Source organism: Rattus norvegicus, chromosome 8, assembly GCF_036323735.1.
Source record: "Rattus norvegicus strain BN/NHsdMcwi chromosome 8, GRCr8, whole genome shotgun sequence".
In the NCBI taxonomy this organism is placed as follows: domain Eukaryota; kingdom Metazoa; phylum Chordata; class Mammalia; order Rodentia; family Muridae; genus Rattus; species Rattus norvegicus.
Genome location: NC_086026.1, coordinates 88,948,442 through 89,020,530, shown reverse-complemented (window position 1 = coordinate 89,020,530; position 72,089 = coordinate 88,948,442). Strand labels below are relative to the sequence as shown.

Sequence of the window (72,089 nt, the reverse complement as noted above, 5' to 3'; positions counted from 1 at the left end):
GGCAATAAACTTTCTGAAATTATTAAAGTTTAGATTTCCCATAATGTTTCAGTATATTTTGTAATTGGATAAAATCCAGTTCCTCTAAGGAAAGAGTAGCCATAAGTTATTGATTAAATCATATCAACGTTTGTTCACAGAATGCTGACACAGAACACCTCTGCCATGAAATAATTTGCCACACCAATAGTTTTCAATATACCTACAATTTCAAATATTTAAACAACTAGCTATTTTATAAGCCATTATAAATGAAATGCAACTGAGTACTGAACTATTTATTGGACTATAATTCAGAAGTTCAAAGAATAGAGGGGCAGGCTCCCCAGGTGAGGCAGATTCTAAATGACCATTCCTTCAGTCTCTGCTCCAAATTTTGTCTGTATATACTCCTATGAATATTTTTGTCCCCCCTTCTAAGAAGGACTGAAGCATCCACACTTTGAGCATCCATCTTCTCGAGATTCATTGGTCTATGAATTGATTCTTGAATAATCCTAGCTTTTGGGCTAATATCCACTTATCAGTGAGTGCCTATCATGTGTGGCTTTTTTGTGATTGGGTTACCTCACTCGGGATGATATTTTCTAGTTCCACCAATTTGCCTATGAATTTTCTGAAGTCATTGTTTTTACTAGCTGAGTGGTACTCCATTGTGTAAATGTACCACATTTTCTGTATCCATTCCTCTGTTGAAGGAGATCTGGATTGTACATGAGACCCAGCTGTAAGGCATTTTCTCAAGTAGTGGTCAAGAAGGGAGGACCTGGGCTGGTGGTCTTGGGTTCTATAAGAGAGCAAGCTGAGCAAGCCAGGGGAAGCAAGCCAGTAAGTAACATCCTTTCATGGCCTCTGCATAAGTTCCTGCTTCTTGCCCTGCGCGAGTTCCAGTCCTGACTTCCTTTGGTGATAGACAGCAGCATGGAAGTGTAAGCTGAATAAACCCTTTCCTCCCCAGCTTGCTTCTTGGTCATGATGTTTGTGCAGGAATAGAAACCCTGACACATATGTCTATCACATGACTATGTTTATGCAAGGATATATGTTTGTAATTAACCTACCTTTCTATAATCTGTGAAACCATGATCAAAATATATGTTGAGTCTTATTTTATGCTAAAATAATCATTTGTAGATCTATAAAATACTTAAACAAAAATTCATACATAGCTTAAAGTTACTCCTCAAGTCTTATTATCTACATTTAGCAATTAAAAAATACATTGGCCATTCTGATAAAAATTTATAGTAACAAGCAATATAGGGTTGTTAATCCTGAAAGTAGGTTAATAGTTAATCCTTGGTCATGAATAGTAAAATAATATTTCAATTTACATATGTACAGATCCCTGTTATAATGAAGAGTTTGGTTTTATCCAAGAGATGATTGAACATATGTCAATAAATAAAACTAATCCACCACATACTCTAACAGATAGGAACCACATAATTTTCTCCTTAGATATAGAAAAGGCTTCAGACAAAAATCAAAATCCCTTAATGATTAAACACAATAAAACTAGAAATATGAGACTTATCTGAACATAATAAAGGCAATTTACAATAATCCTACAGCCAAAAGCATTCAGTCCCATAGAAAAACTCAGATTCCCATTATAAGAAACAAGACCAGGATGTCCACATTCTCTATACCTGTTCAACATAGGGCATGAAGTCTTAGCTACACAACCAAAGGAGGTAAATGAAACACAGTCAGGAAAGGAATATGTCAAAGTATCCTTATTTTCAAACAACATGGTTCTATATGGAAAAAAACCTTAAAGAATTCACAAGGAGCTCTGGTTAGTCCAAAGACTATATATGGACTGACCCATGGCTCCAGCTGCATATGTAGCAGAAGATGGCCTTGTTGGGCACCGATGGAAAAAAAGCCCTTGGTCCTGCCAAGCCTGGATCCCCAGTATAGGGGAATGTCAGGGGTCATTAAGCGGGGGTGGTTTGGGAGGGAAACACCCTTATAGAAGAAGAGGAGAAGAATGGGATAAGGGGCTTATGTCTGGGAAACTGGGAAAGGTAATAACATTTGAAATATAAGTAAAAAAATAACCAATAAAAATGAATTCACAAGGAAAACATCCACATCTGATAAATACATTTAGCAAAGTAGCATAACATAAAATTAGCAAAAAGAAAATCAGTAGCTTTCCTATATACAAATATGTGAATAGATACACTGAGAAAGAAATAAAAGTAATATCTTTCATGATGGCTTCTTAGAATAATTTTAACTAAGAAAATAAAAGACTAATATAATAAAAACTAGGACACTGAAGAAAAATTTGGAGATGTCAGAAGATAGAAAAACTTGCTATATTCATGGAGTAATGGAATTAAGATTCTGAAATTTACCAATCCTACATCCAATAGAGGGCTAATATCCAATATATACAAAGAACTCAAGAAGTTACACTCCAGAGAATCAAATAGCCCTATTAAAAATGGGATACAGAGTTAAATAAAATTCTCAGCTGGGAAATATCAACTAGATGAGAAATACCTAAAGAAATGTTCAACATCCTTAGTCATCAGGGAAATGCAAATTAAAACAACCTTGAGATGCCACCTCACAACAGTCAGGATAGATAAGATCAAAAACTCAGGTGACAACAGATGCTGGCAAGGATGTAGAGAAAGATGAGCACTCCTTCTTTGTTGGTAGGATTGCAAGCTGATACAACCACTCTGGAAAGCAGTCTGAGGACCCAGCTATATCAGTCCTGGGCATATACCCAAAAGATGCTCCAACATATAGCAAGGACACATGCTCCACTATCTTCATAGCAGCCTTATTTATAATAGCCAGAAGCTGGATAGAACCCAGATGTCCTTCAACAGAGGAATGGATACCGAAAATGTGGTACCTTTACACAAGGAAGTACTACTCAGCTATCAAAAACAATGACTTCATAAAATTCATAGGCAAATGGGTGGAACTAGAAAATATCATCCTGAGTGAGGTAACCCAATCACCAAAAAGCCACACATGGTATGCACTCACTGATAAGTGGTTATTAGCCCAAAAGCTTGGATTATCCAAGATTCAATCAATAGACCACATGAAGCTCGAGAAGATTGATGATCAAAGTGTGGATGCTTCAGTCTTTCTTAGAAGGGGTACGAAAATATGCATAGGAGAAGATACAGGGACTAAATTTGGAGCAGAGACTAAAGGAATGGCCATTCAGCGACTGCCCTTGCTGGGGATCCAGCCCATATATGTATAGCTGCCAAACCCAGACAATAATGATGATGCATTTGCAGCCAATTGGAGGAGTTAGGGAAAGGATTGAAGAAGCTGAAGGGGCTTACAACCCCATAAGAACAACAATACCAACCAACCAGAACTCCCAGGGACTACCATCCAAAGAGTACACATGGACAGACTCATGGCTCCAGCTGCATATGTAGCAGAGGATGGGCTTGTTAAGCACCAGTAGGAGGAGAAGTTCTTGGTCCTGCCAAGGCTGGAGCCCCCAGTGTAGGAGAATATCAGGATGAGGAGGCAAGAAGGGGTGGATGGATGGGTGGGGAAACACCCTCATAGAAGTAGGGGGAATGGGGATGGGTTAGGGGGTTTATGAAATGGAAATTGGGAAAGGGGATAATATTTGAAATGTAAATTAAAAATATTCAAAAAAAGATTGTGAAAATGGCTATCCTAACTAGGATCATATTCAGATTCAATGTTCCAACACAACTCAAATTCTAGCAAAATTTTTACAGATATTAAAAAACAATCTTTAATTTCACATGTAACCAGTAAAGATTTGGGATAACCAAAACAATCCTGAGGCAGGAAAACAATGATGGAGAGTATTTCTGATTTCAAGATATATCATATAACTATAGTGATATAATCCACATGGCATTGACATAAAATATTATTTATTGTTCAATGGAATAAAATTGAAAATCTAAAAATAAGTTAACACACTTTTGACACGAATGTTGTGTTCACTTGTTTACTTTTTTTACAAAGAAGACAAAAATATACAACAAAACTTCCAATGGATTTTTTTAAAAGTTTCTTCAACAAATATTACTGAACAAATAGAATTACTGCATGTAGAAAAATGAAACTTGATCCTCATCTCTGGTTCTGCAAAACACTCAACTCCACATAGATAAAGATAAGATACTTTGAATCCAGTAGAAGAGATAGTAGGAAATACACTTGAATTCAGTATCATGAGAAAGGACTTTCTGAAGGAGACCTCAATAGCACAGACATTAACACCAACATTAAGTAGTAAATTATAAAACTAAAAAGCTAATGACCAGAAAAATCCATTAACCAAGTGAAAAGACAGTCTACATAATTGGAAATGTCTTTTTAATTATAAATCTGACAGATGGTTAGCCTATAGAATATACAAAGAACTAAAACAATAGAAAAACATCAAGAAAATAGCTCGATTAAAAATGCGAGATGAAACAATGAAAAATGTCTAAATTATAATCCACAAATGGCTGAGAAACACTTTAAAATGTTGGCCATAACTTTTTTTAACAGTTAAGTAACACTCCATTGGGTAAATTACTATGTTTTCTTTAATTGTTCTTTTGTTTTGGGACATCTAGGTTGTTTCTAGTTTCTCACTATTATGAATAAAGCCACAATGAACTTGGTTGAGAAAGTGTCTTTGTGGTAGAATGGAGCAGCTTTGGATATATGCCCAAAGTTGTATAGCTGGGTCTTAGGGAGAACAATTATCAACTTTGTAAAGAACTGCCATGTGGATTTCCATAGTGACAGTACAAGTTTGTACTCCCACCAAACATGGTGGATTCTTTTTGTTCCGTATCCTTGCAAGCATGAGTTATCACTTGTATTATATTGAAATTTGTAGGCAAATGAATGGAACTAGAAAAAGTAATCTTGTGTGAGTTAACCCAAATAAATACAGGAAGACAAATATGGTATGTACTCACTTAAAAGTGGTTATTAGCTGCTAAGTAAAATGATAACCAGGCTACAATCTATAGACTAGAGATATTAAGTAAAGATGAGTGGCAAAGGGTAGACACAGGAATCTTCCTGGGAGGGGTAAATAGAATAGATTCTATAGGCAGAATGAGGGAGAGTAAGGTTGGAGCAGGGTCAGGTGCAGGGATCTGGTGTTAAAGGAAGAATATGGGAGAGACATCTGAAATTTGGGAGGGAGCATTTGGAATGGGTTGTATGGAATCATAGTACAGTGGAAACTCCCCATGTTTCTATATGGGGAGTAACTGAGAGATGTAGAGGGTGGGAAAAATATAATCAAGAATCTATTAAGGTAGTCCTAATGAGGACTCCTAGAAATGGGAGATACAGTGTCTCAACTGGCCATTTCTTGTTCCTAGGTAAGGCTTCCAGTGGTTGGACTGGATTGCATTCAACTGAATTGTTGGCCAAAGGGGTCCCATGGAAATCCCCAAACAACCAAGGCTGTTGCTAAAACAAAGGTTTGTTTTTCATAAACTGACAGTGAGACCCTGAGGACAACACACATACAAATCATTGAACATGGAGAAATCAAGCTGGTGCCTACATGGAGCCCTCACCCCAACATTCGAGTCTGTTTGATGCAGAAATGTACTGTACAAGCTACTGGAAGAGAAACATCAACACAAACCCAGCCACAAAATTGTTCTTCAATCTGTCCTGCCTGTAAAGTATGCTAGGGCAGTGGTGGCAGAGAACTTATGGGAGTAGCCAATCAATGCCTTATTTGAATTAAGGCTGCATGAGAGGGAGCCCATGACCAATGATACTTAGGTAATCAAGAACTAGTGACTAGATAGACCAGAGACCTAGTATAAAACCAAACACTACTGGTCCAAAAGAATCAATAAAATGATTCCTAATGATATTCTTCTTTACTCATAGATCTATATCTTAACCAGTCATCATCAGAGAGGCTTAATTCATCAATAGGTGGAAACAGATGTAGAATCATAAGACAGATAATATTTGGAGTCTAAATTGGAGGTTTCTATCAAATCCTTCCCTCTCCCCCAGAGCTCAGGAAATTCCATAGAAGAGGAGGTGAAAAGATTGTAAGAGTAGAGGAGATGGAAACACCAAGAAAACAAGGCTGTCTGATTCAACTAATCAAGGAGCATTTGAGCTCACAAAGAATGGAGCAGCAAGCACAGAGCCTACAAGGGCTTCCCCAACTCCTCTACATGTATATTATAGTTATCAGCTTAGTGTTTTTTTGAAACTCTTGACTGTGAGAATGAATGGGTCTCTAATTCTTGTGCCTGCTCTTGGGACCCTTTTCCTCCTGTTGGGTTGCCATGTCCAACTCCAATATGATAGTATTTGCTTCATCTTATTCAATTTTATTTTATTTTATTTATGATGTTTAATTGTTATCCCTTAGAAGCCTGTTTTTCTTCTAAACAGAGAGAAAAGGGAGTTCATCCAAAAGGGAAGGGAGGTGGGAAGTAACTGAGAGGAGCAGAGGGAGGGGAAACTAAAATCAAGATACACTGTATGAAAAAAATCTATTTTCTTTTTCTTTCTTTTTGTATTTCATAACATTTTATTAAAATCCCATGTAAATACTTTTATGTAAATAATGATGACAAAGAATCAAAATAAACATCAGGGACCACATGTAGATAGTAAATTGCATTATCCTTTATATAATAGATATGTAACATTTAATCAAAATTTAATTCATGTTATGCAATAACTTTTTTAGCAAACACTGACTTCTCTCTATCTTTCTGAGCCTTTATCATTTGTTGGACTTTAAGCAATTAGGCCTGGATATCAATATCTTCTGGGGTTATCTCCTGTGCCGTTTTGATCAGCCAATGCTTGATCATATTCTTTTAATCCTTGCCATCCTTGCACTCTGTGGCACAGTGCTTTGGCATTTAATAAGTCCATTTCAAGAGCCCCTAAACGACTATAAGTTGCTCCATGCTAATTTGACAGCTTCAATTAATAAGGACCAATATTCACTACAGACCTTAGGATTATAAGTTGCAGTTGGGATGTATCTGCTTTCTCAATTACAGGCTTGAATTATCCACATACCTTAAAATCTTAGCGTGTTTTCTTTTTTGCCTTGCTCAGCAAACCCTCCCAAACACAGCATGATATAAACTCATAGAGGACTATGGCTGCATACCAGCCCATATATGTTTGGGTCAGATGCAGTCTCAGTCATCCATTAGCCGCCTTCAGATGAAGATGTAGAACTCTCAATTTTGCCTGCACCATGCCTGCTTGGATGCTGCCATGCTCTTGCCTTGATGATAATATACTGAGACTCTGAACCTGTAAGCCAGCCCCAATTAAATGTCATCCTTATAGGAGTTGCCTTGGTCATGATGTCTCTTCATAGCAGTGAAATCCTAACAAGACCAGGACAACATTTGAAATGTAAGTAAATAAAATAACCAATAAAAATAAAACTGAAAAAAAAAACAATAAAGAAAACGTGGAGATTTGAATGGGAGAGTTAGTGGGGGAGACATGTGGATGAGAGACATGTGAGGAAGGAAAAACTATAATCAGGACATACTGTATGAAAAATATATTTTAAATAAAAGAAAACTAAAAATATTAGTCATCAAGGAAATTCACAGTAAAAGTACTTTGAGTTTCATTCATCCCCAATCAGAATGGCCAAGATTAATTTTTTGTGCTCTACTGTGAGTTTGTCTCTTTGCATGTACAAGTGCTAGAAGAGAGTATTAGGTCCCTTGAAACAAGAATTAATTGTACTTACAAGCTTTTTCATGTGGGTGCTGAAATCTAAACTCTTGTCCTCACAATTGAGCAGCAAGCATTTTAAAATGCTAAGCCGTCAATCTAGCTCCTGAGTTTTCTATGTCTTTAAATTTCATGCTTCTTTGAGTTCATTTTTCAATTTAATATTTTTCAGAACTTCATAGGTAAGTACTGTATTTACATCAATTTCTTGACCATCTACACTCTCACATGCCTCCAGTTAGTTTCTCTAAATACACAACCTACTCTTTAATTATTGTTACACACACACACACACACACACACACACACACACACACACACACACACACACCATGTACACTTGCATGTCTGCTTGAGATTGTATAATCTATCAGGGAGCAAATCCATGGAAAATACTGATTCTCCCTCTCCTCAGCAATAGAGTCCAGAAAGATTTATTTTTAGAAAAGATCGTTATTAATGAACCAAAACCAGGGTGTAAGAAAATTCAAAGCATGTTCAAATTCCATGGTTTTAGATAATGTGAACACAATTTCAACCTTTTCTGGGATTAGTGATTTTTTTTAATTTGGAAACTTAAAGTAGAAATCTGGAGTATTATCTTTGCAGTCTCCAGACAGAAGCTGGATCACCATGTAGCTTAGAAATTCTCTTGCTGTTTTCCAATCAGAATTTCTTTTCTTTCTGAAAAGTGTGGCATTTTCATGGAACTCCTATTCTTTGGTATCACATTCTATTTTGAAATAGAATAAAAAATCTACTAAGAGTTCATTTCTTGCAGCAAGTACTATGCTTCATAGTCTAATCTAGGTGGTGGGATATATGCTTGGGATCTGTAAAGAAGCAGGTATTTATAATAAATGTGAACGAGCCTGCTCACTATACATAAAGAGACTTCTATTGGGCATCTAGCAAAAATGTTCTCCCTTGGCAATAGGGAGTATCCTCCAAAGGAAAAAGTCCCAGAACCCTTTTTTATACCACTTTTTTTTTAACTTGAGTATTTCTTATATACATTTCGAGTGTTATTCCCTTTCCCGGTTTCCGAGCAAACATCCCCCTCCCCCCTCCCCTTCTTTATGGGTGTTCCCCTCCCCATCCTCCCCCCCTTGCCACCCTCCCCACAGCAATCTAGTTCACTGGGGGTTCAGTCTTAGCAGGACCCAGGGCTTCCCCTTCCACTGGTGCTCTTACTAGGTTATTCATTGCTACCTATGAGGTCAGAGTCCAGGGTCAGTCCATGTATATAGTCTTTAGGTAGTGGCTTAGTCCCTGGAAGCTCTGGTTGCTTGGCATTGTTGTACATATGAGGTCTCGAGCCCCTTCAAGCTCTTCCAGTTCTTTCTCTGATTCCTTCAACGGGGGTCCTATTCTCAATTCATTGGTTTGCTGCTGGCATACGCCTCTGTGTTTGCTGTATTCTGGCGGTGTCTCTCGGGAGAGATCTATATCCGGCTCCTGTCTGCCTGCACTTCTTTGCTTCATCCATCTTGTCTAATTGGATGGCTGTATATGCATGGGCCACATGTGGGGCAGGCTCTGAATGGGTGTTCCTTCTGTGTCTGTTTTAATCTTTGCCTCTCTATTCCCTGCCAAGGGTATTCTTGTTCCCCTTTTAAAGAAGGAGTGAAGCATTCACATTTTGATCATCCGTCTTGAGTTTCATTTGTTCTAGGCATCTAGGGTAATTCAAGCATTTGGGCTAATAGCCACTTATCAATGAGTGCATACCATGTGTGTTTTTCTGTGATTGGGTTACCTCACTCAGGATGATATTTTCCAGTTCCAACCATTTGCCTATGAATTCATAAAGTCATTGTTTTTGATAGCTGAGTAATATTCCATTGTGTAGATGTACCACATTTTCTGTATCCATTCCTCTGTTGAAGGGCATCTGGGTTCTTTCCAGCTTCTGGCTATTATAAATAAGGCTGCGATGAACATAGTGCAGCACGTGTCTTTTTTTGTATGTTGGGGCATCTTTTGGGTATATGCCCAAGAGAGGTATAGCTGGATCCTCAGGCAGTTCAATGTCCAATTTTCTGAGGAACCTCCAGACTGATTTCCAGAATGGTTGTACCAGTCTGCAATCCCACCAACAATGGAGGAGTGTTCCTCTTTTTCCGCATCCTCGCCAGCATCTGCTGTCACCTGAGTTTTTGATCGTAGCCGTTCTCACTAGTGTGAGGTGAAATCTCAGGGTTGTTTTGATTTGCATTTCCCTTATGACTAAAGATGTTGAACATTTCTTTAGGTGTTTCTCAGCCATTCAGCATTCCTTAGCTGTGAATTGTTTGTTTAGCTCTGAACCCCATTTTTAATAGGGTTATTTGTCTCCCTGCGGTCTAACTTCTTGAGTTCTTTGTATTATTTTGGATATAAGGCCTCTATCTGTTGTAGGATTGGTAAAGATCTTTTCCCAATCTGTTGGTTGCCATTTTGTCCTAGCCACAGTGTCCTTTGCCTTACAGAAGCTTTGCAGTTTTATGAGATCCCATTTGTCGATTCTTGATCTTAGAGCATAAGCCATTGGTGTTTTGTTCAGGAAAATTTTTCCAGTGCCTATGTGTTCCAGATGCTTCCCTAGTTTTTCTTCTATTAGTTTGAGTGTGTCTGGTTTGATGTGGAGGTCCTTGATCCACTTGGACTTAAGCTTTGTACAGGGTGATAAGCATGGATCGATCTGCATTCTTCTACATGTTGCCCTCCAGTTGAACCAGCACCATTTGCTGAAAATGCTATCTTTTTTCCATTGGATGGTTTTGGCTCCTTTGTCAAAAATCAAGTGCCCATAGGTGTGTGGGTTCATTTCTGGGTCTTCAATTCTGTTCCATTGGTCTATCTGTCTGTCTCTGTACCAATACCATGCAGTTTTTATCCCTATTGCTCTGTAATACTGCTTGAGTTCAGGGATAGCTATTTGATAACAATAGTTCTCAGCTATAAAAGGAAGCTGAAGGACGAAGCTCAATGTGCTGATAATCATGATTCAAAAGAATGAAAAGTGAAACAAACTATACCTAAATAGACAGGTTATTTCTCTAAAGAGAGAATGTCAACAAATAAACACGGATTCCATTAACAGACAAACAGACATGATTATGGCATATACACTGAAAAGAAAAATTAACAAGCTAAAGGGACTGTGGAGCACAGGGAAAAGAAGGTGGTTTGAGTTTGCGCCTTTGTGAACATCCCTGAGATGCTCATATGATAACAACACTGGAAAGCTCTAGAATCTCATGGGCAAGCATTTTGTTTTCTTTTGTTTTAAATAACCGTTAATGGGGTTTTCTATTGTGTATATTCCAACAAATCTTGTCTATAGGATGATCTTTGTAAGGGCATCTATTCCTGCCTTCTAGGAAAAGTTAGATGTTTCCGCTGGATCTATGACTGAAGAGCTTCTAGAAGACTAACTAGCAGTTAAAAGCAGGCCAAGTGACAAGGAAGAGGTGTTCAAGGAACAGGGACTAGAATCCAGAGCCATTCATCAGGAAGGGAAGAATGAGGAACTTCAGAAAACTGAGATTTTAGGAAAGGGGTAATATGAAGGAAGAAGTCCAAAGGACTTATATTACCTATCAGTTCAAATCCCTCCAAGATTTCCTCCTTTCTCAGTACGAGCCAAAATCCTTAATGTGGCCCTAAGACTTTGTGGTTTACGACACATAGCCATTCTGGCATTACCTCCTGGTTTTCTCACCCTCAGTGTCTCTGCTGCAGAAAGAGGGACTTGCATTTCTGTTCTTCATGGATCCTTAGCCTGATATTGCTTTTCATGTACTGGTCCACTGGAGCAGAACAGTTCCATTCTTTCACAAATAGCATGAATTTCTGCCTCTTGTTTTCTTTGGGTTTTTGTTAACATATCACCTTCTCAGTGATCTTAGCATGGTTATAAAAGATAACAAACTCAAACTACCTCCTTTCTGTGGTTCGCAGACCCATAAGTCTGCTCATTTTCCTTTTCTCTTGTATATGTCACTGAGTATTTTGTCTTATGTGTAGGCTACACTCACCCCAGAGAGGCTCTGCAGCCAACATGTGTCTGTCTACTCTGCTTTGTCTAAAATTGCCCCTTCTGTGCTTTGGATTGGACCATGCATGGGTTCTTCATCTCCCACAGACAGAAACTATTCGCAAGTAACTTGGGATGGAGGGTAGGCCAGGAAAATGAATTATTCATGGTCTTAAAACTTTTGGCCTTTTTTTCCTAACGGGTACTTATTTTCACAACTCATTGTTCCTCAGGGAATTCCTTAGGGGGAAAGAACTGACTGGAGATGACTCATATGTGAAGAAGCTAATGTGAGTATGAACTGCAGCATTACAGAGTGTGAGCTTTGGAGCTGGAATAGGCCACTTGAAGAACTGTTAGCACTGTTATTTTAACAAATTAACAGTATCTGCTTTTTCATTTATAAAGTGTAGATAATTGTACCTAAACATCATAAATGTTATGAGGATTAACTGTAATAACAAAAGTAGGTTCATAGTACATGCTAACAAACAGACATGGGTCTCTTCCTGCTCTAATCTACTGCCAAAGTGCGGTAACTTACCCATCACCTACCAAATGATTTCGCACTGACATTTCTGGTTTATAATTCCTGACCAAGCATTCTTCTAACTCTATACATGAATCAGAACAGACAATGGTAATGTTGATTTCTGCACTGAGGGATTGATTACAGTTGAGAAGAAGGCCACAGTATTGGGAATCCATTTAAATAAGGTTAACAACAGACATCTACAGCTTGTGATTACTTAGTTTTTTTAAATCCTTTTCGCTAGTGTTTGATTTGTTCTTGTGTTTACTTATTTATCATGACCTAAAAGCAACTGGTGTGTGTGTGTGTGTGTGTGTGTGTGTGTGTGTGTGTGTGTGTGTGTGTGTGGTCTGTGTCTAAGTGTATTCAATATGCCCTAAGTATGTAGTACGTCATATTATCCAGCTTCATATATGCGTATTCTATGATGACTGTTCATCACACAAAAAATCACCTAATGATGCATTTATCAGATGATACCCATCACTAAATGACACATGATCTATCACTAAATACTCTACGACAATGTCTATAATACATATATTCCAGCTGCTGGAATCAGAGAGGCTAACCAATGCAATTTTAAGAGGAAGATTTCTTCCGTGATATGTGTGTGTTGGCTTGTTTTCTGTCAGGTTGAAGCAAGGTGAAGTCATAGGGGAGGAGAGGACCTCAGTGGACAGAATTCTTTCATACTATCTGGTAGGCAGGCCTGTAGGGCATTTTCTTAATTAGTGACTGCTTGGGGAGGATCCAGCCCCATTGTGGGTGGTGTCATCCATGAGTTGAAGGGCCTAGGTTCTATGAGAAACCAACTTAGCAAGCCAAGGGTAGCAAACCAAAAAGCAGCAATCCTCTATGACCTCTGTATTAGCCCCTGCCTCCAGGTTCCTGCCAAGTTTGAATTTCCACCTTGGCATTTCTCAATCTACTCTTGTCTTAGGGTTTCTATTGCTGTGATAAAGCACCTGTGACCAAAGGAACTTGGGGGTGGATTTATTTGGCTTACACTGCCACAGCAGTGTTCATCAACCAGGGAAGTCAGGACAGGAAGATCTTAAGAATAGCTCTTATGAGCTGGTATATGCTGCCTGGTTGGTGATCCAGTATCTGAGAGATCTCAGGGGTACAGGTTAATCGAGACTGCTGGTCCTCTTACAGAATTGCTCTCCTCCTCAGCCTCCTCAAGCTTTTCCCTAATTCAACCACAGGGGTCAGCAGCTTCTGTCCATTGGTTGAGTGCAAATATCTGCATCTGACTCAGCTGCTTGTTGGGTCTTTTGGAGGGCAATAATAATAGGTCCCTTTTTGTGAGCACTCCATAGCCTCAGTAATGGTGTCATGCCTTGGGGCCTCCCCTTGAACTGGATGCCCCTTTGGCTCTGTTACTGGACCTTCTTTTCCTCAGGCTCTTCTCCATTTCCATCCCTGCAGTTCTTTCAGACAGGAACAATTATGGGTCAGAGTTTTGACTGTGGGACAGCAACACCATTCCTCACTTGATATTTTTCTGCTGGAGGTGGGCTCTACAAGTTCCTTCTCCCCACTGTAGGGTATTTCATAAAGGGTTCCCCGCTTTGAATCCTGAGAGTCACTTACCTCCCAGGTCTCTGGTACATTCTGGAGGGTCCTCTGATAGGAGGCCCCTAACACATATACAGCAGAGGACTACTCCAGAGTTTGGGTCCAGTCAGAGAAGATGCACCTAACCCTCAAGAGACTGGAGGCCCCAGGGAGTTCAGAAGTCTGGTGGGGTAGGTGGGGTGGGGTGTGGACATCCTCGTGAAGACAGAGGAGGCAGGGAGGAGGTTTGAGATGTGGAACAGGCGGGAGTGGACTGGCAGAGAAATAAATTCTGGAGTGTAAAGCTAAATAAATAAATAAATGAATGAATGAATGAATGAATGAATTTTTAAAAAGAATAGCTCTTATAGAGGAATTTTTATCGACTGAGTCTCTCTCTTCCCAGAAGACCTTTAGCTTGTGTCAAGTTGACATAAAACTAAATAGCACACCTGTGAAGTAGGATATTAACGCTAAATAAATCCTTTCCTCTCCAATGCTCTCCTGCTCATAGTGTTTTACCACACACAATAACCCTAACCAACACACTCTGTCGTTCCCACATTTGTCACTAAGATACCCATCAAGGCACTTGAGATTTTAAATCTAGCTTTCAACCCACAATGTAATGCAGTGAGGTAGATATGTATGTTCCAAAAATTAATCCTTATGCTCTATCAATTCTTCTATTTATTTCTCATGGCAGAGCATACATAGAGGCATGGTAAGCCAGAGTAGTCTCAGAGTGCTGCCAGTGTAATACAGCATATTGTTTCTATAGTAAGCTTTCTTTTAACTTACTAGGACTCTGTTTTAAAATAAGAAAGTTATACTATAAAAACATATAGATTTGTAAAATTCAATCAATACCAAGCACTGTGTACTGTGCAAACTTGCACTACTGCAGTTTTCTCTGACTGACAATTACTATGCAACACCTTCACTTCTGTTCTATCTGTGTGAATATATTAGATTGATACTGGGTCCTTCAGACCGTAGATTTCTTATGTTTGGGACAATATTCTAAAGCAACTACATTCTATTAGTATAACTAAGTGCCCTGCAAGCACTGACTGTTCCAGGTAAGGCAATAAACTCAATGAATGACCCTACCCTTTCTCCCCAACTCCACTCTTTAGAGTTCAAGGCAATGTGACCTTCAAGCCTACTGAGTTGGGACTCTTTCTGGGTTTTGTGTGCTTTCTTTCAAGCAGAAAACCTTAAGCTACCATCCACACATGCAGACGGAGTTAGAGAGGAAACTGTTCCAACACAGTAGGAGAACATACATAGAACATTTTTTCCCTATCAAAGACTGAAGCTTACAAGTGGAAACTCACATGCTGTCTTTCAGTGGACCAAGCAGTCAAATTCAAGGCCTTCTTGGCCTGCTCTAAAACAGAGGACCCATTGTAACAAGACAGACTCAGATCAAGGTCAGGACCTAGATTTCTACTTGTAATTCGTTTTCTTCAAGTCTTAACATCACTCTCTTCTTCTGTTCCACACACTGTGTTGCCAGAAGAATCCCATAAGAATACAACAAAAAGTAACCAGTGTTCCATATTCTCTTTGACCCTGACACAGTTGATATGCCCTTTTCTATCTCCTTTTATTTTTCCTTTTTCTCTTTTTCTTCCCCTTTGCTCAAATAAAAGCATTTCCTCTCAACCAGTGTCTCTGCTACTGTTGTGGTTAGTCTCCCGTCTTGCCTTGGAATGTATTCTGAAATGCCAGACAGGATGACTCAGAGAGGACTGGGGGGGTGTGGGGGGAGTCTGCAAGGCTCTTGCTCTCACACAGTGTGTGGAATAGAATACTATGAAGAAGATCTCATTTTGCCAAAGTAACCGGAATAATGTGCACATAATATTTTCCACGATCAAACACAATACCATAAGGACACATAAATGATGAATATGATCACAAAAGTGTCCACAACGGCTTTATTCATTGAAGGAATAAGGATGTGGGGTGTCAAAGTTTGGCTAGAAGTTCTGGATATTTAGGCACTGCAGGGAAGAGGGAAGAAGTGAATTTACTGTAAGGAATGAAACAAAATGAGGAAAGACGAACTTAAGAGACCTGTGCTTTTCATTAGTAAAATTAGGCTCTTGAGTTCTGTCAATATAATTCTGAACATATCATTCCGTATTTGAGCTCATGCTATTCTTTCCACTCCAGCCTAGAAACTCAGTAGTTTCAGAAACCCCTTGATCTCAGTCTCTCCTTTTCATGCTTCAGGAGCAACAGTTCCAGCCAGAGTGGAGATGCAAAAAGGACTAGGGGAAGGGGGAGGCAAAAGTGCTTGGGGTTGAGGGATGAGTGAAGACAAATGGACAGATGAGGAACCAGAGTTTTCATACACAACCTTGCTTGTTCAATTCTTTTCAATGAGCAGAAAAAATTACTTCCAGGGATTGACTTTACAACTAGATGGGGGGAACTCTTATTCAATAACTGATTTATGTGATAGTTAATTCATATGTTTATATTTTTAATATTTTATTAAGATATTTTAATGTCCAAATTCCACAATTTAATTCCCTTTTCTAATCACTACTAAAGTTATTTGGGTGGGGGGGGGTAAGAACAGAGTATGTCAGTATTCTGAATCATATACCTTGACTGCTATGATGAGTGAAGCTTTTCCAATGTCACTTTCTTATTGAGGAGCTCAGGTATCCTGTGTAAACTAAAATATACTCTTAACTCACAGGATGTGAAGACTTTAAAGTTAAGCCCTGAGAGAAGCAGACCTACAGGATATTCTAATGTCTTACCAGGGATGTCTGGGGAATCATGGTCAGAGGAATGACAATCCTTGGAATGGCAGGAAGGACGAGTTAACAACCCTATTATTTCCTACTTTAGGATGGAGCCCTTGGTTTAATAGTCAACTAAATTAGGGATTTGAAGTATATGTCTTTTAGATGAGTTTTCCTTGGAAATCCACTGTTTGAGACAGTGTTGTGACATACCATTGCTTTCTCTGTTCTTCTGCATTGAGTGTGAGGGTTTGATGCAGTGTTTGAAATTCACTTTCTTGAGTGGATGTATATTTGTGAAATCCTATCAAATCCTTCATGGTGAGACTTGGCAGATAGAAACATAAACAACAACAACAACAAAAAAAAAAAAAAACCAAAAACCTGTCTACTTTGTCAGAAGCCTTTTTCTTGACTGGAAGTGAGAGACCTCATGCCTAGGTGTTTGCTTAGTGAGTCCTAGCAGAATTAGAAAATTACTTGAAGGATGACCATGGCATCCCTGTTTCAAGAGAGAAACAACATCTTGGCTACAGGAGACCATCTTGTCACTAGATCATTTGTGACCAGTAGTTTGACAAACTCCACTCACTAATTAATGAGAAAATATTGTAGCATCCAAACATAGGCCTTTGCAAAATTTAAAAATAAACTATGCCCAGCAGAGTTCTGAGTACTTGGACAAAACCTAGACTTCAACAGAAATGCAATATATATATCAATTATACATAGAGGTTGCTATAACCCTTAACTTGTTTCATTGATGCCCTTTCCAATAACTTCAGATCAGAAGAGTTGCCTGGAAGATGAAAACAGTGGACTTACTGGGAAATGTGTGAATTGAATCGGAATCTCGTGGGCTAGACCTAAGGCTAAACTCTGGCTCACTGCCTTTATGAGTAACATTTAAATTTCCACCACTCTCGTCACTCATATAATTAATGAGAATAACAACCTGCGATAGAAACAAGCATGGATGTTGTCTGTGGTGGACAGACCTTGACAATAATGAATGGTATGGACCTCTGAAATCTGGCTGTGTCAGACTGAAGGAAGGTTCACCAACTTTTCCTATAAAAGACAAGACTATAAATATTTTAAAATTTCCAGATCACTTCATTTCTGTGGTAAGTACACAGCTTTACTTCTGTAGGAAGGCTGTAACAATAAATAAGGGAATGAATGTGAGTGCCTATATTCCAGTAAATTTTATTTACAGAGGAGCAGTAGGAAGTAGAAATGCTTGATAGTTTATCCAAACCTAGTGTAAAGCATCATGTCATTTTGTAAAAACTAAATTTCATAGCAAAATTTCAGAGTTCAAAGTTGATGTTAAGTTGGCCTCCAGGAGTAATTTCAGAAACGTTCAGTTTAGTTAGTAAATCGTAACTTCAAAATTGCTTCTACTGAGAAGTTCGTGTTAATGACACTCACCACTCCGCTGTTTAGTCTGCTGATCACATTGGATGACTAAGTAGAACTAGAATCAGCCAATGCTCAGAGCACATTTGACAAACATCAGGAAAATCCGGGGTTCAAAAGATCAGTTTACACGCATTTCCCAACAAGCTGAAAACCCAGTGGCAAAGGTCACACAGACTTTCCAGTTCAGTGACTCTTAGGATGCAAACCTTTTTGGCTGTGTATCATCTGTCGGGGCCTTGGTTATCAGGATCATACCAGCTATTTCACAATACACCACATTTTAGTACAATGGTGTAGTTTTATGCAGTATTTAACTTCTTTAATATTCATTAATCCTCATTTTTATGAGATCCTTTTGTGTGCTATCTAGTGCTATGATGTCATCAGAGCAATGCTGCTCAAATTATGGAGAAGCAAAACACTGTCAAAAAACAGAAGTTACATATAAACACAAACCGTAGCTAGCTAGCCGATTCAACATCAGTAAATAAAGTGTAAAAGGTAATGACTAGCACGCCGATGCCTCGGAAGGTGAATGTAGATAATAACAATGTGTTGTATGTTATTAAAAGTTAAAAGAAAGGTTAGCGGGTGCTTTAGTTAGGGTCAATATTGCTGTGATGGAACACCATGACTTTTGGCCACTAGGAGAAGAAAGGGACTGATTGACTTATACTTGCACATTATTGTTAATCATTGAAAGAAGTAAGGACAGGAACTAAACTGGGCAGGAATCTGGAGGCAGGAACTAATGTAGAGACTCTCTTACTCTTCATGGCTTCCTCAAACACCTTTTCTTCCTTCCTTCCTTCCTTCCTTCCTTCCTTCCTTCCTTCCTTCCTCCCTTCCTTCCTTTCTTCTTTCCTTCCTTCCTTCCTTCTTTCCTTCCTTCCTCCCTTCCTTCCTTCCTTTCTTCTTTCCTTCCTTCCTTCCTTCCTTCCTCCCTTCCTTCCTTCCTTTCTTCTTTCCTTCCTTCCTTTCTTCCTTCCTTCCTTTCTTTCTTTCATATTTTAAGACTTGATTTTTTTTGGATATGTTCTTTATTCACATTTCAAATGTTATCCCCTTCCCTAGTTTCCTCTCTGGAAACCCCCTATCCCACCCAAATTCTATGAAGGTGCTCGTCCACCCACCCACCTACTCCCTCCCGCCTCCCAGCCCTGGCATTCCCCTACACTGGAGCATCAAGCCTTCACAGGAACAAGGGCCTTTCCTCCCATTGATGCCCAACAAGGCCATCCTCTGCTATATGTGGTTGAGCCCTGGGTTGCTCCGTGTGTACTCTCTGGTTGATGGTTTGGTCCCTGGAAGCTGGGGTGTCTGGTTGGTTGATATAATTGTTCTTCCTATGGGGTTGCAAACCCCTTCCACTCCTTCAATCCTTTCTCTAACTCCTCCATTGGGGACTCAGTTCTCTGTTCAATGGTTGGCTGTGAGCATCTGCCTCTGTATTTGTTAGGCTTTGGCAAAGTCCCTCAGGAGACAGCTATATCAGGCTCCTGTCAGCATGCATTCATGGCATCTGCAATAATGTCTGGGTTTGGTGACTGTATGTGGGATGGATCCCCAACTGTGCTAGTCTCTATATGGCCTTTTCTTTAGTTTCTGCTCTACACTTTTTCTCCGTATTTCCTCCTATGATTATTTTGTTCCCACTTCCAAGAAGTACTGAAGCATCCACACTTTGGTCTTCCTTCTTCTTGAGCTTCATGTGGTCTGTGAATTGTATCTTGGGTAATCCTAGGTTTTAGACTAATATCCACTTATCAGTGAGTGCATACCATGTGTGTTCTTTTGTTATTGGGTTACCTCACTCAGGATAATATTTTTTAGTTCCATCCATTTGCCTAAGAATTTCAGGAAGTCATTGATTTTTTTTCTTTTCTTTTTTTCGGAGCTGGGGACTGAACCCAGGGTCTTGCGATTGCTAGGCAAGCGCTCTACCGCTGAGCTAAATCCCCAACCCCGAAGTCATTGATTTTAATAGCTGAGTAGTACTCCATTGTGTAAATGTACCACATTTTCTGTATCCATTCCTCTGATGAGGGACATCTGGGTTCTTTCCAGCTTTTAGCTATTAGGCTTCTATGAACATAGTGGAGCATGTGTCCTTGCTATACATTGGAGCATCTTTGGGTGTATGCTCCAGTGGTATAGCTGGATCCTCAGGTATTACTATATCTAATTTTCTGAGGAACTGCCAGACTGCTTTCCAGAGCAGTTGTACCAGCTCGCAATCCCACCAACAATAGAGGAGTGTTCCTCTTTCTCCAAATCTTCACCAGCATCTGCTGTCACCTAAGTTTTTATCTTAACCATTCTGACTGGTGTGAAGTAGAATCTCAGGTTTGTTTTGATTTGCATTTCCCTGATGACTATGGATGTTCAACATTTCTTTAGGTGCTATGTGGTCATTCAATATTCCTCACTTGAGAAAATGAAGTCCCCTTTTCATGATTTTTCATGTTTATTCAAGGGTTACTATAAAGAAATCATAAAACTAAGCTAATTATTTGACGTTCTTCATATATATATATGTATATATAAACATATGTGTATATACACACATGTGTGCGCACATACACACACACACATGTATATATGAGAAACCAATTTCTTATTTATTTATTATTATTATTTTACAGTTATCCACCTCCAGATCTGCCCTCTGATTGTTCTACATCCCACACCTCCTCCTCCCCAACCCCCCACCCTGTCTCTAAGATGATGTCCCCATCCCCACCCCACCAGACCTCCCCACTCCCTGGGGCCTCAAGTCTCTTGAGGGTTAGGTGCATCTTCTCTCACTGAAACCATATCAGGCAATCCTCTGCTGTATATGTGTTGGGGACCTCATATGAGCCTGGTTGTTGGTCCAATATCTTAGAGATCTCAGGGATCCAGGTTAATTGAGACTGCTGGTCTTCCTATAATGTCACCGTCCTCCTCAGCTTCTTCTAACTCTCCTCTAATTCAACCACAGGGGTCAGCATCTTCTGTCCATTGGTTGGGTATAAATATCTGCATCTGACTCTTTCAGCTGCTTGTTGGGTCTTTCAGAGGGTAGTCATGGCAGGCCCCTTTTATGAGCACACTATAGCCTCAGCAATGGTGTCAGGCCTTGGGACCTTCCCTTGAGCTGGATCCCAATTTGGGCCTGTCCTGGGACCTCCTTTTACTCAGGCTTTTCTCCATTTTTATCTCTGCAGTTCTTTCAGACAGGAACAATTCTTCGTCAGAGTTTTTGACTGACTCGTTATTCTTCAGGCAGAAAGGCACCAAGTCCACCCTGAATGCATATAGTACTTGATTTATCTGGGCAAGTATTACCTACTTAAGAAAGGAAGGATGGATGCCCCTGTGCTGTGATCAGTCTCAGGAATGAGTGGCAGCTGTGAGTCACTGTTTCCACATCTTATACTAAGTATCACAGTGTTAGAAGACATCTTTTATTGATTTTATCCAAGTCAGTCCCTGTAATTTTGTATCTGTTCACTGTCATTACCTTTCTATACCTTATTTGTTCCAGGAAGAAAATTCAGATCTTGGTGGCAAGTGGTTTTTACCCATAAGCCATCTTGCTAGCCCAATAAATATACTTAGAATGAAGAAACATTTGACTGGATTTACTAGTGAAAAGCAAGCTTCTTTAAGTAACACAATGTTTAACATTATTGCTCCATGACTGAGAATTTCTAATATCATTGTGCTTTATGTCAATTTTTGCTTACTTATCAAATTAGAAAGTTTATTTTGTTGAAATGGTCATCAAATTTTGTTTTAATATGCTGCTACCATTGAACTGAGTAATATTATCTGGCACAGTTTTGTCTTCTGAATGGGACTTACTTTCTTTGTGATTATTCTCCAAATTCTCATAGAAATACTATTAGTCAGACGCATAGAAAATATGGAAGTGAATACAGTTGACAAAGTTCAATCTTATCCAATGAATATGATGGTAGAGTGTGGACTTCTGCGTGATTGTAGCCGTGCAGACCTCCAGGTTATGCAGATACAGCAGCTTGATGACCTTTTTAGAAGCTGCTTGTTGACCCTTTTTGCTGTGCTTACAAAGTTCTTTATGTCACAGATTCTGTTCATCAACATTCTACCCTGGGACAAGTTCCATTGCCACCATTCTGCCCAGCTGTGAGTGAAATGGTCCTCATATTTCTATGTCAGTTGTTAAAGAATATTTACTGAGATGTCTATGTTGCTGGCACCAAGAAATGGTGGGAAATTTATACACAAATAAGCAGTAATGCTGTCACAAGAAGAGAACTGCATGGATGAAAATTAAACCAGGAAGCCCAGTGGCCTTCCCACAGACTAAACGTATCATCAGTTCTGTATGGATGAGAAGTGGCTACCAGGAAAGCTGATCTCTCCCACTGGTCATTTCTCTAGGTAGGTTTTCTTCTTGAAAATCTCACTAATCCATTTATTAATGGATTAGTATTATTCATGGATTATTATTAATGGCCTTTATTATTAACAAAAGGCCTTTTATAGATTTCAGATAAAGAAATAAAAAATGACATTTGCAAACAGCAGTGGACTCCAGGGAAACTGAAAAACACTCAGCGAGTTAATGAAAACATAGATGGAAAGTCACTAAAAAGGTTAAAAAAAAATTAAAGAACTGAACATGTCTGGGACATGGAAACTTCAGTAAGTATAAAGTGAAATAAATGAAAAGGGAAGGAAAGGAAGTGCCCCCGGGAAAGCCTTATAAATCAACTTTGTCAGGTGGAAGAGAAATTTTCAGTACTTAAGACAAGTTTGTTGAGTTGAGACCATTCAGACAGCAAAACACAGGACACTAGAAAGAAAAGACAGACTGCAGGAGGGAGCAGGAAATAATCTTTAATCATAACCAGGAAACAATCTTTCTATACCACTTAATATTTTCACAGAACAAATCTGTAACTGTGATGACATACACACTTCATTAGAAAGACAATCCCATCAGAATAATAATGTACTTCTTAGCAGAGACACTGAAGACCAAGAGACCGTAGAAATACATATTTCAAACTGACATTTTTAAAAGTTTGATTCAAGATTAAAGACATCTAGCAGTGGTATCCCTAGAGTTAAAGGAGAAATAAAAATCTTCTTTCAAAAAGTAAAAACTAAAACAATTCAGGACCACTAACCCAACATTGCAGAATATATTGAAGAAATTCCACAAAGTGAAAGAAAAACATAAAAAATCCCAAGGACACCAGAAAGGCAAATCCATTAAAAGCACAGATAAAAGTTAGGAAAAAGTCAAACATTATAAAACTATAAAATGCCTGAAATTAGTATATAGTTTTCAGTTATTATCCTGAATTAAATGGTCCCTATCATCCAGTTTAAAGACAGGTATTGACTAACAATACTAAGATATGAACCCAACTGTTCGCTCCTTAGAAGAAACACCTCTTACTGAACAGATACAGACTGGGTGTAAAAAGATGAAAAATCATATTACAAGCGAATAGAATCCAAGAGAAAAAAGAAAACAGCTATATTTGTTAAACACAAAAAAGAGACACTAATCAAAATTGGCAAAGGAGTCAAATTGGTCTCAACTTATTTGAACTTTTTCAAAAACTTACAAATCCCTAGAGCACTTTTAGTCCAAGTTTTAGAATCCTCTTGTTTCTGATTTCTGCTATATGAACTATTATTGTTATGTTATTCACTGGAACAATGAAGTAATTGTAATATGCATATAATCATATATATGTGATCATGTATATAAAGCCATCAGAGCAGATTATAACTATATATCATACCCATGATATTTCATACTCAGCATTTAAATTTTGTACTAAAGATTGACTAAATATTTCTAGTGGTTCACATGAATAGTATAATTTTAACTATAACATATGTATCAACACAACAGGGAAGATCAAAGAGTGATCTACATTGTGTAAGTGTTGCTGGAAGGGACTAAGCCACTACCCAAAGACTATACATGGACTGACCCTGGGCTCCAACCTCATAGGTAGCAATGAATATCCTAGTAAGAGCACCAGTGGAAGGGGAAGCCCTTGGTCCTGCCAAGACTGAACCCCCAGTGAACGTGATTGTTGGGGGGAGGGCGATAATGGGGGGAGGATGGGGAGGGGAACATCCATAGAGAAGGGGAGGGGGAGGGGTTAGAGGGATGGTGGCCTGGAAACCAGGAAGGGGAATAACAATTGAAATGTAAATAAGAAATACACAATTTAATAAAGATGGAAAAAATGAAAAAGAAAAGAAAAAAAGAAAGAAAAGGATGCCTGAAGCATTGAAAGGGCATGGGTCCTGTCAGACCTTAAAATACGAAGCTGGATAAGTAGCTATTAGTTAGGAATTAAGAGCACACTGATCTCAGCTGCAGAAGTGACTCGGTGCTTAAGAGCACTGATGGCTCCCATAAGTTCATTCCAGAGAACCTGGTTCCTATTCCCAGAACTGACGTGGCAATTCAGAAGAGTCTACCTTCAGCACCAGGGAAACTACAACCCTCTTCTGCCCTCCTTAGTACTGCATTCAAGTAGTGAACAAATATCTACATGCAGTCAAGAAACACAAACACTTAAAATTAAAAGAATACATTTTAGGTATTCCTATAGAGCTTCCAAGTTGAGTTTGAGGTCTGCATCATCAAGTTTCTTGCAATCACCTGTAACTCCAACTCCAGGGAGGGCAATGCCTCTTCAGGGATCTGTACTCACATGCACACATAGTTAGATTCAGACAGTCACATATAATAATGATAAAAATAATAATAATAATAATAATTCCCCAAAGGATATTTATTCCTTCCTGTGTTGGTTTGAATAAGAATGGCTCCCACATGTATTTGTTTGAATGATTAGTAAACAGGGAGTGGCTCTATTTAAAAGGATTAGGAAGTGTGACCTTATTGGAGATAGTATGTCAATGCAGGTGGGCATTGAGGATTCAAAAGCCCAAGCCACCTCCCAGTGTGTTTCTCTTCCTGCTGCCTGCTGGTCCAGATGCAGAACTCTCAGCTACTTTACCAGCACCATGTCAGCCTGTGTGTCACCATGGTCCCTGCTATGATAATGGCGTAAATTTCTAAAACTGTAAGCCAGCCCCAATTAAATGCCTTCTTTTATAAGAGTTGCCATAGTCATGGTGTCGTTTCACAGCAATAGAATAGTGACTAAGACACTCCCCAATAATCACTCACCTGGCAACACTAGGAATACCAGCAAAAGTAGACAGAATGGATTTCTTTAACTGGTCTGGTACTCCTGGGATTATTCAGGTCAGAGGAAGGAAATCACCACCCCTGGTAACTCATTTGCAGATACGTTTTTAGGACTCTTCTAAAGACAAATAGATCTGGGTTTTTGGTACAGTTCCAATCATGTTTTTGGATAAAAATGTTGGTGCATGCCATGAAGATACAATTCTTTGAGATGAATTATGCCTCCTATTTAGTGCAACTTGTCATATAAAATGATAGAGTCTGAAATACTGTTTTCCACCTGTTTTGTAGCAACCCAAGGCCCAAGATCAACTTTATATCTATTAGTTTCCAAATTTTGCCTCATATGTGGAACAAAAACTCTTCTTTGTTGTGATAATACAGGTAAATATGTTATTAATATCATATAGATAATCATAAGTATACCTACATATTTTGATTAATATAACCTTGTGGTTTAAAACCCTAACACAATAATCCATATTTCAAGCTGTCTTTCCACAGAATTCCTGGACCAAAGGTAAATACGAAACATCGTAAAAACCGAGAAGACAATGCACAAATAAGGAATTCTTCAACCATTCTCTCTGTGCTACACTTGCAAAGTTTAAGGTTTCAGATCCAGGATCCTCATATCAGTTAGTATGTAACTATCAAATAAAATTTTTTTCATACCCAGACTGCACAGATTGCTCAGTTGTGAAGAATATATACTGCTCTCCCTGAGGACCCAAGTTCAGTTCCCAGCATTTATGTTGGTTAGCTCACTCCAGTGCTAGGAGATTCATCATCTCGGGTCTTCAAGAGTGCCAGCAGTTAACACTCAGAATAAGAAGCATATTCACCACACCAAATCTCAATCTCTCTCTCTCTGTCTCTCTCTCTGTCTCTCTCTCTGTCTCTCTCTCTCTGTATCTCTCTCTCTGTCTCTGTCTCTCTGTTTCTCCGTCTCTATCTCTCTGTTTTTCTGTCTCTCTGTTTCTCTGTCTCTCTCTGTCTCTCTGTCTCTGTCTATGTTTCTCTGTCTCTCTCTCTCTGTCTCTGTCTCTGTCTCTCTCTCTCTCCCTCTCCAAACTCTGTGTGTGTGAGTACATGTGCACGTGTGCAACATGATTAATTATAGTCACATGCTTTAAGCATCCAAGATCTTAGTCATCTTCCAGCTGTAGATCTGCACTCTTTGATCATTATCTTCCCATTTCCCCTCCCATTAGCCCCAGGCAATGACCATTCTACTCTCTGCTTCTATGACTTGTTTACATTCCGTGTCTGAGAACACATGATGTTTGTCTCTCAGGGTGTTGCCCTATTAAGTGGTAAAGGCCATCTGAGTTTCCACAGACATCTGCTTCAATACACCTAAACTCAGTAAAAGTCCCAGAGTTGCTTTTAAAAAACACTGTGCAGACATTTTCATACTTAAAAAAAAAGTTTATTACTTTGCATGAAGTTCTGTTGTAATTCCATTCAAATATATACATTTGGGTCATGAGCAAAAACACATCTTAGCACTATTCGGTGGTATTTAAATGTAGTACTCCTCACATGCTCAGCAAGTGGTTTGAGGACTTGATATGATCTAGATTTAGATGCTAAATTGAAATAAGATAACATTTTAAGCCACTTTTATATCTTAAAATATAGAATCTATTAAAAATAATGTTTCTTAATAGCTAGTATTTCTTTGTATCTTAGTCACCATTCTATTGCTGTGAAGAGACACCATGACCAAGGCAACTCTTATAAATGAAAGCATTTAATTGGGGCCTTGCTTACAGTTTCAGATGACTTGTCCTGTCAGAACCCATGATAGCAAGAATGTCACTGGAACAGTGGCTGAGAGCTAGGCCAAGATAGAGACAGAGACTGGGTCTAGAGTGGACTTCTGAAACTTCAAAACCAACCACCAATGATATACTTATTCTAACAAGGCCATACCTTCTGATCCTTATAATCCTTTCAAATAGTTTCACTCTCCGGTGACTAAATATTTTTAAAAATGAGGCTACGTGGGCCATTCTTACTCACACTACCACATCCATTTAGACACACAACAGTCATTCATGAGAGGCAACAACCCCAGTTACAGAAAAATCACATAAGGAGGTAGATATTCAGTCCAGTTCAGAGAGCAGGGAAATAGCAGCTGAGAAAGGGTTCACCAGCAGTCCTTGAGTTCCTCCATATTGTGCCAAGAATCCAGTCTCTAAACTATGCCTCCTCCTTTGAGGCTCTTATTAGCAAGACTGATATGCTAACCACCAGAGAGATGCTAGTGATGGGTACTGGACACATAGTCAGCTCTAAGTCCCTGTGGGTTTTAGACATGTATGCTCATAGCATCCCACTTGTCTAAAACACTGTGCACAGATGGACATGCTCTTCTATATTCTTCCTACTGAAGCAAAACCATTCATGGGTTTATGTAGTCATGTATAGATGGATTTTATATGTGTCAGAGAAAGTGCAAAGAATATAATAAAATATACACTTAGGAAAAGAAAGGCTATAGGTCTATAAAACTCAATGTTTGTAGCAATTTTAAATAATGCATATGTACCAAGCTTCATGTGTATTCTGTGAAGCAAAAACTTAAACAGCACATGTATCTACCATTCTTATTTGACTAAAACTCATCCAAGGTGTATTTGTCTTCATCAGAAAGATCTAACATGGGGATGGAAAATCAGAGTCAGTCTATGTCTTCTTGGAATTTTTTATATGCTGACCGAATAAACAGCTTTTATTGCATGATCTTATTTCATTCTAATAAGGTGTCAAATGTTTTCTGCTTCTAATTATCTAATTTTATTAAGCAAGGGCTTATTCGTTTTCTTGATAAAAAGAATTCTGCTTTTCTGCTGTAAACGTCACCCACATTCTTCCATGACTGCTGAGAGTGTAACATCTGGTATTTCTAAATAAAACTCCAGAAAAGCCCTGAATCACAGTCTGAAGAACTCACTAAAATAACCAGAGGACTTCACAGAAGGAGGAAAATGCCTCCTCCTGATTGCCACAATTGTTCTTCAGTGACCACAAGGCCCCCATTATTGCATCTGTTAGAGCAGATTCTTCCTACTATAAAAGGCCCAGCTGTTCTTGCCTCCATGCCTGTGGGTGAGTCCTCTAAGAGAATTAAAACTGAGCCCCCAGCAGGCTCACTCACTGGCATGCTCCACTGTGTGCACTGACAAGCAAAGCTGGGCAGCTAAGACTTGGCCCACTTTGCCACCATCAGATGGTTCTGATCAATGACAGTTCTGAGAGCCTGTTTAAACCTTACCATTAGGGGATTAAGGAAAATAACAGATTTTTTCCTTCAGAGCTCTGTGCTTTCTTTTTCAAAAGTGATGGCTCTTTTAGATCATTCTCTGCTCTGATTTCAATAAAGTACATATTCTCACACCATAAAACATAATCAAGGTTGATGTAGAAAGAAGCATATGAATCTTTGGAACTGGTAGATGGTTGCCTAACATTTGCATTTGTAGCTGGTAGAATATGAAGACCTGTTCTTTGCTCATGAAGTATATGTTCTTGTGTAATAAAGTAGAGATCCCATAGTTGTGTCTCAACAGTCTATCCCGTGACCACAAGGCCAACAACACTAAGTGTACCCCCATGATTCAATACCCTCTACGCTCTTCACCCCAAATTATTCACCTGGTCCATCAAGGCCTACTCTAAACAGCCTCTCTGTCACCCTTTCTGTTTCTATTCAGGAATTTATTTACTATTGTCCCTTTCTTGTGATACTTTCTCTGTGAGCACTTGGCTTCCCCTCCAGATGGTATTCCTGATGTTGGCCCATGTTGTGTGTAACTGTAGGAAGGTGACATCAGTGATCTTCCCTAGAAATTTAAACCACAACTCAGGCAGTAGCCTTTGCGTTCAGGATCCACCACAATCTGGCTTTTGTTTCTCTTAATGTGAAAGAATGTCAGTGACCAAACACTTCTAGATAGGTGTTTCTGTGGGTTTTAAAGCTGCCTATCCTGGTACTCCACACAGTAAGTTACTAGATTTAACACAACGCAAAACACTTGATCATTAGAAGTCATCAAAAAAGATACAAATGCTAATGAGTCAAATTTAATTGATTAATTGTTGAAACTTTAATTGATCTGAACATTTAGATAGTTTACTTCTCTCTCAAACTATAATGATCAATAGATTCTTATTTCATGTTTCCTTCTTCACCTCTTCTTGTCAATATTGAAAAAATGACAATGATTGGGTCCCACAGATGTGGAGGAGAGGCCCATCTTCTCAAGAATTCTCTTCACAACTTTCTGGGTGTGACCTTGCTAACAGGTTGCCCATTTGAAACTTATGGATTGTTTTTGCTGACTGGGAAATGCATGGCTGCTTATTTTCTATGACTGTATAGTCTAGAGAAATCTTTTACCTAGTTAACCTAGTTTCTCTCAAGAGACTGAGTGTCATAGTGAGGGAATGGGAAGGTATTGAGTAAAAGGAAACTATAATTCAGTAGTATCCAAAAAGAGAACATGTTTATATGAAGCTGCGGAAATGGGGTAAAGCTGGGTTTTCAATCATACTTTGAATTCAGTGTAATATATACTCTGCACCTATAAATATATTCCTTTTGTGATATTTCTCTTTAAACCTTAGCAATCCAGAGAGAGCATTGTAAGTGAAATATTTTGCCAGTAGATATCTGATTTTAGTCCAAAGGCATGAGCAAAGGGATGCTTTGTTAATATTTGTGCTTTCTGTATAATGAAAAGTATTTTTCTAAAGGAATTTATATTTTCACAGTGTTTAAGTACCTAAGTGACTGACAATTCATCTTCTCCTTCTGATGCCTAAGAAAAATGGGGCTCTACTGAGAGTCCCCAGAATACATGGTCACAATGACAAGCTTTTTGGTGTGTTTCTGGATGGGATATAGGTTATCCATGTGTCTACATTCTATACATAATGGTGAATGCTTTCCATATGCTAAACAATGGAAGGAATAAATGATTCTTACTTAAATATAGACAATCCATGCATTAATGTTTTAATGTATGATTAGGATATCTTTTTATTTATTATTAGATAATTTCACATGTATATAATAGATCTTCATTGTATCCACTATTGTAAACAGTGAAAAGAAGCTGATAGGAAATGTTTCTCCTAATTCTAACTTTAACACTTTATCTAGCAGAACATATGGGCTCTTTATTCTGGCAAAAATCAGGGTACTCACATGTGTGTGTGTGTGTGTGTGTGTGTGTGTGTGTGTGTGTGTGTGTGTGTGTGTGTGTGCAGTAAGCACAATTAATCCTATACATGTGAATGGAGGTCGGGGGGTGTCTGGTGTCCTTTTCTTTCACTTTTCACCTTATTCTCTTGAAACATGGTCTCACTGAAACTGGAGCCAGGCTGCCTGCCAGAGAATCGTAGGGATCTTCCTGTTTCCGCTCCCCATAGCACTGGGTATACAGATTGTGAATTACCATGTCCAGCTTTTTACATGGACACTGGTGAGTCAAACTCAGGTCCTCATGCTTACAAAACAACTGCTCTTAGCAGTAAACCCTACAAAAGTTCTTTTTCGAAAATAATTTAAACTATGATATTCTAATTGCAGTCAAGGTTTACCTGATTTTTTTTACAAAGAATTGACAAAAATATTCATAATCACTAAGATACTTCAGGTAGAACTAGTTCCAATTTTCTGAGGAACCCCCAAACTGATTTCCAAAGTAGTCTTACCAGCTTGCAGTCCCACCAACAATGGAGGAGTGTTCCTCTTTCTCCGAATCCTCGCCAGCATCTGCTGTCACCTGAGTTTTTATCTTAGCCATTCTGACTGGTATGAGGTAGATGGAATCTCAGGGTTGTTTTGATTTTCATTTCCCTGATAACTAAGGATATTGAACATTTCTTTAAGTGCTTCTCAGCCACTCGAGATTCCTCAGTTGAGAATTCTTTGTTTACCTCTATACCCCATTTTAATAGGATTATTTGATTCTCTGAAGTCTTAACTTCTTGAGTTCTTTGTATATTTTGAATATTAGCAAATCCGATGTAGGGTTGGTAAAGATCTTTTCCCAATCTGTGGGTTGACATTTGCTCTATTGACAGTATCCTTGGCCTTCCAGAAGCTTTTCAATTTTATGAGGTCCCATTGTCAATTGTTTATCTTAGAGCATGAACCATTGGTGTTCTGTTCAGAATTTTCCCCTGTGCCAATGAGTTCAAGGTTCTTTCCTCCTTTCTCTTCTATTAGATTCATCATATCTGGTTTTATGTGGAGGCTCCTGATCCACTTGGACTTGAGCTTTGTACAAGGAGATAAAAATGGATCAATTTGCATTCCTCCGCATGCTGACTGCCAGTTGAATCAGCACCATTTGTTGAAAATGGTGTCTTTTTTTCCACTGGATGTTTTTTGCATCTTTGTCAAAGATTAAGTGATCATAGGTGTGTGTGGGTTCATTTCTCAGTTTTTAATGATCTACTTGCCTCTTTCTGTACTAATACCATCCATTTTTATCACTATTACTCTATAGTATAGCTTGAGGTCAGGGATGATGATTCCCCCAAGAAGTTTTTTTATCATTGAGATCACTTTTCACTATCATAGGTTTTTTGTTATTACAAATGAATTTGAGAATTGCTCTTTCTAGCTCTATGAAGAATGTCCTTATTGCTGTCAATATGGTTTTAAAGCACTCTAGAGCAGCAGGCACTGGTATCAATGAATTAGACAACTGTTGAAAAAAAAAGTGTGCCAAATTCACAATAGATTCTTCTTGGGTAAATGTACCCATTATTTTTTACATCTAAGATCTTCTTTTAAGAAACTTCTTTAAGATGTTTTCCATGAGTGTCAGTAATGTAGCTGTCAACATCTCACAATACTTTATCCTCCATATTCAAGATAGAGTACAAAAGCAAATGGGTTGTAACCTACTCATGACAACTTGGATCAATTGACTACATCAGCAGCCTTCAAAAAGCTGCATTACTGATCCTTCGCATGATAATGATTCAAGAAACCTCAAGCCCAACCCACTTGGATGACATAGCTATGCCAAGCCTTGCATTCATTCCTTACTTTTTTCTTCCATCATAAAAAAAAATCTAGGTCTCTTTATGATACAACCATAGAACCCTTTGCAAGCTACCCAAAATGGTATTCTCCATGGTAACTTGAGTAGAGAGAAAGCAATGGAAGAGAAATTATTCATGCCTCAAACTAACCTTCCACCCTACAATTTAAGCTTTGCTCAAGATCCTACAAAAAGAGCTGCATTCAAGATCTTGTGTGGTCCTCTTTTGGCAGAGACCAAAGGAAAATGAGGCAATGAATGAGACACCCGAGGCAAGCATACAGAAGTAAATGCAACCATGACACCATCACGTGTCCCCACAAGTAGTCTCCACACTCACTTCCGCTCTCTTAAGTCTAGTGATTTGTTCTTGGCCAAAAGGCAATATAGTTCTTTTATTCTTAAGCTTTCCATTCAGAACAGCATGTTCTAAGGAAGGCTACTTTCTAACATGAAAATAATTTGTGTGGGCAAGTGATAAAAGAAATAATTCAAATCTCTTCTTTCAACTTCTCTAACACTAAATGTTCCAAACATAGAACATTACTACATAATAAGATGGTAAATCAGTCCACAAAAGAAGAAAATCATCTAGTTGCATTAGTAGCAAAACAACTAGCAAATAGTAAACTGACACTATTTTTCACCCATATTATTGGTAAAATATAAAAGTCATTGATCAGTGATGTTTAGCATGTAAGAACATAAATTCAGATGACTGATCAACACAAAAACTAAGAAAACATTTCTAGAATGCAACTTGGGACTTTATAAAGATACTAGCATGTGCAGAAGAGAATTCTTGTGGCAAAGAGAGTGGGGCATTGTAAAAGATGCTGATTGGAGTAGGAGTTTATACATCAATCAAAAAACACAGAAATAGATGGTTGGATGACTTCTAGACTGATCAAGCTCATGGTGTGATGGCTATGAAATATTTTTACTTTCATGTATGCAGCCCCTATTTAAATGGATCTCCCATATTAGGTACAATGTATTTTAGTTTAATATTTGGTGAGGTAAATAGTACCTTTAGTAATTTCATTCACATTATTTTGGGAAGATTAAAAATATTTTTAAGGGGTTGGGGATTTAGCTCAGTGGTAGAGCGCTTGCCTAGCAAGTGCAAGGCCTTGGGTTCGGTCCCCAGCTCCAAAATAAATAAATAAATAAATAAATAAATAAATAAATAAATAAATAAATAAAATAATATATATATATATATATATTCAAGTTTATTTAACACCAAATCAACATTGGTGATTTATATTATATCAGTTGATTTTTCTCTATATATAGTTGACCTCTCAGTGATTCACTAGAGCTATTTATATATTAACGTGTAGAACATGTGTTAAGAGTTTATGGTGTTCAGTTTCTATATTTCAGTTTTCAGTCCATGCAGGTTTTCAAATTTTTCTCTGAGGCTACATATAATAATTTATTTATAATTTTATACCTGAAGCATTTTTAAAAATGTATCTCACTTTTTCATCATGTTTTATAAAGAATTTCAAATGTTTCCCTGCATTGGCACATTACTACTTATTCCATTTACTAAAATAGTTATCTTTATGCCAAGCAAAATACATAGATTTATTTTAATCCCTAAATATTTAAGGAAAGTTTACTTTGATAAATACAGAAAGACAATTTTAAAACAGAATGCAACTCTCCTCATGATTTGTTCTTTTACATCTGTTATAAAACTGTGTGCTAAGATCGGTTTATTGGCTCTCTAGTCTGCTCAGTTTATCAGTACTCTCATAAGCACTCATACCTGCATCTGGCTTTCCTTCATCCTGAAGGATCTACTTATCTTCCTTCCTCGGGCCTTTTTCTGTACTCACACATTTTTATTACTGCTCTACTGTATGGTCACAAAAAAAAATTTACAAACTAAACTTGAAGTTGAGAAGGAAAATATTTATAATCATTCTAATATCAGTGATAAACACCCTGACAAAACTAATTTAAGGGAGAAAGAGTTTATTTACTTCACAGTTACAGGTCACAGTACATTCTTTGTGAAGAAGCCACATTAGCAGGAGCTTGAGACAGCTGGTCCACAGGAAAGAGCCAAGAGAGCATGACTACAAGCTTGACACAATGCTCATTTGCTCATCTCTTAGAGTTACAAGATCCAAAACCCAGGAGAGGTGCTGCCCACCTTCTTGCTGGATGTTCTGATAACAATGAAGGCAATAAGGACATGGCTACAGACAAACATAATCTAGACAATCTCTCATTCAGACTAGTCCCAGATGATTTGAGGTTGTGTCAAGTTGACAATTTAAATTAATCACCACAAGAACTTTGTCTGTTGACATCAATAATAACCACCCCATGTAAAATATTTCAGAGAGTTTTGTAGGTTTCTTCATACTAACCTTTGTTAAATTATTCATATTCAAGTTCCTTCTATTGATTTTCTCTTTGTTTAATCTCATTGATGTTATATGGGCTATGTTTTAGCAATTTTCTAACTGATTCTTCCTTAGTGAATGTTGTTCACACATTACATTTGACTATATTTGTCCACTTGGAATCAAGTTTTTTCTTAAGAAATTTTTAGTAGTTAATTATATCTAGAAATTTTTCTACCACATGCTTCTGACACCACATTTCTAGTTCATATATTATTTCATTGTCTCAAACTTATTAGGAAATTTTTTAAATTAATATTTTGTATCTATTCTTGCTCCTGACCTTAATAAGAAGACCCATAATATCTTGCCCTTAAGCATTAAACTGTTCGACAACTGTAAAAGTACAATTTTTCATGGATTACAAAAGTGTTTACCTTCATAAAATTTATTGAGTTTTGAATCATGAAAAAGAGCAGCATTTTATTTATTTTTGCTTTCTTCATACCTGCAGCCTTCTGCTTTCGGTTTTTGATATTTTTTTCTTTTTGTTTCTATGTGACCTATAAGAGAAATCAGACTCACATTCAAGTAACTATTGATATATTAAAAACTATATATAAAAATCCTCATAAGAAATTAGACTCATGTTCCAATTAACAGTTGATATATAAAATATTACTCAAAGCTAAGTAGCTTACGAACAAACACCAATTTATTTTCTCATCAATTTGTGCGTCCTTTTGGAAGCTATGCTAAACTGAGCCATTGCTCTGCCAGCCCCTCTTGGCCAGTATGGGAGTAGAAGTCAACTGAAGAGAAGGGACTGCTAAATTGAGAAGTAAAGGGCAAGGGTCCATACTTCCCCACTGCCTATGAGTGCTACTACCTTAAGCTCATTCCTATGCTCTTCTCTGTCCCTTTTCCCATTGCTACTATGATGCTTTTCCTAAAAGAAAAATGTTGACATGAAAATTTCCTGCTCAAGCTTTTCATCCCTAACTTAGAGGTTAATGTTCAGTTTCCTTAGCATGATATATAAAGCCCCTTTAGAAATGGCCTATGAGACTCTTATAACCTAAAACTAGATGACTAATTACAACATTTGTGAAAGCAGTGAGGCAGTGTTGACAGTGGAGCCATAGGAACCGCACATCGTGGCTTTTAAATTTTTCCCATTCTAAGATGACGTCACTCATCAACCATACTGAAAAACTCTAAGAAAGTGAAAAGGGTCTATCTTAATAAGTAGGCCAGTGTGAAATGATTGCACCAGTAGTGCCTGTTAATGATAAAAGCCATCATACACGTTCCCACACACACCTATATCTCTACTTCACATCATGCCCTGACTGACTCATAGTGAGAAAAGGAAGTTCAAAACAGAAGGGCTGCTTTGTGCCAACACTGTCTTTGTGTGATATGTCCTCTTCTTGTGCTGTCTCAAGTATTTATCCAAAATCATACAATTCTATCAAAACTGTAAATCACATAGGGTTTCCTCTGAGATCTGAAGATTCTTGTATGAAGGACCATCCTTATCATATTGAAGCCAATCACTCATACAGTATCAGTGAAAAGGTGAAAATAAGAATCTAGATAGATGTGTTCTGTATCTTTTTATGAGTAACCAAGGGTTTATCTCTGTATCTCCCCTTTACTAGAGGGAAAGTAAAAGGTTTAACCTGTATATTTTAGGATAGATGTGGAATCGTTATTAGTTCTTCACATGTGACAAATGTCCAAATGCACCAATCGGGAATATGCAGCTAAGAACTATGTGTTACCCTAATAAAAAATAGTGATGACCTGGGATATTTATAAGTGAGACATCCAAAACCATTACTACTTGGATTTATAGTGTGTGCTATTGTTAAAACATATTGTTCTTCTTGTTACTGTGTCCTCAGGCTTAAATGATGAGCAGTCTGGAACTACTGAACATGCTGTGAACATGGCAAACAGAACTCCAGATGGGCCAGAAAGAAAGCCCAGCAGGAAGGCACAACTAACTTACATTAACTGACAAACATTTTAAACATCAATTTTGAATATAAATCAAAATGTTTTCATTCTACAACTTGAGACTTTAACTCAGATAGCAAAGTATAAACTCCTATATCTGAAGACTCATACATTCCATAGCATGAGATGATTATTCAGATGGCAGTTTCAAAGCTTACTAGCTACCCATTCATTGCCAGCTACCAATCAAAAATTAACTCATCACAAACTCATATCAGATGGCTGGAAACTACCTATGTTTACATTAAAGCATCTATGTGAACAAGCTTCTGGCATAAAAATGAAAAATATGTTGGAGAATATTAATAAAATGTTACTTGAAGTTGGAAACAGTGTTAGCATATAGAAAAATCACATGGGAAGGTTCTGTCCTGGAAAACAGCTCGACATGCTTGTTCCTGGACAGAGTGTGGATGCTATTCTTATTCCCAGCTATGCTCCCTGTGCCAGACAAGGATGGAGGAGAGGAATACAAATGTCTGGAACAGAGAAGAAAGCCTGATGTGCTGTGAGAATTTGCCTTTCACATCATCCACATGGGCCTCACGTACTAACTCACCCACAGGTTACTGAGTGTCTTCCTTAATTACCAATATACGTAGGAAATCATGAGCAGCCAGACTTGGCGTTAATTTTTTTTTCTCAGGATGTTCCATAGAGACACACATTGGTGTAAACTTTAGATTAAAAATTATTGAAACCAGGGCCACATATCCCTCCACTTGTGTTCTCCTTACTTGGATTTATGCTTTCCTTTCTTCACAACAACCCAGATCAGGCAAAAAATGTAGTTTGAATAATGTTAAGAATTAAAATTCACTGAAGAGTAGAACTGATCTTCCGGTTGATTTAATAACTTTCCATGGAACAATGATTTTCAAATTAAGTTCTTATCTCAAATATTATAAAACATTTTCACGGGAGAATTGCTATTTGGAAAAAAGCCTCAATGGTGATTAACCTCACTCTGTCCTTTCCTGTAGCTACAGTCATGAAGCTTCTAAAATCTATTTCACAGTTTTATATAGAGACAAGTTACACCATGCCCATCAGACATTGTGTGAGAAAAGACAGAGTTTGGAATACTAGAACCTACACAAGCATATAGTCATACAGTTTGGTGGGATTCCAATACTGAACTGCTATCATGATCAATGAGGTAGCGTCAGAACTCTCTTTTGTTCTTCTTTTTGTTTTTTCAATATTACCATAAGATCTGAGTTAGAGAGGTTGCCCCACATGTGCCATATATATATATCCACCAAGACTAGATAAGGCTGATGAAGCTAAGAAGGGCATGCTGACAGGAACCGGATATAGCTGTCTCCTGAGAGACACAGCCAGAGCATGACAAATACAGAGGCGATGCTAGCAGCAAACCACTGAACTGAGAACGGGACCCCCATTGGAGGAATTAGAGAAAGGATTGAAAGAGCTGAAGGAGCTTGCAACCCCATAAGAACAACAATGCCAACCAATCAGAGTTCCCAGGGACTAAACCACTACCCAAAGACTATACATGGACTGACCCATGGCTCCAGCTGCATATGTAGCAGAGGAAGACCTTGGAAGGAGAAGCCCTTGGTCCTGCAAAGGTTGGACCCCCCACTGTAGGGGAATGTAGGGGGATGGATGGGGAAGGGAACACCTTTATAGAAGAAGGGGAGGGGGATGGAATAGGGGCTTATGTCTGGGAAACCGGGAAAGGGAATAACATTTAAAATGTAAATAAAAAATCCAGTTAAAAAAAAAAGAAAAAGAAATACCCTTTCAAGTATTTATGAGTAGAATTATTGCTTGCAAGTCAGTGGAAACACTAGTCTTCCTATTATAATCCACAGTTCATGTAGAAGTTGACTGATAATAGTTATGCCCAGGAAAGAAAGTAAAATTGCATTTAAGTTGTCAGTATTGATGTGTTTGTGTTTCCGTAGCCTAAAATGTAGGTGATGCTGGTTCTTCTGCATTTTTGGGATAGGACTCAAGTAGCTTAAGCTAACCTCTAACTCGCTACTTATCCAAGAATGTCCTTACAGGTCCAGAAATTCTTCTGCTTCCACCCCCCAAGTACTGGGATTATAGGTGTGAGCCACTATCCTGGCTAATATGTGAACTATTCAGTAAGCTTTTCATTTTTAAAACATTTTTATCATTTTATTCCATTTTTATCATGTAAACATTGCAAAAGTTTTGACTTAATTTTAGCCCATTGGAAGAAAATTAAGTAATTTTAAAATATTAAATATTTGCAGCCAAAATAAGGAATCTATTTTTTCAAGTCATTCAGAATTTATTCAAAGTATTAAGTTCCCATTCATTTATCAAAAATAAAAACATCAAGTAATAAAAACAAACATATAAAATTTATAAAGAAATTGGCTAGTAAAAAGCTGATACTGTACTTGATCATAGTTAAAGTCCAAGAAATAATATTACAACTAAATTGATAGGACAAATTTTTTTAAATGGACAATAGAAAAAATAGTAAAACTGGTATAATGTTCTCATTAGGGTATGATAAGGTGGAAAATCTGGCTGATAACTCAGGAACCAAGTGTGACAGAACCCAACATCTATGTCTTTTTCTTCCTTGACACACGGTTGACCTGTGTCCTGTGCTCAATCCCCAATCCATCCTACTTGTGCCCTGAATAGACTTTCTGGGATTCCCATGAGCATGGACCTACAAGTTACAAAGTAAAGATCTTCATAAAACTAGTCAGAGGTGATCAACATCCAGGACTAGCAACATGGATATTTATGTGAGTAAACATCTCTGGTGGGTGTGTTAAAACATAAATATAAATAATTTTTAAGCCAATGAGATTGTTTAGATTTTGAAGTTAGATATACTAAATAGAGAGAATTTTCAAAGTGTTAAGAATTTTCTACCAATACATATACATAGTTGAAAAATCTAAAAACGCTCTGTGGGGTGCAGCAATGTTGGTTTCCTGCTGTTCCTCTCTGAGAAATTATATCCAAGACTCACCTGTGAGCACGTGACCTAGAGCACATGGTACTTCCCGTGCACCTCTTTGGAAATACTTTCATATATATAACTACTTCTCAGTAAAGGGTTCTTGAAAATCTTAACTTCAAGATGAAAAAATATGTTAAATGTTGTACTATGAACAACAGAGACAACGGCAAATGGAAATCCATATGTTTAATTCTGGTTGTGAGATTGCATAAAGGTTGGAAGTTAATACATGCGTGAAGTATTAGTCAGTGACAATGATCTAAGGATGAAGCAATCAGCGTGGTTCGCGAGTGTGAAGTTCAATGGAGTTAGTTTCATAAAAAAATTAAAACTTGAAACGGAAAATAGGCGAACAAGGCCAAATATTTTCCACTTCAATTGGCAGCAGACAATGCTCCTAGATACTCATACTCCCATGGGAGCCGGATGTAAATTCAATCATCCCTTTATAAAGAGAAATTCTGGTATCCAAAAGCAGAAACACAATATAGTCACTAGTTCAAACTTAACTTCGTTTCTGTTTATTTTTATAGGTAATTACTTTATTTATTTACACTCCAAATGTGGCCCTGCCTCCCTCCCCCTGACTCTGAGAGTTCTTCACCCCATTTCCCCTCCCCCTTGCCTTTGAGAGCGTGCTCCCCCAGTACCCCCAGGATATCCAGTCTCTACATTACGTTTTTGTCCCTGCGTTTCTTTTAGAGAGGAACAGTTCTGGGTTAAAAATTTTGAAGGTTGGTAACCTCCTCCCTCCACTGGGGATGCTAACTACTAGAGGCAGTCTCTTCAGGTTCCTTACCCCCACTGTTAAAATATTTTCAGCTAAGGTCATCCCTATTGAGTCCTAGGAGCCTCTCACGTTTCAGGTCTCAGGGACTTTCTAGAGATTCTCCCTACCCTGACCCCCAGAACTTGCAATTTTCATTCATTCTCCTGGCCCTCTAGAATTCTCTCCTGTCTCCCCCTATACCTGATCCTGCCTCCCTCCTTCCACCTCCCATGATTATTTTGTTCCTCCTGTAAGTGGGATTGAAGCATCCTCACTTGGCCCTTCCTTCTTGTTAAACTTCTCACAGTGTGAGAGTTCTGTCATGGGTACTCTGTACTTTTTGGCTAATATCCACTTATCAGTAAGTACATACCATGTATATCCTTTGGGGTCTGGGTTACCTCGCTCAAGATGATATTTTCTAGTTTTATAATTTGCCTGTAAATTCATTATGTCCTTGATTTTAATAGCTGAATAATATTCCATTGTGTAAATGAACCACATTTTCTACATCCATTCTTTGTTTGAGGGATACCTGGGTTGTTTCCAGCTTCTGACTATTTCAAATAAGGCTTCTGTGAACATAGTGGAGTATGCATCCTAGTGGTATGGTAGAGCTTCTTTGTCCCTTACATATTTTAATATTTTTCTTTGTTCTGTATATTTAGTGTTTTGATTATTTTGTGGCAGGAAGATTTTCTTTTCTGGTTCAATCTGTTTGGCGTTACGCAGTCTTCTTGTGTGTTTATGGCCATCCATCTCTTTCTTCAGGTTAGGGAAGTTTTCTTCTATGATTTTATTGAAAATGTTTTCTGGTCCTTTGAACTAGAAATATTCACTGTCTTCTATTCCTATTATTGTTAGCTTTGGTGTTTTCCTTATGTTCCAAATTTCCTGGATGTTTTGGCTTAGGAACTTTTTAACCTTCTGCATTTTCTTTGACCAATGTATCAATATCTTCTACAGTGTCTTCTACACCTGAGAGTCTCTCTTCCATCTATTGTATTCTGTTGGTGATGCTTGCATCTGCAGTTCCTCTTCTCTTTCCTAGGTTGTCCAATTCCAGGGTTGCCTCCATTTGCGATTTCTTTATTGTTTCTACTTTCACTTTTAGGTCTTGGACTGTTCTGTTCAATTCCTTCACCTACTTCAATATGTTTCCCTGTATTTCTTCAAGGGATTTATTTGTTTCCTCTGTAAAGGCTCCTACCTAATTGCTTGCGTTTTCTGTATTTCTTTAAGGGAGCAATTTATATCCTTATTAAAGCCCTCTATCATCTTCATGAGATGGGATTTTAGGTCAGAATCTTTCTCTTCAGTTGTGTGAGGGTACTCAGGTTTTGCTGTGGTAGAACTGTGTTCTGATGGTGCCGAATTACATTGGCTTCTGTTGTTTATGTTCTTGCACTTGCCTTTCAACATCTGGTTATCTCTGTTGTCTCAAACTGGAGTAGGCCTCCTTAGAGGCAGGCAGAGCTCTGTGACCTGGGTTAGAGTAGACCTGGCAAACAGGCAATGCTGTCTCTGGTTACAGTAGGCCTCTTGTGTTCCTGGTTAATGCACTCTTCCTGTGTTCCCTGTTACAGAAGTCTTCTCTGTGTCCCTGGTTAGGTCAGACCTCTTCAGAGATAGGCAGGGTGTAGGGTCCTTGGGGGCAGGCACACAGGTCAGCCCAGGTGCAGCTGGAGGTTCTGGCCTAAAGGACTATAGGACTCAGGCAGAGCTGGGTAGATCCTATATCTGCTGGGCTCTGTGGAGGTCCCAGCTAGTATGGGTATTGGAGCAGGGGTCCACCTGTGTCCTCTGTTAGGTCAGACCTCCTGGGAAACAGGTAGGCTTTGGTTCTGAGGACAGGCAGGCCAATCTTCCCTCTATTTACTTTTTTAAACTTTAGGGTATATTGTTGAAAATAACTGCTGTAGAGGAACTCTCACTATGGTTAGATATACTTTGTGTTTCGAAGGATCCTTATACAGGGTCCTAAGGCTTTGACAGTTCTTGTCAATGCTTCCTCAAGGTGTTTTATGACATTTCTTCATGAGAAGCTGATATAAGGAAACAGGATGTCACTGAAGGCTTCAGCACTTCACTCTCACTACACAGGATGTGAATGCGTGTTAACCTTATGCTTCAGCGAAACAAGAATTCACAAGCTGAGAAATTAACTTATGGCCAAAACTTTCTGAAAATGATGGAACCACCCAAGAGTGACAGATAGCTGGTACCTTAAACACGTGACTACTTAGCATAGAAATGTGATGTTTTACAAGCTTACAGCAGTAAATCCTGGCAAATGCATCAGTTAGGACGGAAGCTAACACCGCCAGTGATACATGACAGAGATGCATACAGTGCTGTGGATACTACATGTCCTCCCTCATGGGGGGCAAGAGTAGAATCAGATCTCTGTGGTCACGCTCCACAAGACCTATACTCCAAATCTAATTATGAGAAAGCCCAAAGTGGGGAAGAATACTTACTCAAAATAATCAATGTGCCAAAATAAGCAAAGACTGAAAAGTATCACACAGAAGAGGGTGAAGAGACATGGTAACTGAATGTTTGTACATGACAGGAGTTCTCAACCCCTTTCCTTTCACAGAAAGAGTGATCCTCAGCTGTGATAATGTCTCATTCAGACTGGTCTGTAGGGAAGTCTGTCGGGCATATTCTTGATTGGGGTTTAATGTGGAAAAGTCCACAATAGTCAATGCCACCTCTGAGTATGTGGTCCTAAGCTGCCAATAGAGCAAGACACAGGAGCAAACCAGTAAGCAATTTCCCTCCATGGTCATTGAGTTCCTGCCTCCAGACTCCCACCTTGAGATTCTGCACTGACTTGCATTCATGAAGGACAGTAAGCTGTACCAGGAACAATGAAATAAGACATTTTCTTTCCAAGTTGTTTTAGATAATGTTGTTTATCACAGTAATGACAGCAATCCAAGATAGTAAAATAAAAATATTCTCCAATTTTCTCGTTAATTTTACATAAAAATGTTAACAGTGGATATAATAATAATCGGAAGTAAGAGCTTTACTCTCCTTTCAATGCCATTTGAGGCTTCTATTTTTATCTTTAAAAAAAAATCCAACTGCTTGGGAAGACACCATGCCTACCACCATGAGGTGGTGGACAGGTGGCCCTGCTGTGATGAGCAATATCTATGTAGTGGAGTGATGGAAGAAAAAGAGAAGCAAACGTTTTATGCACTGTAAAGAGAGGAGATACTGGAAAAACAAGGTTGGTGAGGAACAGCCTGATGTGAGAAGCCTGAACCAGTCAGGGGTGTCTCAGCCCATGGTGCTGCTGAGGATCACGTCTAAGTTTGTGACCCTGAAACATCACGGAGTCTGTGTCAACGTCTGTGACCCATGTTACCACCACAGGCCATGCACATGTCCCTGGGCTGGGCTGACACCTGGGGCCATATTGGCGTTCAAGGGCTTTGAAGAGCTGCCACACCCCTCCCACCCCCAACTAGCTTTGGCACTCAGGAGAGCTGGCCCCAAGGGTGTAAGAGTGAGAAAGCTGGCTGTGCTCCTCACCTGGGCAAAGCAGCCCTAGTAACATGGTGCAGGAGAGCTAATGAGCTGAAAAAATCAAGCTTCTACACAGACCCAGATCTGGGGCTTTGAGTTGGCCCACCTCAGCATCTACGCTATATATGAACTTCTAAAGCAAATGAAGGGCCCAGTCCTTTAGCACCAAAGCCGCAAGCTCTCCGATGCACACGGTAACCACAGGGTAGCTAAGAAATCCCAGTGAGGATCCAGTATTGATAGTGGAGTAGAAGCCAGAGACTGCGAACCAGACCAGGGATTCACTGGAACGAACATTTGCAAATAAAGCATTTTGGGAAAGGGGATACACCAGGCCATACACTGTGACACACTGCAGCTTCCACAGTGAGATTTATTTGTCTTTAATTTTTAATTTTAATTTTTATATGTTCTTTACAGGGGGAGATTGCAAGGGTAGAAGGTGAATATGGAGTGACAGGAGATGAGTGGGATTAAGATGAATGATGTGAAATTCATGAAGAATCAATAAAAATGTTTTTAATAGAACTTTAATTTTCTCGTTAAGAATTTTCACAAATGATAATAAATCAAGTACCACTGACTATTTTCTTAGACCATAAAACTGGGAAAACATTTCTTTGCTCAGTTTATATTCTGAGCTAGACAAAAGTGCAGAGTTGTATATTCTGACAGGGAGTAGCTCTGAGGCTGGGAAGGTTCTTGTCCCCAGTGAAAGAACTGATGGATATTTATTACTCAGGCATACAGATAGAGGAGTTTAGTCCACTAGGCTTACTAAATAGAAGACTCAGATGAATTTGAGCAAAACAAAGTTTGCCCTCAAGAATTTGGAAATCATAAAATTTGTTCTGAACATCTTTGATGAAATACTACTCATATAATTGAGGTACGATCAAAATGCTAGGTCTACACCCTTTCATTAAAATCAGATTGGTGTTCAAAAACACACTTGTGTGTCTCCATTCTTAGCAACCAAGGAGTAACAATATTTTTAAATATTATTTTAATCTGGTTAGCTGCTGATTCCATCAAAATTTCAAAGGACGAAGAACTGTAACCCATTTGGGCAGAACATGCTGGGTTTCGTGGGAAGGTTTTAGCAACTTCGTGTCCGCAGTCAGGCAGTAAATACTCTGTCTGCCCAGAACTTTGCAATCTCTGCCAAAATTAAAATGCTAGTGTTTATAGAACTGAAAGACAGTTTGATTATAGCTTCTTGCATTACAAGGCAATCCTTTAAACAATTTCCATCAAAAATACCTTTATGAAAAACTATGAGAAGCGATGATAATTTTTAAGAGAATACACACATGACAGTGTATGAGAGGCATTTTAATATTATAATGAGGAACGATAATTAAGATATGCATCTTCTAAAACTGCTCAGAATAATTCTGATTTATCCAGGTGTCTGATGGTGGTAACTTAAGTTGTGCGTGAACAAACCATAAATAAATAAATAAATAAATAAATAAATAAATAAATAAATAAACAAACAAACAAACAAACTCTTAGAGAACATGCTTCTTCTTTATAAACAGATCCTGATGGAACAGATAAACAACTCTAGATTAAGATTTGATAAACCATTTTCAGTATAAAGAAATTAGTGCCAAATTTTCCAGTATCATTACAGATGACTAAATATTTCTTGACATTCTCTGCAAAGTCAAACAGGCCAATTTTTTGTTCACATAGAATTCACTTATTAAACTGGTGATCACAGTTGAGGTGTGGGCCACTTTACTACTAACGTAGAATTTCTTCTCTTTATTACATATACTTATTGTCTTGTTCATAGTAGATAATCATGGATAATCATCCCAATGAAGCATTCGTCAATAGTGTGCAGCAGTGAGATTTTAAATATTTTAAACCTTTCAGAAGTGTGTCTGCATGTCACATCATCATATGTTTTGATTGGTGTGACTGAAAAGTAGGAATCGGCACATTGAGTGTTTTAATATGCCTAAAGCAGGTCAGAATCTTTCTATAAATAACCTTTGAACTTAATTACCTTTGGGTCTTAAAGGCATTGGTTTATAGCCAGGGGCAGACTCTTGTGGTGTGATTAAGAAATATTGGTCTCCAGATGCTGGTGCTGTTTTAGGTGGTTGTAGGACTATTGACTGAAGCTTCTCTGGAAGACTGTTATTGGGGTTAGCATTAAGGGTCTATAGCCTTCCTACATGTCTTGGTAACTCTGCTTCCTGTTCTCCCAAAATGTGAGATGAGGAACCCCAGCTGCAGATTCTTGCCAATACAATGGGATATTGGAAAATTGTGAGCGTAAATAAACTCTTCTTCCTTAAACAACACCCAGTATATAAGTAATTAAACCATTGATGCTATACCATCCTGAAATATAATAGCCTGTGTGGTGATGTGGATAGGCATGGCCCTCAGAGGCTGATATATTTGAGTGCTTGGTCATTAGGAAGTAACACTACTTGATAAGGATTCAGAGGTGTGGCTGTGTTGGAGAATGCTTGTCTTTGGGAGTAGGCTTTGGGGTTTCAAATGCTCAAGCCATACCCAGACTCTTTTTCTTTCTGCTGCCTGTCAATCTGGATGTAGAACTCTCAGCCACTCTCTAGCACCATGTCTGCCTGTACATTGCCATGCTTCCTGTCTTGATGATAATGGACTAAACCTATGAACTATAAAACCAGCCCCCACTAAACGGTTTGCTTTGTAAGAGTTGCTGTGGTCATGTTGACTCTTCACAGCAATTGAATACTAAGACACATTCAATGACAATATTACAAAAGAAGCAGATGAAAACAAAGTTTTATCACAATGTGAAGATATAAGTATGTAATACATCATAAAAAATCGGTAGAGCCAGAAATAATAAAAAGTATAAACATATTTTTCTTTATTTTCTTATATAATCAATAAATATGAAATTGCATGGAGTCATAAAGAATGTCTTGTAAAGTGCACAAAGACAAAATTAACTGGAAATAGGCTTTCTACCAAAAAAGCTAAATTCAGAGCTTATTTTTAACAATTGTGTTCAAATTTAACCTTCATTCCCCAAAGACGAGTGGATAATGTTTACAGGTGTCTACCCTTGATTAATTGGCCAGAAGAACCATTAAGTTATAGTCATCTTCAGAATCTGTGTCATCTTTGGCTCCTTACAAAATAGTGGCATTTGAATTCTAGTGCATCTTTTTCTTATGGCATGATAAACACAGCCTGGTCAAGTTTCATCCTGGATCTGCAACACGCTATTGATGATTGCAAGGTTTAGCTTGTGGTTTGCATGTTCCGTAGCACTATGAGCCTAATGTGAGATCATTCTTCAAGTTTAAATGACCCTAGCTGGATGTTTTACCTTATTAGGTAAAGTGGCTAAAACATCCTTGGCCTCAGCATTCTAAATGAGTGAAGTCAATCCCTAAGTTGCGTATAGAAAATGTTCTTGAACAAAATAGCAGTGAACACAGTTCTCCTTACAAATAAATATGTATTTTGAACATAAGTTAAAATTGTCTAGTGTCATACTTATACTCTTTTAATGAACACATTTTGAAGGAGAAAAGATAGTATACATTTAGAAATGTTTAAATGAGAGTCTCCCTGTGTTACTCAGCCTGTCTCTGTGGTAAAATACCTGTGCAAAGAAACACAAGGAAGCCATCAGAAAGAATGGAAATGGGCAACCTTGGCAGACAGCAGGTGGAGTGACCCTCCAGAATGTACCAGAGACCTGGGAGGTGAGAAACTCTCAAGACTCAAAGGGAGGGACCTTAGATGTAATGCCCAAGAGTGGAGAGAGGGAACTTGTAGATAGTAGAAAGACATGGCATCAAGTGAAGTGATGGAGTTGCTATCCCACAGTCAAAATTCTCTGATCCAGAATTGTTCCTGTATGAAGGAACTACAGGAACCAGAATGGAGAGGAGACTAAGAGAAAGGAGGTCCAGTGACAGGCCTAAAGTGGGATCCAGCTCAACGGGAGGCCCCAGAACCCTGGGACTGTTACTGATGCTGTGGTGTGCTTGTAGACAGAAGCCTAGCATGGCTACCCTCTGAGAGGTCCAACAAGCAGCTGAGTCAGATGCAGATACTAGCACTCAAACAATGGAATGAAGCCGGGGAACACTGTGGTTGAATTGGGGAAAAGCTAGAAGAAGCTGAGGAGAGCAGCTCAACTGACCTGGACCCCCAAGATCTCTCAGACACTGAACCATCAACCAGGCAGCATACACTATCTGGTACAAGGCCCTGACACATATACAGCAGAGGACTGCCTGGTTTGGTCTAAGTGAGAGAAGATGTACCTAACCCTTGAGAGACTTAAGGCCCCAGGGAGTTGGGAGGTCTGGTGGGGTGGGGGTGGAGGGTGGGGACATCCTCTTGGAGACAGAGGGCAGAGGGAGGAGGTATGGGATGTGAAACAGTCAGAGAGTAGACCAGGAGGGGGATAAAGACTGGACTGAGGATGGCCTTGTTAGACATCAGTGGGAAGAGAGGCCCTTGGTCCTGTGAAGGCTCAATGCTCAATGTAGGGGGATTCCAGGGTGGGGAGGCAGGTGTGGGTGGGTGGATGGGGGAGCATCTTCATAGAAGCAGGGGGAGGGGGTATGGGATAGGAAGTTTGCAGAGAGGAAATCAGGAAAGGGAATAATATTTGAAATGTAAATAAATAAAATATCCAATAAAAAAGGAAGGAAGGGAGGGAAGGAGGGAGGGAGGGAGGGAGGGAGGGAGGGAGGGAGGGAGGGAGGGAGGGAGGGAGGGAGGGAGGGAGGGAGGGAGGGAGGGAGGAAGAAACTAACTCAAGGGAAGAAGGATTTCTGTTGAGTCACAGTTTAAAAGACTTAGGTTTACAGCATGATGGGTTTGTTGCTTTGGGACCCAAATAAAATAGTATATCGTGGTGACTGGAAAGTAGAGAAATAAAGATCAGGGGAGAAAATTGTGCTTTCAAAGACACAGTTCCACTGATTGCTTCCTCCAAGTCCCACCTCCTAAGAGCCCAGAAAGTTACAAACTCATAGGTGAGTTAACACAATACTAACAGATAAAGCACTCACGGGCTAGTCTGCTATTTACTACCACCACCTGAGGACCAACCTTTAACTCAGAAGCCTAAAGAGAGATACTCGTATGCATACTCCATTCACGAATGGAGATTGATCATCATTTCTATACTCCTCCTTTGTTCACTAGGGCCAATCCTAAATCACTGGAAATCTAAGTGACAGAGTCATTCTTCAAATTTTAAGCATAAATTTAACAATGAATTTTTGCACACTAGATTAAGATCTATCTCCATAGAGGAAATTAACTATTTTCAAATTTCTGCACAAGTGTTCATTTTAAGGTCAAGCGATGTGAAGCATCAACCAGGATAGAAATAACGGTGCGTGTCTGTAATCCTAGCAACTGAAACTGTACTAACAGGAAGAACTTAGTCAAGGCCGCACTAGGTCATGCATTAAGACCTTGTCTCAAAAAGTAAATAGACAAACTATAAATAGGAGGAATATATCTTAATATCATAAGAGCTATTTCTGGCAAGCCTCTACCTAACAACAGACCAAAGAGGGAGAGACTCAAAGCCTTCCCACTCAAATCAGAACTCAGACAAGGGATCCACTTTTCCCACCCTTACTCAAAACAATGCTTGAAATCTCAGCTAGAACAAAGCAAGAGAAGGAAGCAAAAGGTGCATAATGGGGGGAGGATGAGGAGGGGAACGCCAATAGAGAAGGGGAGGGGGAGGGGGAGGAGGATGTTGGCCTGGAAACGGGGAAAGGGAATAACAATCGAAATGTAAATAAAAATACTCAAGTTAATAAAGATGGGGGAAAAAGGTGCATAAATAGTACAGGAAGAAGTGAATGTATCCAGGACTCCTGAAACTGCCTGGTTTCATTGAGATGGGAGGCAAATCAAACACTTTGAAAATAATAATCGAGTATGAATAACAGAAGCCTCTAAGCTTGTCCTTACATTTTGTGCACAGAATTGGTTCCAGAGAGAAAAGCAAATCTATGCAGTGTTAGAATAATCTCCCTAAGAATGGTAGAAGAAGCAGTCAATATCAACCCCCAAATTGATGACTTTATATATCAACAAAGCATATACTTTTCATGTAGGTATGCATATTAAATGTTTAAATTGAGTTCTTGGACACTTTGGTGTATGATGTATTGCATGCTTTTGGCACAACTATTTAAAGTCTGCACTTAGGGAATTTTTTCAAAGGCATGATGAGTAGTGGTTAGCTACTCAATATATATTTGCCCACTTTCTACTTATTATTTGACTTCTTGATACTTATTCATTCTAATCATTATTATTTGAACATATCTCTCTAAGTGGCTTATAAACAAAAGGTTTATTCAACTAGCTGGTAGCGCTGTTTCAGGGGTTGCTGGAAAAGCTTCCAGGGACTAAGACACCACCCAAAGACTATACATGGACTGACCCTGGGCTCCAACCTCATAGGTAGCAATGAATAGCCTAGTAAGATCACCAGTGGAAAGGGAAGCCCTTGGTCCTGCCAAGACTGAGCCCCCAGTGAACGAGATTGTTGGGGGGATGGTGGTAATGGTTGGAGGCTGGGGAGGGGAACACCCATAGAGAAGAGGGGGGAGGGGTTAGGGGGATGTTGGCCCGGAAACCGGGAAAGGGAATAACAATCGAAATGTAAATAAGAAATACCCAAGTTAATAAAGATGAAAAAAAAAAAGTAGAGGGAAACAAAAAAAAAAGAAAAAGAAAAGATGGAACCTAGGTGGAGTACAGTGATTGATACACCAGGTGTTTAACAAAAAGTGAACAAATATTAACTTCTTCAATAACGAAAACAGTATGTATAAAATATGGGGGAAGTTGTTATTTATGTGTTTTTTTGTCCAATTATTAATCTTGCTAAATTACTCTGTAAAAAACTAACAAGAATTAATCAGGTCTTATGAAAATTATTATGGGTGTTTCACAGGCATTTTTTAAATATAATTCTATGGTCTTTTCCTTAAGGAATTACTTCTTTATAAAGAGAGGTTAAGGTCCATGTTTTGCTGTGACCAGGCAGGGATTAATACAGTAAGTTAGCTCATGAAAACATTCAATGAAGACGTGAAGGGGATATATAAACATGCCCTAAGGCATTTGGGATGTTATCAATGAGAAATATCAACATTTTCTTTCCTGGGAAGTTTAACTAGTAAAACAGGCAAAGCATACAATTTTAATAATCAAATATACGAACACTTGATAGAATGTGTCATTTTCTCTTTTACAAAGTGATCCAAATAAGCTGGTTTTCTGCTTGACCTGAAGTCAAAACTGCTTTATAAGCCAGTTAGTGATCATGTTCTGTGTATCTTGCAAATCCTAACCGAGTGTCAGCAAATTGCTATGGAGAATATCCAGCCGCAAGTTTTTCCTCCTACTTTGTTAAGTTAGAATCTTAGACCAAGTCGAGTTTGCATTATCTACAAAATTTATTTAGGTTGATATCTGAATGACCTCACACAAAAAATCCCTAAAGTATAACAAAATACCACAAGAGTCTTAACTGCTTTCTCTTCCTCAGTTCTCTCAGAGTAGAATTTGAAAATTAAACTACTTTAGTTAGAATTACGTAGTCAATTTAAAAGTGTTGAGTGGTCTCATTCTTGTCATTGAAACATAATAATTTTATTAAACAGTATATTATGATTTAGTTTTGTAGGTTTTTGTTTCTATGTTGATTTTTTATCTGGATTTAACCTATATTTTCTTTCTGCTCCATGTTAACCACAAGTCACAATGAGCAAAAGTATAAATTGTCTCCTGAACAAATCCTGTATCTTCCTGAGTCCAACTTGTTCCTGTCAGGAGCTTACCTTTTAGATTCTCTTTAAATATTAAGTATTTTAAATATGTATTATTAATATTAATCATAAATATTAAATACTTAACACTTTATAACAGCTTAATTTCACTTGCTCCCTTCTCTGTGAGCCTCTTCTGATCTTCACACCACCGCTGAGATTGCCCTCTCATATCATGTAGATACACTATTACCATGAACTGCACTGCATCTCAACTTGTAGTAAATGCAGCCATGGGAGGCAGAATCACGTTTGAAACTCTGAAGAGTACTCATACCGTGCTCCCTGCAGCGATCCACGCAGTCCCAGACATAGACATATGGTTGCATTCTAAAAATAAAGCATCTGCTGTATTCATAGATGCCTCTTTTCATCATTTTCCCACAACTTATCAAGTGGGACAAGGACCAATTAGATTTGTTTGAGCTAAATAGGAGCACAGAGTATGGCAGTTGAGGGACCTTGCCAGTGGACCTATCTTAAAGGATTTCAGATGTGCATCAGTGGTTCTACCTTCCTCACAGTCAGGTAGAGGAAGGAAAGGGTGTCCTTCACTGGCACCAGGAGAGACCTGTGAGAACGAGGAAAATAGAAGTGTTATTAGCATTGCAAGGCCTAGGCAGGAAACCAGGAAAAATCCAAACAGGTTATTTTTAAGCACCCAAACGAAGTCTAATAGAATCTCTTGATGGGTTCACTGGGTTCCTCCTCAGTTTGTATTTGGCCTCCAAGATTGAACTCAAGATGTGATGAACCCAGTGTCTGCTTTCAGACAGCTCGGTAGCTGGTGGGGTGCCTAGAATCACAGTAGGAAGTTTCTTCCAGATGGTGAGACAGAAGGCAAGCAAGAAGAAATTTAACCACCATTAGACTTTAAGGTTAAAACAATAGTGAACCTGTTTTTCTCGGCTGCCTGTAGGTGCTGCAGTGTTGAACTGCACCAATGTGACTATGTGTGGGCTGCATTTTCATTATCAAGAAGAAAGCTGTTACTGAGAAATAGGTGACTAAAAAATGTCTCATATGGAGTTAAGTCTAATGTCTGGCGAGTGCAATCGCTTAAACTTTTAAATAAAGGCACACAGAACATTTTAATTTGGAGGTTACACTTGCCTATTAGGTGTTTAAACCTCACCACATAGCCACAATTAACCACTGCCTGTTTTATTGTTGAGGCTCTCACTCTCAGGGATCAGCTGAGCTTGGGAGGAGTCTCTGACTCCGCTAGCCTTCCTTTACCAGCTGTAGGACCTAAGACATTTTCAATTATTGATCCAAATTTTATTTTAAATGTATAGTCAAATAGAACGAATATCTTAATCATAGTCGTAACAGCTTATTAAATTTTTAAAATGAAAACCCACTTTAGTAGAAGTGAAGACCATTTAAAAAAAAAGTGAAGACCATACAAGAAGAGGTAGGTTTATATGTCGCTGTAGTAGCCAAAGTTTTGAAGAACAAAAGCAACTCCAAATAAGAAAACTAAAGGTTAGAGGGGGAAATATACTAATTAATAAAAACATACTAAAAGTACAAATCGGGAAGAGTTATGGGAAGTATGAATATCATTGTTAGACCACAGGCTTCTCAATACAAACAAACAAACAAACAAACAAAAACCAGAATAATTCTTTTTAATTCCAAACAATCTCAGCTTCTGGGATGTGGCTGGTCGTAAAATGGAGGTGACTCTAACTCACAGCCTAGTGGTCATCTCCCAATTGCTCGCATCATCATGTTTTATGTTAGGAGTGTTGTGAGGAACTGCAGCTACAGAATGGAGAACGGAAAGAGAAATGTTGCTTTCTGTCTTCCTCTCCCCATGAATAGCCTCGAGAACCTGATACCTCAGGAGAAGACTCTGAGGTAGTAGCAAAATACAGACAAATGTAGTCACTAGCAATAAACAGTCAGTTCGTTCTGGGACTGGGAAAATCAGATAGAGGAGCTTCGTGAGCTATGTTATCAAGGCGTCTCCTCCAGTTCTACTGAGGTCCCTATACCCATCTTTGAGTCAACACTTATTAATACACAGTCCAGGTCCCCACAGCCTTCAATCTATTCCATGAGCAGTGTCTGGTAAAGGATCCTTCCACAAAACAGCATGCTCATCAGTTTATGTTGACCTTTTAGGGCAATGGTTCTCAACTTGCCTCATGTGAACCTTAATACACTTCAGGCTGTGATGATTGCCCAATCACAAAATTAGTTTCATTGCTACTTCACAACTGTAATCTTCTACTGTTACAAGTCCTAAAGTAAATATTTTCGGACTTAGAGGTTTGCCGAAGGGGTTGCAACCCACATGTGGAGAACGACTGTTGTGTGGCTTGTCACCCTGGGGACTCCCACGTATACAGCTGCACAACAGGGTCCTCTTCTATTAGCTATACAGGTCATGCATTTACAAAGCCTGGCAGATAGCAAACATTCCTCTGGGGGAAAGAAGAGCTTGCTCATGGAGCATAGTGCCTGCCATCTTTCCACTCCCCCTGAAAAAGTACTGCTTCAGTGCTAATCAGGCACTTAACAACTTTGATGTCAGACTGAAGGACAATGTTTACCAAGTCCTAAATGCCTGGTCAAGGAAGCACCTAAGGAAGGAGTTTTTAAGATGTAATAAATCAGTGTTTCTCAACCTTCCTAATACTACATCCCTTTAATATAGTTCCTAATATTTTGATATTTTTGCTTTGTAATTTTGCTACTGTTAGAAATTATAACGTAAATATCTACATTTTGGGATCATCCTAAGAGACTCCTGTGAATGAGTTATTCAGCTCCCATAGGATCACAACCCACAAGTTGAGAACCTTTGTGGTGAATGTATGACATCAAGCAAAGTTTGAAGTCAAGTTGCTGTGAAGAGTACCATGAAGACTGCTGTGCAGGAAATTGGACACTGAGATATCTCAAGAGATCTTTGCAGACCTAGTCCTCCTCAGCCAGAGACCACCTCAGCCAGAACCCTCTTATTAGCTAGAGGTCACTTCAGCCAAATCCCTGTCCAGTCAGATAGCTTCCCAGACAAAGTCCACCCCAGCTAAAGTCCACCCCAGCCAGAACTAACCCTGGCCAAAGAAGACCATCTAGTGCTCATAACAGACAGAGTCCACCACAGTCAAAGCCTATACCAACCAGAGAAGAACCCAGACCGATGTCACCCCAGCCAGAGCCAGAACCAACCCTAGCCTGAACACTCTACTAGATCTTAGCAAATCAAGTATTCAGTTACTGGATATATCTCGCTTTAACAAACAGTGCCATCCATCTGCTAGAAAAGCAACTTGGTAAGATTTATCTATCAATAGTTAAGATTTACCTCAGTGTGCTCAAGCTCATCTGATTTATGCACATCATTCTAATGTGTGTACCAGTGCCACCTCTCAAGACATGCTGCTCACATCATATTACAGCTGGGATTCCTCACCTCAGACTTTTAAACATCTGTGCTGTTATCCACAAATCAACATCTTAACAAAGTAGCTACATCGCTCTATGTTCTTGTTCATTTGTGGAATGTTCTGATCTATAAACCTCCTTTCCAAGCCCTCATAAAAGCTGTGCAAAATTTCTTTCTCTGGATGAATTTTTGAGGTTGGTATTTTTTAATTTCTGTCAATTTCTCCTTTTAAAAAAGCTAGTGCTATGTCAATAAAGACAAAAAGTTCAGAATTTCTTTCCCCTCGTGGTGATGATTCCTGGTTTCATTCTTGCCAGATTTTCTTCTGATTTTAAAGTACAAAGCCTCATGTTTGATTAGAATTTAAGCAGTTGATCTTTTCTATTTTATTTCTTAAAACTTTTTCTGCAATGTTAATATATCATTTATAAATTATATTTTACAATTTATTTTTGTTATATTTTACCTGGTAAAATTAATTCCTCTAGACTTATGAGATATTTTGAATTTTTCTACTAATGATGTTTTCTATATGTTGCCTTTACCTTTGTTTCTTGAATATATTTTTCTTAGAAAACATAAATGCCACACTTCTCCTTATGAATAATAATGAGGACCATTTAAAAACTATCACCTAAGAGACACTCTGAGCAAGTCTAAAGGGGAGTTTACAGATTAAGTTAGTAGAGGTGGGAGGCTATGTTCTGTGTCTCAGCATGACTCTTCTGTATCCTGAGTTCCTGAACTGAATTTTAAAAGGAGGATGCAATCAAACACAATATTCATCTTTCTGCTTCTTGAACATGGAGGCAATGAGTTCAGGCACCCAGTCACATCATAACCCTGTTGTAAGGGCCAGCTGTTGTAGACTGAACTTTCAAACTGTGAACCAAAATAAAGCCTTCCTTTCATACATTGCTTTTGTTGAATATTTTGCCATAGTTGGGAGAAAAGTATTAATACAGGAAGTTTACTGTCACACTCCTCTCTGTCTACAAGCCTCCATGAATCAGACTTCACTTGGTTAAATATGTTACTAGTTTCAAAGATATGTACAACTGTCCTGTTTTGAGTTGCTGAGCCATATTCCCAATTGAAACCATAAATTGCTAAAGTCTACATCTTAAAACTATCAGTGAACAACCCAAAATCACATGCAGAAAGTATTCAAAATTGTTATTTTTATCTCATCAGGAAACTCCCACAATTAAACATGTTTATAAACATGCTGATGAAAAAAGAAATGTGGTTTGAAATTTAACTAAATTGTAGAAGGGAAAATGTATGCTTACAAGGTACAAAGACAAAGGAGGAAGGCCTGGAGAGATGACTCAGGAAGGAAACCACCCACTGGACAGTATGAAGACTAGAATTTAGGTTCACAGAATGAATGTACAGTAGGATAAGGTAGTGGGTGTCTATAAGCTCAGGGTTGTTATGAGATGGGAGTTAGAAAAGGAAAATTCCCCACAACTCACCAGTCAGCTATCCAGGCTTAAGAGGTAATGAACCACAGCAATCATCAGCACCACCACAACCACCACAATCACCACAACCCCCATAACCACCGCAACCACTACAACTACCACCACAATCACCACCACCATCGCCATCACTAACACAACACAAACACAATCAATCAATCAAAAATAAATAAATATGAAGTGTCCTTCCTTATCTTTTTTGAAAACTTTTGGCTGAAAGCCGATTTTATTCGATATTAGAATGACTACTCCAGCTTGGTCCTTGGGACCATTTGCTTGGAAAATTGTTTTCCAGTCTTTTACTCTGAGATAGTGTCTATCTTTGTCATTGAGCTGTGTTTTCTGTATGCAGCAAAATGCTGGGTCCTCTTTACATATCCAGTCTGTTAGTCTATGTCTTTTATTGGGGAATTGAGTACATTGATGTTGAGAAATATTAAGGATCAATGATTGTTGTTTCCTGTTATTTTTGTTGTCAGTGGTGGAATTATGTTTGTGTGGCTATCTTCTTTTGGGTTAGTACAATACCAACCAACCAGAGCTCCCAGGAACCATTCAAAGAGTACACATGGACAGACCACAGCTGCAAGTATAGCGGAGGATGGCATTGTTGGGCACCAATGGGAGGAGAAGCCCTTGGTCCTGCCAAGGCTTGACCCCACAGTATAGGGGAATGTCAGGGCAGGGAGAAGGCAAGGAGGCAAGGGGTGGGTGGATGGCTGGTGGAATACACTCATAGAAGAAGGGGGTAGGGGGAATGTGATAGGGAATTTATGGACAGGAAACCAGGAAAGGGGATAATATTTGAAATGTAAATAAAAAATCCAATAAAAAAACAAATCTTAAATAAATAAATAAATAAATAAATAAATAAATAAATAAATAAAACCTAGAACAAAACACTGATTTATTGAGTGACACTTGCAGCTTAGTAATGTCCTCTATAATCCTCACTGAACTCATGCATGCATCTAATGTCTTTTCTCATGAGGCCCTTTAATGTAGTTCTGATACTATAAGCATGATCTTTTCTTACTCTAATGATAGAGGTAGTGACAGCCACAATGTTGACAACAGTGAAACTATTTGTCAAAAGTGTTAAGGCTCTCTAGACAGATCAATAGATAAATCGAATTACTTACTGAACATAAAATGTCCTTGTGAACTAGACATTCCCAATGAATGTGGTTTAGCAAGTAGAAACTAGGGGGCTTTTGTTAGAATTCATGGACCTGGAGTCAAGTGAGCCTGCCTAACTCTAACAGGAAAACCCAGAAGTAGAGATGATTGTTCTCTGCCTCGTTGTGTGAAAGATCGGAAATCGTTCAACAAAGAAAAGGCTCCATGGGTTGAACAATAAAGCTCTTCAACGCTCCATAGATGGGATGAGAATGCCATGGATCCATGAGTCAGGGCTCACAGGAACAAACTAGCAACTGATGCAGGAGCCAGTATTAGTGAAATAATAGAAGAGACACTGAGTGTAACGTTGGTATTGTTGAGGCATTCCGATTGCCTGTGAAACAGTAGGTAATTGAGTGTAATTTGTTGTCTGCTTCAAGCTCTATTAAAAATTCTTTTGAAGGTTCAAAAGTATGAATCATATTTCAGTAAAGAAGAGAAAATCTTATAAAGCTGAAAAGTGCTTATCTAAAAATCACAGAAAGCAGAGAGAATTAGGAGACAAAAACAGGAGCAAAGAACAAAGGCAAAGTGAGTGCTGATTTTGACCTTCAACTTGACTGGATTAAGACATGCCCAGGCAGTCAGTGACATTCCTTGGCAGGAATTTGTGAGAGGGCTTCCAGAGAGGCTTAGGTTCCCAGGGCCTCCTTGCTAGTCAGCACACTGATCCCCTGGGGAGTTTCTAATAGGATGGCATTATTGGGAGATAGTAAGAGGTAAGGCTGTTTAATAGAAATATGTCACTAGGGCCATTCTTAGAGATGGTATCCGTCCTTGGTTCATTCTAAGATCCCCTCTCTTTCCACCTTCACAAAAGGACTCTCCTCCATAGGTTTGAACTGCTATGTTAGTCTACCCAAGTGTACCCAAAACAAACAAGCAAGCAAGCAAACAAACAAATAAATAAATGGATGAAATCCTGGGAAAGAGCAATCAACAATAAGTAATGTCTCCCCTTTAGCTTGTTTTGTCAACGACTTTGTCACAGTTGTGTAGAGTAATGACACTATTCAAACAGACATCAAACAGCAACTGGGTTCATGAAGCTTATCCCAGACAAAGTTAGGTCTCTTAGTATTCTGCCAACCAGAAAAGGTTCAGTATACATATGCAGAATTTATAGAATCAGTTTTTTATATGATGACTCTACTACATTAAAAATTCTTGTGCTTTTATGCATCTAAAGGGAACGGTAGAGAGAAAGTGAGTTCAGATAGGGGGCAGAGCCTTATTTAGAAGCTTTGGGCTCTGTGACCCTGTGACAACAGCATTGCTATCTTTTTGAACTCTTCCTATCTCACATGCAAATGAGCCTTAGTGTGGATGGTACTGTGGTTTCCACATGCATTTTAAATGTATTTTTTACTGGATATTTTTTATTTACATATCAAATGTTATTCTCTTCCTGGACAAAAGCCGCCTATCCCATCACCCTATATCTTCTTCTATAAGAGTGTTCCCCTTCCCCAACCACTACCCCTTCCTGCCTCCTCACCCTGACATTCCCCTACACTGGGGAGTTCAGTCTTGGCAGGACCAAGGGCTTCTCCTCCCATTGGTGCCCAACAAGTTCATCCTCTGCTACATATGCAGCTGGAGCCATGGGTCTGTCCATGTATAGCCTTTGGGTAGTGGTTTAGTCTCTGGGAGCTCTGGTTGGTTGGTATTGTTGTTATTAAGGGGTTTCAAGCCACTTCAGCTCCTTCAATTCTTTCTCTAACTCCTCCAATGCAGACCCTGTTCTCAGTTCAATGGTTTGCTGCTAGCATTCACCTCTGTATTTGTCATGTTCTGACTGAGTCTCTCAGGAGATGCCTATATCAGGCTCCTGTAAGCATGCACTTCGTGGCTTCATCAATATTGTTTAGTTTTGGTGGCTGTATACAAATGGGCTGGATCCCCAGATGGGGCAGGCTCTGTTTTCAAATCATCAATTCCTTTAGATTTTGCTTAAGCAAACAATTTCACCAAAGGGTATAAAACAGAATGAGTTTTACAAATTTCCCTCTTTTCAAACCAGAGCTTTCAAAGGGTTAATGAGAAGCAAGTCCTTGAGTAACTGCTTTTCAGTTGCCAAATCCAGTGGGAAAGTGCAGAAAGCACAGTCAGGCTGTAATATTCTTACACAGGGCTTTGATGCTGAGGGCTGAGTTGAAGGAATCTGGCTGCTTCCCTTCTGGGCATAAGAGATTCAGCCATTCTGTCAAAACATTCTTCCCTCTAAACATTATGGTGAAAAGAGAGAATTAGCCAATGTCCCTTTCTATAAGAGCTCTAAATATGTTTCAATAAGCATAGTATGCAGTGGAAAGTGATATTATATAAGAAGTCTCTTAAAAATACTTTGGTAGTTCACAGAAGGAGGCAAAATCTTTTAGCTAGGAGATTTCTGGTGTCTTGAAGCATGATCATAATTATGAAAAAGATACTGCTGTGTGAAAATAAATATGAGGATTTTAGATTCATAATAGAGTGTGAGCAAGAACATCACTTTTTATTTGGCTATTAGATATTTTTGAGTCAGTACAGATATTAAAAATTGTCAATAATAGTTTTTCTTGTATTGAAAAGTCATAATCAAACCTGTCATATTGGTGAAAATTCTAACATCATAAGACTCTATTGCAAACTTTCACTAGAATTTTCTCATTTAACCATAGATATAAAAATTTTTGCAGGCTTGCTAGCTGTTAAGAAGCACATGACTCATAAAATTTTTTGATCTGGTGTCTCACTTCTAGGATTAGAAAGTAGCCACCTTTCCGAAGATGAGTGACGAGCTCAGCGTGCCCCTCCAGTGAAGAGCATCCGTACCTCCATTTATGCGCTTTCCAGTTCCCAACCTAGCACCACTTGCCTTCTAAAAACCCCTGCTTGCACTTGGAGTCTCCTATGGACAGGAGCACTTGACTGTGAATGTAAATGGAGGGGAGCAGACTCCTCTGCCTTACCTCTGCAGCCCAATCACCGTGGCTTTTGGGGGTTTTGAACTGAGCTCCATAGATGCTGTCCAGCAGATACTGAGCATTTGTTTTGGAAAATGCTGCCTCTATGACAAAGAGATGGCTATAATTTCAAATTAATTTACAGATATACTCTTAAACATTTCTAAGGGTCACTACTATTAACTGAGACTAGATTTAGACAGAATGGTAGAAATCTAAATTCAATAAATGTGTTTGGTTTGTTTTAAGCTAATGCCATGATTTTACTAATACATTAATTTTTGTTGTTTTTGCTCTTTAGCAAAGTCATCAGAACCAACAATTGTGTTACTGAAAGTTCACACAGTTCAACAAGCTCTTACTAGCTTGTCCATGAATTGAAATATGTCAGGCCAATCAGTAACATCTGAAACCTTATTTTCCCATTGATACTTCTTGATAAAATTTGCTTTTGACTCTTGGTGAAATATCTTGAACTCTTTAGAGATTGTTTCCCTATTTTCAAGTAAGTTTATTCTGATTAAAACATGGTTGAGAAGATTTAATACAAAATTAATTATACAAAAATGTAAAAGGTGCTTTGAATTCAGAAGGAAATACTTTAAAGTACTGTCATAACCATGATGAATTCAAATTATGTTTTAGTGGTAAATATTTTCAAGAAGTTTCCAGAAAGAATAACTATGTCATGAATGTTCATTATCTAGAAAATTATCTCGAAATTGAAAATATGCAATCATGCATCACTCAATGAAAGAAAAATGTTTCTAAGAAACTTGTCTCCAGGTGAATTTGATATTGTATGAACAAAATGGAATGTAGTAACACAAACTAAACATCACTGTCCCCTTACTAGGTTATATATACTCTTATAAAAGCAATGTCACATGAAGATTCTGACACTAACATGTGATACATGACTATATAAATAAGGTTGTTTTGTTGTTCACTATAGCTTATTGGAATTGAATGATCATAGTAATTATTGATGACATTACTCTATACTCTATAATATTTTGTTAGTAAAAAAAACATATCCAAATAAGTAGGCAGGATAAAAAAGCCAAACTAATCATTCTCTTAAATATTCCACTTAACATATTTTTATTAAATACTAATAATATGAACTGTAATTTCTGGCAAATGAAGACCAACTAATGAAATATATAATCTTATATACAGTGGTAACCACTAAATATTTAGAAACACTTTATTTTAGATAACTTTGAGTGAAGTAGAATATTCCTGTGGATTCTGGTGAGATGTTGGCATGGTTAACATAACTATAAACATAGACGGTTGCATGGACACAAAAATAGGAGCTGAGATCTGGTTTGAATGACATCACAGTCACTCATTGAAAGCATGTGGAAATGTGGGGAAACGTTCATCTCTAAGGTAAACAAACAAGAGAACAGAGAGGAGTTTTCTAAAAGATGGGAGAAACCCAGTACCCAAAGGATAAAGCTTTATTAAGAACAAGGAATGATAATTGGAATATTACTTTATTACTGTAAAGCATTCATTCATCCTTAGTGGACAGAAGTGTCCTTTGTGAACAAGTTAACTTCACTTATATATGTTACTCTCTACCAAGTATTGTGGTTTTTATACATATTGAAGTGTGTGTGTGTGTGTGTGTGTGTGTGTGTGTGTGTGCGTGTGTGCATGTGTGTGTGCGTGTGTGTGTGTGTGTGTGTGTATGTGTGTGTGTGTAGAAAGTTCTCCGTGTGAGGGTCAGAGAACAACTTCTAAGAGTCAATTAATTGCCTCCTTCTACCGTGTAGATTTCAAGGATTGAACTCTGGTTGTCAGGCTTGATGGGAAGTGAGTGCCCTTACCATCCACACAAGTTCAGCAGCCCCTGGTTGTAATTCTTTAGTATATAGAACAATTGCTGTCTTAAAATTGTTACTTAGTAATTATTTTAAAATCCTTACAATTTTAAGTTATAAAGCTACTTGCCTTAAATTAAAAAAAATAAAAACTAAAGCAAATTCCAACCATTCATTGTACACAAAAGGCAGAGCAATCATTGGCAGCAATAGAGTCATCCGCTATTCAGAGGTTTGGCATTTTGAAGAAAATATAAGTGATCTAAATTTTATTCCACTCTGTTTGGCAAAATGCCCCTCCCACTTCTTAAATAAATGCTTTTGAAAGCGTTTCTTCTGATAGGCATATAAAAGTGCACAGAAATGGCACACAGAGTCCTTTATACAGTAAATGCTAAGCCCGTGAGGAAATCCAAAATGAAGTTCACTCTATTGAATTAGAAACTAGGGGCATATTAGCTATTTACTTATGCAAAGAAATATTTAATAACTTATTACAAACAGCTCTGGTGGAGATAGCTTATCGTCATAACAATTTAAGTACGTTTTAGTATCCATAGAGGCATAGGAGTATATTGTTCCCGGACAGCATTGTGTTTTATTTATAGCCAGCTCTTTAGTATCTATGAAAATGTCACCATGATATAAGGTTTTAGTTGGAGATAGACACGGCTGGACTATGCAGAGTAATTAATGGTCCATGGGGTCAAAAAAAATAAAAGAATACAAAACACTTAATATCAGAATAATAGAAAACAGGAAGAAAATGGGGATGGTTTCAGTTTTTCTTCACAGAAAGTATACACGCTCTGAGGAGTTTACAGTACACTGAAAGTATGTGGTTTAGGGTAACTTTATATTTGATACATAAAACCACAATTCATATCTTTGAGGGATTGTGAATATATGAAACACAGAACTATTTCCTTTTTATGTGCAAGACCCTATAGACCATTAACAGTGAAAATAACACTATTCCAACTTTTATTTTTATAACAAAAGAAATATTGCTTAGCCTGTGTAATGTTGATAAGGCTAAGGTTAGAAAACATTTTGCTTAGCAGCTCTAGAAATAAATTTGAGTCATTCATCTGATGACAATTTTTTCATTGTTTATACTCACAAAGGCAGTTCAGTGTACAATGACATTGCATTTTTGACATGGAATCTTGGAGCATTTTTTATATAGCAGTGAGATACAGTAAGACATATCTTTGATGGTTACTTAGCTTCAGGTAAGTTCTTAGGGTCTTGCAAACAAGAAGACCCTCACTATTCACCAGCAGAGTTGCTGAAGGAGTACTGTGAACATGGATTTCATTGACTTACTTTAAACTGAAGTGTGATCATCTGTAGACCCTGTTGGGAGTGATAAAGAGCAAATAGATAAAATAGCACCATATCTTCTGCTCTAACCAATCCCAGGATGTGTCTAAATTACTAGGTATCTCTTCTGTCTCTTCGAGCATCTAAAAGAGCAGAGCTTCAGGCAGTACACAAGATCAATCCCACCTCCGTGTAGAGGAAAAGACAGATCACCCTCCAACTGCTTCCTCATCCTCAAACAAACTCTAATCATCAAGATAGGATAATGGTAATAGTGTAGATGATAAACAAGTTCAGATGTGACAGTTATTTTATTATTATTATTAGTCATTCCATTCATTTATATCTCAAATGATTTCCCACTTCCTGGGTACCCTTCCACAAGCCCCCCCATCCCACAACCTTCCTCCCCTTTGCCTCTATGAGGGTCCTCCCCCTCCCCACCTAGCCTCTCCTGCCCCACCCCTCCAGCATCCCCCTACACTGGAGCATTAAAACTCCAAAGGACCAAGGCTCCCCTCCCGTGGATGTCAGACAAGGCCATCCTCTGCTACCTATGCATCTGGAACCATAGGTCCCCGTGCCCTGTACACTCCTTGGTTGGTGGTCTAGTACCTGGGAGCACTGGGTGGTCCGGCCAGCTGATGTTGTTCTTCCTGCAGAGTTGCATTCTCCCTCAGCTCCTCCAGTCCTTCTGTCATCTCCCCTACCAGAGTCCCTGAGCTCAGTCTGATGGTTGACTCTAAGCAACCACATCTGCATTGGTCAGTTGCTGGCTGAACCTCCCAAGGAGCAGCCACACTAGGTTCCTCTCAGCAAGTGCCTCTTGGCAACATCAACAGTGTTGGGTTTGGTGTCTGCAGACAGGATGGATTCCCCAGGTGGGGAGGACCCCGGATGGCCCTTCTTTCAGTCTCTGCTCCAGTTTTGTCCCTGTTCTTCCTTTGGACAGGAACATTTCTGGGTTAAAAACTTCAAGATGGGTCTGTGGCCCCATCCCTCAACCAGGGGACCCTGCCAATCTAATATAGGTAGTCTTAAATAACATTTTATCCACTCTTTGAGAATTTCATACATGTGTACAATACATTTGGATCATATCCATCCCATACTCTTTATCTTTCACACTCTACTGAGTCTAATTTGTGATGTTCATATATGTATGGGCCATAAACCAGATCATAGTTTATCTACAAAGAGCCACATTTCTTTCTTTCTTTCTTTCTTTTTATTAACTTGAGTATTTCTTATTTACTTTTCGAGTGTTATTCCCTTTCCCGGTTTCCGGGCAAACATCCCCCTAATCCCTCCCCCTCCCCTTCTTTATGGGTGTTCCCCTCCCCATCCTCCCCCCATTGCTGCCCTCCCCCCAACAATCACGTTCACTGGGGGTTCAGTCTTAGCAGGACCCAGGGCTTCCCCTTCCACTGGTGCTCTTACTAGGATATTCATTGCTTCCTATGAGGTCAGAGTCCAGGGTCAGTCCATGTATAGTCTTTAGGTAGTGGCTTAGTCCCTGGAAGCTCTGGTTGCTTGGCATTGTTGTACATATGGGGTCTCGAGCCCCTTCGAGCTCTTCCAGTTCTTTCTCTGATTCCTTCAATGGGGTCCTATTCTCAGTTCAGTGGTTTGCTGCTGGCATTCGCCTCTGTATTTGTTGTATTCTGGCTGTGTCTCTCAGGAGAGATCTACAGCCAGTTCCTGTCAGCCTGTCCTTCTTTGCTTCATCCATCTTGTCTAATTGGATGAAGAGCCACATTTCTAAAGAAAAGATTGATTCTCCTTTCAATAGTAACTACAAACTGTCAATACCTCTTCAGAAAGAAGTGGGCACCAATAAGCATATCCTTCCTCCATGCAACATCTTGGTTGGCTTGAACTTGTGCAGATCTCATGAAGGCAAACCGCAGCTGCTGTAAGTTCATGGATTCAGCAGTCCTCCCATATCCTCCAAATGTTGGTTTTCCCTAGTAGTCTCTGACCTCTACCTCTAAGGAGTTTGTCCACTCCTTCTTCTAAGACACTTCCTGAGGCAGGTAAAAATGTGAGTGTCCTAATTAGGATTACTATTTCTAGAATGAAACACCATGACCAAAGAAAGTTGGGGAAGAAATGGATCATTTCAGCTTACATTTCCAGGTAACAGTCTATTACTGAGGGAAGTCACAGCAGTAACTCAAACAGGGCAGGAACCTGGAGACAAGAGCCAATGCAGAGGTCATGGATAAGTGCTGCTTACTGGATTGTTCCAAGTAGCTTGCTTAGCTTGGTTTCTTATGAACCCAGGATCATGTGCCCAGGCATATTTTCACCTATAATGGGCTAGACCCACCCAATGGGCTCGGCCCTCCATCACCAAACACTACATAAGAAACTGCTCTGCAGGCTTTCATATAGACACATCTTATTGAGACATTTGCTCAATTGGAGTTCCCTTCTCTTAGATGACTCTGGCCTGTGCCAAGTTGACATAAACTCAGTTAGCACACTGAGTGATATAGAAATCCCATTATAGCTGAGCATTTCCTGTTTCTTATTCTCTGCATGTTGACCAGTTGTGAATTTCTGTATTAATTGTCAACCTCTACAAGAAGAAGGTTCTTTGTTGAGGACTGGAAGCTTCATTTATCTTTAGGTAAAAATACATCTTTAGAGAGAAAATTGATACTCTCTCAATTTAACAAAATTATAGTAGTCTTCTCATGTCTGAGGCTATTAAGATCGTGTGGTCAGACTTATGGTACCAGATATGCATGTTTGCCTTGAGGAATTGGCCTTAAGGGCAAGAATGAGGAGACTGATTATCCTCACAATCTTTATCACTATTGCACCCTCAGCATAGCTTTCCAAGACCAGTCTTTATTTTGGCTGACAGCATCCATAGCTTGGAATGAGTGTTGATGACATTTGTCTCTTAGTGGCCTACATATCCCATTCTGCTCCTGTGAAAGCTGAACCCCAAGAAGAAAGCTTCTTGATTTCCTCATATCATGTGACAAGGTGTGTGGTGTCTCCAACAATAGGTTCTTACCTTTCATTTCTGGTAGGTAACCAAGTGTGATGATAAGAACCCGCATTTTTCTGAGGATATTTTGGAAACCCTTAACTGAAAACTCAAAGGTAGGTATCTCACACCTGGGACTGTGCTTTTTACTGGGCAACCAATGTGCTCTGGGAATAGCTTTGTTGCCTGTGTGAAATGAAGTTTACTGAACTCATAAACAAATACTTGTATGCATGCAAATAATAGAAGAAGGGTTAAAAGGTTTCCATACATCCTTTTCAAATTGCCTTAGTGTTAGTTTTTCCTCTTTCACCCCCTTCTGCATCCTGTCCTTCCTTCCATCTCTCTTCCCACATTTACCTCTCTTTCCATTATCACATTCCCTTTCCACTATCTCCTCCAATGTATATCTCCTTTCCCCTTGTCCACTTTCCTCCTCCATCTCTCCTGTGTTCTACTATCCTCCTTTCCTTAAGATCTTTCTTCACTCTGAATATTGCTGCCCCTTTCTAGTTTCCTGACTTCCCTAGAACTCCAAAGTACACAGAAAACTAAAGACTCTGTGCTAAAATCCACACATAAATGGGGACATGTTGCATTTGTCTTTCTGGGTCTAAATTGGTTCATTTAGGAAAATTGTTTAAGTTCCATTTATTTACTTTAAAATTTTCATAATTTTGTTTTCTTTTCAATGGAATAAAATTCCTTTGTGCATATGTAGCTCATTTTTATAACCTGTCCATCAGTAAATAGACATTGGGTCTGTTTTCACCTCCTAGCTGCTGTTCAATGAAAATGAATAAGCTTGTGTTTCTGTAATAGATATATTTTTATCAAAAATGTCTAGGACAACTAGCAAAGTAAAGCTCAGCTATATAGTGATAAACTAAAAATATAACCACTTTATATTTTTACAATGACCTAAGATTAAGAGTGTGAACCTTGGAAGTTCTACTGCCATATGGTCCAATAATTACACTTCTTGGTATGTACCCAAATGAGTTGAAAACTAATGCTCACAAAGATTTTCACTCATAAACTTTTAGGTCAAGTTATAATTACCAAAACATAAAAGCAACTGAGATGTGCTTCACCAGGTGAACTGATTAGTAAATACCACAATCTGACAATAAGTTATTACTCAAAAAGAGTTACTCTATTGAGCCTTAAAACAACATGGATAGTGAATTAAAATGAATAGTTTTAAGAAATCAAACTAGGTAGACAACATGCTAAATAATTTCAGCCATACAATGCTGCAGAAAAGGAAGATGATTCATTGTTTCCAGAGTTTAGCCAGGTTGCAATCAGTGGTAAAAGGGCTTAAATAAAATATACAGCACAGATGATCATTAGGATAATGATAACAATAAAAGAATGGCCATGCCATTAAACATATGTCTAAATATATGGTACGATCTCTCTCTCTCTCTTTCTCTCTCTGTCTCTGTCTCTCTCTGTCTCTGTCTCTCTGTCTCTGTCTCTCTCTTTCTCTCTCTGTATGTATGTGTGTTTGTGTGTGTATGTATGTGTGTTTTTGTGTGTGTATGTGTGTGTGTTTGTGTGTGTGTGTGTGTGTGTGTGTGTGTGTGTGTGTGTGTGTGTAGGAGGTTGAGTTGTCAGGGAAATCTCCGTACCTTCCTCTTACTCTGAACCTAAAGCTGCTCTAAAATAATAAAATTTTTTGAAAAATGTTTGATGTCAAAAAATAACACATATTCTATGTATTGTATTATCCTGGGTCAAACAACATCATAGGCCAATACATAAATGGATTTCTCATACAGTTGTACTTTACATATGTGAATCTACTCTTGCCTAGTACTAATGATACACTAGAATCAAACAGCTGCCTTTTAATTGCTCCATCTCTCCACTCCTAGCCCCATCAAATTTCACAGTTGACTCTGTCAGGAACAAGGCATACACATACAAAAAAACCCACAAACATACAGATACACACAAACACACAAATACACCACACACACAAACACAACACACACACACACACACAACACACACACAAACACACACACAGACACACACACAAACACACACAGATACACACACACAAACACAAACACACAAACACACACACAGAAACAGGCAGACAGACAGACAGATTTAATCTGTTCAGTCAATATTCATCTTTCAGATCTCCTCTTGACTGCCAATATAGATGCTATTAGGTCCCCTAGATTATTTGCAAGACTCTGAACATCTCTATAGTCACTTCAAATTCAATACTTTCTACAACTTCCATGTTGCTCCTTGACTTGTAAGTAAAGATTCACTAATATAGAACTATTTTTCTTCTTTCTTTGTTTCCCTCTGGGTGAAAGAACTTCATGCTCCACCTGAGGGAATCGAGCATCTTGGCATGCTATTCAGCTTCTACCTCACAACAGATATAGACATGATGATGGTGCTTTATTTAACCTCTGCATAGCAGTATTTTGAAATAACAATGGCATCTTTGTAATTATTCAGTAAATACTTTTTAGATGAAACTAAGCAGTTTGGCCCAGATCCTACAGTGCTTTGATTTTTTCACAAGTCATTTCCTGGTTCCTCTTTTACAAAGTAAGCTGACCAGTTTTGCTAATGTGAAAAATAAGTTAAATATTAGCATTCTGTTTTGTTATTTTATTTTGTAGGAAATTCTAAGGAAGGTAAGTCCTTCCAAGACCCTGGCTTCAGTTTGCTATACTCCCGGATGTTTTTAGGTTTATATTCATGATTAAACATTTTCAGAATTCTATTTTTAGTCAACTGCATTGGCATTTCCTACCAATGGTACTCTGTACCAATTGAAACCAGCGCAAAAAGGAAAAGGAAACAAAGGCCCTGACATTTAGCACTGACTGCCAGGCTTGCTTGTCATTAGTAAACAGAGGCTCTTTGTGTTAATTTCTGTACCCAGAAATCATGACCTTTGCCTGTTACTCACTGATGGCTTTAGGCTCACATTGTTTATATGATTCCTTCCTGAACATTCATCCTCTTTAATTTTGCTTTATTTTCACTTAAAAATCACTGGATTCTTATCTAGATAAAATAACCTATGTCACCCCTAATCTTTATTGACATTTGTAGCAAGTATCTAGCTCAAAACTCTCAACCCTGACACTACACTCTCAAAAACACGTTCCTTCTGTGCTTTCTTCGTAAAGCAACTAATGTTAAAGGAGACATTACAGGAAAACTCAGGTAATTAATTCTTAAACTTACTGTGTCTTTACTAATTACAGTCATGTGAGTCTCCCATGACTATCGAGCTGTGTGCACTTCTTAAGTGTCTTGATGGCATTCTCCTTCAGTTTCCAGTGGTATTCAGGAGTCTACATTTAACTCAAATATAGTCTTCATTGTGAAAATTACCCCTGACAACTCACCTACTTGCTAAAGCCTGTATTTAACTCCACAATGATATCTCAGAATTCATGTACTTGTTTGTAGAATGTACTTACCAGAGTGGGAAGAATTCAAGGTCATCTCCCATACATTATAGCTGAGGCTTTTGAAGGCTATGCTTTGATTTTCTGATTTTACTTCTCTTCTATAAACAGGTAGACCTCAGTTCCACTCTACTTTGTGCCGCATTGTCCCCACTGTGTGCCACATTGTCCCCATTGTGTGATCTTCTTGGCTACTTATCTGTTTAACATGGCCCAAACACAGTGCTCAAATCCTGTCTAGTGTTGTACAAAAAGCATGACTATGCCATGACTATGGAAATGCACATATGAGCCAGGTATGCTCCAGCACCAGTCTGGTGCTTACAGCCATGTATTTACAATAATACATATCAACTGTGTCTTTAAGGAAAAACATACTTGCAGTAGTTAGAGAGATAGCTTAAGAGTTAGGAATGCCTGTTGCTCTTGCAGAGGACCAGAATTCTGTTCTAAGAAGCACATAAATGCCTGTCACCCCAGCTCCAAAGAATCTGATTCCCTCTTATAACTTCCACAGGTTCTTCTGTGTACATATGCATACATCCATGTACATGTGCATGCAAAAATAAATGCATTTTCAATTATTCAATTTTCAACAAACTTATAGGATGGCCATGAACGAGAACCAGTTACATGTGCTTTGTTGTTGCCTCTTAATTCTTTAAAATCATCTATACAGGTAAAATATTTTAATTAAAATCTCTGCTAATCTGTTAACCTGAAATTTTTAATGGATTTTTAAAAGTAAGATTCAATTGTTCCACTAAAATGATAGAAGCAAACTAATTATGTAGTCAAATCTACTTATTGTCCCAAAGCAAGAGGATGTCAAGATATTTCACAAAGTATATGATTCTTGCATTTGCCAAAAATGTGACCAACTCTAATGTGTCTTTAAGATACATTTCAATATTTCATACTCTAGTTAGGTTTTTGACTATTGTTCTTGTTGTTTGACAAGCTATTGTAAAAGTGTAGAATTCCAGGCCAAGAATGATGTTCATGTCTGGTCCAAATCAGACCAGCCTGGGCTACAAAGTGAGACATTCTCAAAAAATCGAGGAAGAGACAGAGCTAGCTGACTGAGGGTAGGGTATCCAGGCGTGTTGAGTCCCACAGCACACAGCAGAGGATACAGAAGTGGGGAGCAAAACTCGCTGTTAGTGAAACGAAATGACAGAAACCTATGTGCACCAGTCGGTAGTAAATATGTGTGCTAATGGCCTCACATGCCCTATCAAAATACACAGACCAGTAGCTTAGAGTACAGAATCTTTCTTTCCACTGCTTCAAAAATAAGTAAATAAGTAACAGTTGCTAACACTATCAAAGGCCAAAATGATAGAAAAAAAAAAGACTTCCAGGCAAAAGGAAACAAGAAGCAAGCAGGCCTTGGCATTCTAACATCTGACAAAATAGACTTCAAACCAATCTAGTCAGAATGAAAAGAAAGTGGTACATCTTATGATAAAGGGAACAGCCCATGAGAAGACATTATTATACTTCATATATACAGAATAACACATGATGAACCAAACCTCTTAAAACAAATGCTGCTAGATATTAAGATAAGATTAA

At 38.6% G+C, this 72,089-nt stretch overlaps 1 long non-coding RNA gene across 1 annotated transcript; it reads left to right on the top strand.

Moving 5' to 3' along the window:
- Window positions 1–22,145: 22,145 nt before the first annotated feature.
- LOC120094378 (uncharacterized) lies at window positions 22,146–25,938 on the top strand. Its single transcript, XR_005488717.2, has 3 exons — window positions 22,146–22,456; window positions 25,560–25,652; window positions 25,759–25,938. It is a non-coding gene; the product is annotated as an uncharacterized LOC120094378 (long non-coding RNA).
- The last annotated feature ends 46,151 nt before the right edge of the window (window positions 25,939–72,089 follow it).